A 72,089-nucleotide genomic window follows, 5' to 3' on the forward strand; every position below is an offset into this window, starting at 1 on the left:
GCTCCTGCAAAAGGTTCGTCACCTAGTAGTGCATCAAGGACACAATTCTTCTGTGCAGCAATGAGGATAATCCTCAGATGACAGATCCAGTCCGCATCATTGCTGCTATTATCTTTCAACTTATTTTTCTCTAAGAACATATCAAAAATAAATGGGGAGCTATAACATGAGCTATTGATCTACAACGTAATTTGCAAATACTATCAGGACTAAGTTCATGATAAATTAAAGTTCAATTAATCATATTACTTAAGAACTCACACTTAGATAGACATCCCTCTAGTCATCTAAATGATCACGTGATGCATATCAACTAAACCATGTCCGATCATCATGTGAGATGGAGTAGTTTTTAATGGTGAACATCACTATGTTGATCATATCTACTATATGATTCACGTTCGACCTTTCAGTCTCAGTGTTCTGAGGCCATATCTGCATATGCTAGGCTCGTCAAGTTTAACCCGAGTATTCCGCGTGTGCAAAACTAGCCTGCACCCGTTCTATGTGAACGTAGAGCTTATCACACCCGATCATCACGTGGTGTCTCGGCACGACGAACTATCGCAACGGTGCATACTCAGGGAGAACACTTATACCTTGAAATTTTGTGAGGGATCATCTTATAATGCTACCGCCGTACTAAGCAAAATAAGATGCATAAAACATAAACCTCACATGCAATCAGAATATGTGACATTATATGGCCATCATCATCTTGTGCCTTTGATCTCCATATCAAAAGTACCGTCATGATCTCCATCATCACCGGCATGACTCCATGATCTCCATCATCTTGATCTCTATCAATGTGTCATCATGTGGTCATCTCGCCAACTATTTCTTTTGCAACTATTTCTATGTCATAGCGATAAAGTAAAGTAATTATATGGCGCTTGCATCTTATACAATAAAGAGACAACCATAAGGCTCCTGCCAGTTGCCGATAACTTCAACAAAACATGATCATCTCATACAATAATTTATATCTCATCATGTCATGACCATATCACATCACAACATGCCCTGCAAAAACAAGTTAGACGTCCTCTACTTTGTTGTTGCAAGTTTTACGTGGCTGCTATGGGCTTCTAGCAAGAACCGTTCTTACCTACATATCGAAACCACAACGATTTTACATCAAGTGTGTTGTTTTAACCTTCAACAAGGACCAGGCATAGTCAAACACGATTCAACTAAAGCTGGAGAAACATACACCCACTAGCCACCTATGTGCGAAGCACGTCGGTGGAACCAGTCTCATGAACGCGGTCATGTAATGTCGGTCTGGGCTGCTTCATCCAACAATACTGCCGAATCAATGTATGACATGCTGGTAAGCAGTATGACTATTATCTCCCACAACTCCTTGTGTTCTACTCGTGCATATAACATCTACGCATAGACCTGGTTCTAATGGCACTATTGGGGAACGCAGTATTTCAAAAAAAATTCCTATGATCACGCAAGATCTATCTAGGAGATGCATGGCAACGAGATGGGAGAGTGTGTCTATGTACCCTCGTAGACCGAAAGCGGAAGTGTTAAGAAACATGGTTGATGTAGTTGAACATCTTCGCGATCCAACCGATCAAGTTTCGAATGTACGACACCTCCATGATCTGCACACGTTCAGCTTGGTGACATCCCTCGAACTCTTGCTCCAGCTAAGGTTGAGGGAGAGTTTCGTCAAAACGACGGCGTGGTGACGGTGATGATGAAGTTACCAGCACATGGCTTCGCCTAAGCACTGCAACGATATGACCGAGGTGTGTTTCTATGGAGGGGGCACCGCACACGACTAAGAGAAACTTTGGTGTTCCTTTGGGGTGCCCCCCTCCCACCCATATAAAGGGGGGAGGGAAGAGGGGGCCGGCCAAGGGGAGGAGGCGTGCCATGGGGGGGCAATCCTACTCCAAGTACGATTCGCCCCCCCTTTCCTATTCCAACAAGGAGAAGGGGGGAGGTGAGGGAGGAGAGAAGGAAAGGCGGCCCCGCCCCTAGTCCAATTCGGTTTGGGCTAGGGGCGGTGGGCTCCCTGCCTTGGCCTTCTTCCTCTCTTCCACCAATAAGCCCATGAGGCCCAATAACCCCCCGCGGGTTCCGGTAACCCCCCCCCCCCCCCCCCGGTACTCCGGAAAATACCCGATACACCTCGAAACTGTTCCGGTGTCCGAATATAGTCTTCCAATATATCAATCTTTATGTCTCGACCATTTCGAGACTCCTCGTCACATCCGTGATCTCATCCGGGACTCCGAACTACCTTCGGTTCATCAAAACATATAAAGTCATAATATCGATCATCATCGAACATTAAGCGTGCGGACTGTCGGATGTGGGGCTCCGGCTAACCCTTAAGGTTCGAACACTGGGGTGCGCGCGAAGTCTTTCCCTCTTACCGATCTACGCTCTAGCTCGCTAAGATCTTTTGGACGAACTCAACGAACTAACAACACAGAAAGAGACGGGGTTTATACTGGTTCGGGCCACCGTTGTGGTGTAATACTCTACTCCAGTGTGGTGGTGGTGGATTGCCTCTTGGGCTGATGATGAACAATACAAGGGGAAGAACAGCCTCCTCAGGTTGAGGTGTTCTTGTGCTTTCGGACTTGTGTCTCTCTCTATGTCTTCTCAAGCTAAGATGAGATGATCCGGCTCTCCACTATGGTGGTGGCTAGTCCTATTTATAGAGGCCCTGGTCCTCTTCCCAAATATCGAGCGGGAAGGGAGCCAACAATGGCGGGCTAATTTGCAGGGGGGCAGCTAGTAAGAGCCATCCTGACAAAAGTAGTCTTCACCTGCACAAAGCTCCGGTGGTGTGCTACGTCTTGAGCTTGCGTTGGTTTTCCCCGAAGAGGAAGGGATGATGCAGCTGAGTAGCGTAAGTATTTCCCTCAGTTTTTGAGAACCAAGGTATCAATCCAGTAGGAGCCCACGCTCAAGTCCCTCGCACCTGCACAAAGCGATAGCTACTCGCAACCAACGCGATTAGGGGTTGTCAAGCCCTTCACGGTCACTTACGAGAGTGAGATCTGATAGATATAATATTTTTGGTATTTTTGATATAAAGATGCAAAGTAAAAATTAAAGGCAAAGTAAATAGCAAAACAATATAAAAGTGATGGAGATTGATATGATGAGAATAGACCCGGGGGCCATAGGTTTCACTAGTGGCTTCTCTCGAGAGCATAAGTATTCTACGGTGGGTGAACAAATTACTGTTGAGCAATTGATAGAACTGTGCATAACTATGAGAATATCTAGGCATGATCATGTATATAGGCATCACGTCCGTGAAAAGTAGATCGAAACGATTCTGCATCTACTACTATTACTCCACTCATCGACCGCTATCCAGCATGCATCTAGAGTATTAAGTTAAAAACAGAGTAACGCCTTAAGCAAGATGACATGATGTAGAGAGATAAATTCATGCAATATGAAATAAACCCCATCTTGTTATCCTCGATGGCAATGATACAATACGTGCCTTGCTGCCCCTTCTGTCACTGGGTAAGGACACCGCAAGATCGAACCCAAAGCTAAGCACTTCTCCCATGGCAAGAACTACCAATCTAGTTGGCCAAACCAAACAGATTATTCAAAGAGACTTGCAAAGGTAACCAATCATACATAAAAGAATTCAGAGAAGATTCAAATATTATTCATAGATAGACTTGATCATAAACCCACAATTCATCGGTCTCAACAAACACACCGCAAAAAGAAGATTACATCGAATAGATCTCCACAAGAGAGGGGGAGAACTTTGTATTGAGATTCAAAGAGAGAGAAGAATCCATCTAGCTACTAACTATGGACCCTAAGGTCTGAGGTAAACTACTCACACTTCAACGGAGAGGCTATGATGATGTAGAAGCCCTTTGTGATGACGGCCCTCTTCCGGCGGAGCTCCGGAACAGGCCCCAAGATGGGATCTCATGGATACAGAAAGTTGCGTTGGTGGAATTAGGTTTCTGGCTCCTGTTCTGATCGTTTGGGGGTACATGTATATATATAGGAGGAAGGAGTACGTCGGTGGAGCACCGAGGGGCCCACGAGGCAGGGGGCGCGCCCTAGGGGGGGGGCGCCCCCCACCCTCGTGACCACCTCTTTGATCCCTTGCAGCAGGGTCCAAGTCTCTTGGATCATGTTCGGTGAGAAAATCACGTTTCCGAAGATTTTATTCTGTTTGGACTCCGTTTGATATTCTGTTTATCCAAAACACTGAAATAGGCAAAAACAGCAATTCTAGGCTGGGCCTCCGGTTAATAGCTTAGTCCCAAAAATAATATAAAAGTGGAAAATAAATCCCAATATAGTCCAAAGCAGTAGATAATATAGCATGGAGCAATCAAAAATTATAGATACGTTGGAGACGTATCAGGCATCCCCAAGCTTAATTCCTGCTCGTCCTCGAGTAGGTAAATGATAAAAAGAGAATTTTTGATGCGGAGTGCTACTTGGCATAATTTCAATGCAAATCTTCTTAATTGTGGTATGAATATTCATATTAGAAAGATTCAAGACAAAGGTTTATATTGACATAAGAAATAATAATACTTCAAGCATACTAACAAAGCAATTATCTCTTCTCAAAATAACATGGCCAAAGAAAGTTTTCCCTACAAAATCATATAGTCTGGCTATGCTCCATCTTCCCCACACAAAATATTTAAATCATGCACAACCCCGATGACAAGCCAAGCAATTGTTTCATACTCTAACTTTTTCAAAACCTTTTCAATCTTCACGCAATACATGAGCGTGAGCCATGGATATAGCACTATAGGTGGAATAGAATGGTGGTTGTGGAGAAGACGAAAAAGAGAAGATAGTCTCACATCAACTAGGCGTATCAATGGGCTATGGAGATGCCCATCAATAGATATCAATGTGAGTGAGTAGGGATTGCCATTCAATGGATGCACTAGAGCTATAAATGTATGAAAGCTGAACAATAGAAACTAGTGGGTGTGCATCCAACTTGCTTGCTCACGAAGACCTAGGGCTATTTGAGGAAGCCCATCATTGGAATATACAAGCCAAGTTCTATAACGTAAAATTCCAACTAGTATATGAAAGTGACAACATATGAGACTCTCTATATGAAGAACATGGTGCTACTTTGAAGCACAATACATGAGACTCGCTATATCATGGTGCTACTTTTAAGCATAAGTGTGGAAAAAAGGATAGTAGCATTGTCCCTTTTTTTTGGGCCTTCTTTTTTTCTTTGGCCTTTCTCTCTGTTTTTTGGGACAATTCTCTATTGAATGATGATCATCACACTTCTATTTATTTACATCTCAATGATTACAACCCGATACTATAACAAAGTATGACTCTATATTAATGCCTCCGACGGTGTACCGGGATATGCAATGAATCAATAGTGACAAGTATGAAATAATTATGAACGGTGGCTTTGCCACAAGTACTATGTCAACTACATGATCATGCTAAGCAATATGACAATGATGGATGTGTCATGATGAACTAGATGGTGGAAAGTTGCATGGCAATATATCTCGGAATGGCTATGGAAATGCCATAATAGGTAGGTATGGTGGCTGTTTTGAGGAAGGTATATGGTAGGTGTATGATACCGGTGAAAGTTGCGCGGTATGAGAGAGGCTAGCAAAGGTGGAACGGTGAGATTGTGTATAATCCATGGACTCAACATTAGTCATAAAGAACTCATATACTTATTGCAAAAATTTAGAAGTTAGCAAAGCAAAGTATTACGCGCATGCTCCTAGGGGGATAGATTGGTAGGAAAAGACCATCGCTTGTCCCCGACCGCCACTCATAAGGAAGACAATCAATAAATAAATCATGCTCCGACTTCATCACATAACGGTTCACCATACGTGCATGCTACGGGAATCACAAACTTCAACACAAGTATTCTTTAAATTCACAACTACTCAACTAGCATGACTTTAATATTATCACCTCCATATCTCAAAACAATTATCATGCTTCAATCTTTTCTTAGTATTCAACACACTCAAAAGAAAGTTTCACAAATCTTGAATACCAAGCTTATTTTCATTAGGCAAATTACCATGCTATTAAGAGACTCTCAAAATAATTTAAGTGAAGCATGAGAGATCAATAGTTTCTTTAAAATGAATCCACCACCGTGCTCTAAAAAGATCTAAGTGAAGCACATAGAGAAAAATTATCTAGCTAAAAAGATATAAGTGAAGCACATAGAGCAAAATTATCTAGCTCAAAAGATATAAGTGAAGCACATAGAGAAAAATTATCTAGCTCAAAAGATATAAGTGAAGCACATAGAGCAAAATTATCTAGCTCAAAAGATATAAGTGAAGCACATAGAGTATTCTATCAAATTTTAATTCATGTATGGCTCTCTCAAAAGGTGTGTACAGCAAGGATGATTGTGGCATACTAAGAAACAAAGACACAAATAACACAAGATGCTCCAAGCAAAACACATATCATGTTGTTGAATAAAAATATAGCTCCAAGTAAATTACCGATGGAAGTGGACGAAAATAGGGGATGCCTTCAGGGGCATCCCAAAGCTTTGACTTTTTGGTGTCCTTGGATTATATTGGGGTGCCATTGGCATCCCCAAGCTTAGTCTCTTGAAACTCCTTTTTCCATGATCCATCAAAAGAATTCACCCAAAACTTGAAAACTTCACAACACAAAACTCAAAATAGAAAACTCGTGAGCTCCGTTAGCGAAAGAAAACAAAAGACCACTTCAAGGTACTGTAAAGAACTCATTCTTTATTTCTATTGGTGTTAAAACTACTGTATTCCAACTTCTCTATGGATTATAAACTATTTTACTAGCCATCGATTCATCAAAATAAGCAAACAACACACGAAAAACAGAATCTGTCAAAAACAGACTAGTCTGTAGTAATCTGTAGCTAGCGCAAGATCTGGAACCCCAAAAATTCTAAAAAAAATGCTGTACGTGAGGAATTTATCTAGTAATCATCTTCAAAAAGAATTAACTAAATATCACTCTTCAAATAAAAATGACGGCAGTTCTCGTGAGCGCTAAAGTTTCTGTTTTTTACAGCAAGTTCAACAAGACTTTCCCCAAGTCTTCCTAACGGTTCTACTTGGCACAAACACTAATTAAACACAAAAAACACAACCAAAACAGAGGCTAAATAATGTATTTATTAAATAACAGCAAGGATAAATATTGGGTTGACACCCAACAAGCGCTTTTCTTTAAAGCCTTATAGCTAGGCATTGATAATTTTAATGATGCTCACATGAAAGACAAGAATTGAAGCACAAAAGGAGCATCATAAAGCATGTGACAAAAACATCTAAGTCTAACATACTTCCTATGCATAGGCATATTATAGGCAAACAAATTACCAAGGCAAGCAAAAACTAGCATATGCAAGGGAGAGGAAAGAAACAATAGCAATCTCAACATAACGAGAGGTAATTTAGTAACATGAAAATTTCTACAACCATATTTTCCTCTCTCATAGTAATTACATGTAGGATCATAAGAAAATTCAACAATATAGCTACCACATAAAATATTCTCAACATGATCCACATGCATGCAAAGTTGGCACTTTTCCGAAATACTGGGATTAACATTAACTAAAGTCATGACCTTCCCAAATGCACTTTTATCAAAAACTTCATAAGATTGAACATTCTCTAAATATGTGGGATCTAAAGTTGACATTCTTCCAAACCCACTTTCCATATTATTGCAAACATTATAATCAATCTCATATTCATCATGGGGCTTAAATAAATTTTCAAGATCATAAGAAGAATCACCCCAATCATGATCATTGCAACAAGTAGAGGACATAGCAAAACTAGCATCCCCAAGCTTAGGGTTTTGCATATTATTAGCACAATTTACATTAATAAAATTTATACTATCATCATTGCAATCATGCTTTTTATTCAAAGATCTATTGTGAATCACTTCATAAAGTACTTCATCACACTTTTTAGATTAACGAATTTCAAGCAAAACTTCATAAAGATAATCTAGTGCACAAAACTCACTAGCAATTGGTTCAACATAACTGGATCTCTTAAAAAGATTAGCAGGCGGATGAGGATCCATAAATCTTAGGTCCTCTGTTTAGTAATAAATAAATGACTATTCCAACCATACGAGCAAACAAAAGGCAAGCGGAAAAGAGAGGGAGGATAGAGAGAGAGGGCGAATAAAATGGCAAGGGTGAATTGGGGGGAGAGGAAAACGAGAGCCAAATGGCAAATAATGTAATGCGAGAGATAGGGATTGTGATGGGTACTTGGTATATTTACTTTTTGCATAGACTCCCCGGCAACGGTGCCAGAAATCCTTCTTGCTACGTCTTGAGCTTGCGTTGGTTTTCCCCGAAGAGGAAGGGATGATGTAGCAGAGTAGCGTAAGTATTTCCCTCAGTTTTTGTGAACCAAGGTATCAATCCAGTAGGAGCCCACGCTCAAGTCCCTCCTACCTACACAAAGCGATAGCTACTCGCAACCAACGTGATTAGGGGTTGTCAAGCCCTTCACGGTCACTTACGAGAGTGAGATCTGATAGATATAATATTTTTGGTATTTTTGATATAAAGATGCAAAGTAAAAAGTGAAGGCAGAGTAAATAGCAAAACAATATAAAAGTGATGGAGATTGATATGATGAGAATAGACCCGGGGGCCATAGGTTTCACTAGTGGCTTCTCTCAAGAGCATAAGTATTCTACGGTGGGTGCACAACTTACTGTTGAGCAATTGATAGAACTGTGCATAATTATGAGAATATCTAGGCATGATCATGTATATAGGCATCACGTCCGTGACAAGTAGATCGAAATGATTCTGCATCTACTACTATTACTCCACTCATCGACCGCTATCCAGCATGCATCTAGAGTATTAAGTTAAAAACAGAGTAACGCCTTAAGCAAGATGACATGATGTAGAGAGATAAATTCATGCAATATGAAATAAACCCCATCTTGTTATCCTCAATGGCAACGATACAATACGTGCCTTGCTGCCCCTTCTGTCCCTGGGTAAGGACACCGCAAGATCGAACCCAAAGCTAAGCACTTCTCCCATGGCAAGAACTACCAATCTAGTTGGCCAAACCAAACAGATTATTCGAAGAGACTTGCAAAGATAACCAATCATACATAAAAGAATTCAGAGAAGATTCAAATATTATTTATAGATAGACTTGATCATAAACCCACAATTCATCGGTCTCAACAAACACACCGCAAAAAGAAGATTACAACGAATAGATCTCCACAAGAGAGGGGGAGAACTTTGTATTGAGATCAAAGAGAGAGAAGAAGCCATCTAGCTACTAACTATGGACCCGAAGGTGTGAGGTAAACTACTCACACTTCATCGGAGGGGCTATGATGATGCAGAAGCCCTCCGTGATGATGGCCCTCTTCCGACGGAGCTCCAGAACAGTCCCCAAGATGGGATCTCGTGGATACAGAAAGTTGCGGCGATGGAATTAGGTTTTTGGCTCCTGTTCTGATCGTTTGGGGGTATGTGTGTATATATAGGAGGAAGGAGTACGTCGGTGGAGCACCGAGGGGCCCACGAGGCAGGTGGGCACGCCCTAGGGGGGCACCCCCACCCTTGTGACCTCCTCTTTGATCCCTTGCAGTAGGGTCCAAGTCTCCTGGATCACGTTCGGTGAGAAAATCACGTTTCCGAAGATTTCAATCCGTTTGGACTCCGTTTGATATTCTGTTTATCCAAAACACTGAAATAGGCAAAAAAAACAGCAATTCTGGGCTGGGCGTCCGGTTAATAGGTTAGTCCCAAAAATAATATAAAAGTGGAAAATAAAGCCCAATATAGTCTAAAATAGTAGATAATATAGCATGGACCAATCAAAAATTATAGATACGTTGGAGACGTATCATGGTGACGCAGTCTTGGGCTCCACGTCGACCTCTGTCTTGCAGTACATGGTCTTGGTCTTGTTGCACCAAAATGGCAACCTTTGGCTGATGCCTCGGTACTCCGCGGCTGCGCTTGCCTCCTTTGCACCGAAGAGGAAACAAGGATGCTGCGCGTGCTGGCGCCCGCCTGGTGTCAATTGTCATGGCTCACGTCATGAGAGCCTCGTGAGGTTCGACTCGCCTTGATATCTCCGCCCCTCACGAGCCTGCCTGACTAGGCCGCTCGGGAGGAGGTCTTGCGTCATCCGCCTCACGAGGCTTGGACCCTCGTGAGGGTCTTGGATGCTTTGTTGGTGAAGATGGGCCGTACGGCCTGCTGGCTCTGCCATGCCGCGGGCCACAGACAGACAAGTCTGGGGACCCCCATTCCTAGAACGACAGTAGCCCCCGGGCCCAAGGTGCGTGCGGGCTTGGCTTCGTGGCGAAGCCAAGGGTCAAGTTTGGAGCACCGCGGGCCCCAAAAGCTTGTAGCTTCGGTTGACGCGTGGCGGTTGATTGGACGTGGGCGTCTCCGCTTCCCCATGGTGCTGCGACGACTTCACGACTTGACAAGTCCCTACGACATGCAAGGGAAACCATCATTACCTGCGATAGTGGGAGACGCCGGCTGGCCTTCTCTTGCTATAAATGGGGACAGGGGCGGAGCCCCCATTGCCCATCTCTTCCTCGCTTGCTCACTTCTTCTTCTCTTCATTGCTTGCTCCAATGGTGCCTATCAGAAGGTTCTCCGACGAAGAGAAGGGGAAAGCTCCCCGGGATGTCCCGGAGCCACTCCCGCCGAAGAAGAGGTCGATCCATCATCGTGACGAAGCGGCGATGCAGGTGGCGACGAGGCCTCAGTGCGAGCCGCCTCGTCCAGGGTACCCGCTACCCTTGTACACCCAGGCCGAGGGCTCGGGAGGACGAAGTGACGAGCAGCGCTGCCCACGCTGCATCCGGGGTCGCCGCGCCATGGCGACGCGTGCCGTCCACGCCGTGGACTCCTCGCGTGAGTTGGTGCTGTGCGTGCCGACGCCTCTGAGCTCCTGGATCTGCTTCCCGCGGTTCTTCTCCGACATGATGCCACTGAGGGGGCTTCTCGAGCTCTGGCTACAGCACTCATAGCAAACGAAGCGAAGATCAAAGCAGTCCCCACTAGCAAGATCTTCATGACTTGCGGCTGGGGCGAGGTCACGCGGGTCTGTCGTGCGAGGGGCGCCCTCGCGATCCACTTCGAGTACGACAGTGCCTCCACGCTTTTCTTCAAGGACTTCGACGGTGAGGTCCGTCGCCTGGAGTGCTGCTCCGGAGAAGAACGCGAGGCAGATGCGCGCTCCGCTCGCGTCCACTCCAGCAGCAACAGCCCTTGGGATTCCAGCAGTTCTCCTGAGCTCTACGAGAGTCCGGAGACGAGCGACGACAGCTACATCCCCCCGAGCTCTTGCCGTGCTCGGAGGAGGGCTGCGGCGTCCGGCCGCCGCCGCCGCTGATCTGGATGGGGTTGGCGCCGGCCTCCCGTGGCCCACTGTTGATGATGGCGTCCACCAAGGGAGGGTGTATATAGGATCCCCCTTAGCATGAGCTTTTGTTTCCTGTGAAGAATCATGAATTACCCCGTGGGGGCATGTAAGGATCTGCAATGCCTTTGTACTTATTTTCCTTGTTATGAAGATTTGATGAACACATGTCCCGTTAAGGCTCGGTCTTCCCTTTCCTTCCTCACGATAGCTTGTTGCTCTACGCTGACGGGTCCCAGTCCCAAGGCGGGTACAGCCGTCGCTGGTATGCCAGGTCGCGATGCCGTGGTCAAGGCCAGGAGGTGCGCGACCCAAGGTCCAGTAAGAGCCCCCGACGCGCGATGCTTAGGAGGTCCCCCTTAGCGCCCAAGCGGCTATGCTAAGGAAAGAAAGGAAGATGACTTGGCCGTAACGGGGTTGCGGCATGGTGTGAGTTACTACTAGGCCCAAATATTTAGCCGATCCGGGGGCGAGACTTATCTTGCTGACTTCGCGGTGATTCATGGTGTTGCACTAGGGCTGCGTGCCAACTTACACGACATAGCTAGGCCGGTCCGTACGAGTTTTCCTTCTCCCGAGCTCTTCTTAGTGCTCTATGTCCTCAGGTCCCGGTCCTCGAGCGAGCTCAGCTGCCACTGGTATGCCATGATGCGATGCCGTGGTCAAGGCCAGGGGGTGAGGGCTGGAGAGCCAGTAAGATCTCCTGAGTCACGATGCTCAGGAGGCCCCTTTTAACGCGCAAGGGAATCGCACGAGAGAAAAGGAGACTCGTAGTGCCGTCTACTATCCTTCCCACGGGGTCCCTTTGGATAGGCACAAGAAGAAACATGGTTTGCCGTTACTGTCACCTGCCTGCCGCTGGTTGGTTCAGATGAAGCAAAGGCACTGAGGGCCTGGTGAGGTGACGTGCACGATGCGTGCCGCGAGCCAGAGCTCGACCACTCAGATTTGTCGGTTATGGCAGGGACGGACCCATGCACCAGCGACGTGCCTGTGTAGAGGCCCCGAGGGAGGCAATGATCGAGCAGGTGATAGCAGTTGGCGGGTTAAGCATGAAGGGCAGACCGACTTGGATAAATGCAGGAAGATACATGCCACTCGGTCTGGCCCGAGCGGCGTGGGGATGATGCAGCCCGAGGGGCGCCCCCAACAAGTTAAGCTAAAGACATAAGCAAAAGGGATACATGCAAAAGGGACGGACCCATGTGGCCTGGGAATAATGCAGCCCGAGGGGCGCTCCCAGCTTAAATGAACTTGGAAAATGTCACCTGGTTCTGTAGACGAAGTAGAGTTTGTGCAGCTGAAGCCACGTGTTGAAGGAGTGGCTCCTCATGAGCCACCAGGACCCTGAGCTTCGGGAGGCCCTGGGGGCTCAGGAGGTTCCCTGAAGACCATCACCATCTCCTCCGAAACAGTGTGGAACTTGGCCTCCTGAGCCGCCAGGACTTCCCGCACGTTGCGCTGATAGGCCGACGCCACGCTCGGGAAGCCGAAGGGCATGCGAACGTAGCTGTGTGGTGGACCCTCACAGCGGCCCGCACGTGATGGCCAGAAGTGTTCCTTAGACGCGGCCCTGTTGAGCCCTGGGATGTTGATGCAGACGCGCAGTTCAGCTCCCTCGCCTGGATGGTGAGCCGCGCTCGGTGAGCGGTTGTCGCCGCGCATGGCTCTCGCCGTGCATGGATCTCGCGTCTTGTAGCTCTTGGGTGGTCTTGGTGATGAACTCCTGGGAGGTGGGCACTCCCTGCCCGGTGCTCTCCTGAGGAAAGTGTGCCGTGAAGCACGCTTCCAAGTGGTGCCCAAGCGCCTCCCCCATGAGGTTGGCAAGGTCTGTGGCTCTCCAGAGGGAGCCCCCGAGTCTTGCCTGAGTAGGGCGCCGGGCGCGTTTTCTTATGCGGTGGAGGGAGGCGCCCCTGGAGCGGGCGTTGATCCTGACAAGGCTCCTGACGCGACGCCATCTTCTTGGGGTCCTGCGCGGCGCAACGACTTCTTCTTGGGGATGGTCTCCGGAGGGCCTTCACTTCTGCTGTCAGGGTTGTCGATTGATGCGGCTTGGAAGGCGCGCTCAAGGGAGCACACTGCATCCCTTTCTTCACATGGGACCGTGATGATTCCCCTGCTTCCTGGCATCTTGAGAACGTTGTAGCTGTGGTGAGTGACTGCCATGAACTTGGCCAAGGCTGGATACCCGAGGATGGCATTTTACGGCAGGAGGATGTGCGCAACGTCGAAGTCGATGAGTTCGGTGCGGTAGTTCTTGCGCTCCCCGAAGGTGACAGGCAGGCGGACTTGCCCTATCGGTGTGGTGGAACCGTCAGTCACTCCTAAGAAAGGCTTGGTTGGCTGGAGTTGCTCATAGGGCACTTGGAGGTTGTCAAACGTGTCGACGGATAGGACGTTGAGCCCTGCACCGCCGTCGATGAGAGTCTTGGTGACTTGCACATTGCTAATGACTGGGGAGCACAACATGGGGAGTGTGCCAGCGGTGGATGCGCACTTGAGCTGGTCGGCCGAGTTGAAGGTGGTGGCGCATTGGGACCACCTGAGCGGGCGCGTGGCCTCGAGCTTGGGGAGTGCCGCGTTCACCTCGCGAGTGAACTGTTTGAAGATGTGCTGAGAGGCTGGGGCCTGAGCACTGCCCAAGATGCAAGCGACCGCACGCGGCTCCTGGAAGCCCCCAGCCCCCTCGTCCTAGTGGTGGTCGTCGTTCCTTCTCGGTGGCGGCAACGGGGGAAGACCGGCATTACCCTAGGGGCGATCCTCACGAGGTAGGTCCCTCCAGGCACCCTCGAAAGGTTGGTCTTGCCAACGGTCCTCACGAGGCCGGTCATGCCACTCCTGGCGTGGGCCACGGTCGTCCCAGCATCCGCCTCCGCGTCCTCCTCCGCGGCCGTAGCCCCGGTCGTTGCACTTGGGGCGTCGACCGAAGTGTCCTTCCCGTATGGCTCTGAGGTCTTGACAGTCGCTGGTGTTGTGGTTGTTCAGGTTGTGGAAGGCGTAGAACGGACGGCCATTCTTGGAAGACGCTGGCTGATCTGTGCCTCGCTTGGTGCCGGGCTCCGTTGCGAGCAACATTGCCTCTTTCCGCTTCATGTCCTTAGCCTTGGCCTTCTTCTCCTCCACTCCTGCAGCTTGCAGCTCAAGGAGAGAGAGGCGCCCATCCTCAGCTCTTGCACACTTGGTCGCCAGGTTGAACAGCTCCTGAGATGTGGTAAGCTCCTCGTGGATAGCCAGCTCTTCCTTCATCTTGACGTCACAGACGCCATCTGAGAACGCGGAGATGATGGCTTCGTCTATGATGCGCTGGATGTTGAAGCGCTGGATGTACTTCTGGAGGGTCTCTCATTGTTGAAGCGCTGGATGTACTTCTGGAGGGTCTCTCCTGGCTGTTGCTTGATGCGGCGTAGATCGCTTGCAGCCGGTGGGCGGTCGCGAGTGCCCTGGAAGTTAGCGATGAAGCAGTCGCGCATCTCGTCCCAGGTGGAGATCGAACCGTGCTTTAGGTTCAGGAGCGAGGAGCGGGCCCCATCCTTGAGAGCCATGGGAAACCAGTTTGACATGACTTTTTCATCGCTGTTGGCCGCTTCGATGCTCAACTCATAGAGCTGCAGGAATTCTGCGGGGTTGGCGGTGCCGTCGTATCGAGGAGGCAGATCTGGCTTGAACTTGCCTGGCCAGGCAATGCTACGCAGCTCAAGGGTGAAGGCGCGGCAGCCGGTGAAGGCGCGGCAGGCGGTGCCGTCGTATCTAGGTCTTGGCGAGGTCCGCGCTGCGCCACCGCAGGCACTACGCGGTCTTAACGAGGTGGCGCGGGGAGCACCGGTGCAGCTTCTCACGGACGCGGGATTTCCTGGTAGCTTCTTTCTTCACGCGCAGGCGCGGGGCGCGGTGGATCACGCTATGGTGGCGCGCGCCTTGGTGCCAAGGCACAGTCTTGGGGCCGAGGCGGTGGAGGCATGCCATGAGCCCCGTCACCCACGGATGGTTGAGGGGGAGGTAGAGAGTGGGATGGCGCCGGAGAGCCCCCTGCGGCACGGACGAGCTCGGCGACGCGGTCGAGCCACTCCTCGTAGAGGTCGTCGACGGGGCGGCAACATGGGAGCTCGTTCGCTGCGATGAGCGCGGCCCGTGCCTCCATGGGAGCACGGTGCGCATGGGACGAAGAACCAGCAGGGGTGAGTGATGGAGTAGCGGTGCGGCCGTCCTGCTGCACCGAAGGATGCTGCAAGGACGCCTGCTGCTCGTTCCCCACCGGGCCGGTGGAAGCGTTGGCGGCGGGGGACAGAGAACGACGAGGCGGCCCGCCGACGGGAGCCGTCTGAGCGGCGCGGGCGGCGAGGGCAGCCCGACGCTCAACTCGAGCATGGCGAGCGTCCGACAGGGAGACGACGGGGCGATAGACTGACGGAAGGGAAGCTACGGCGCGCCCATACCTAGCGCGCCAAATGTCGGATGCGGGGCTCCGGCTAACCCTTAAGGTTCGAACACTAGGGTGCGCGCGTAGTCTTTCCCTCCTACCGATCTACGCTCTAGCTCGCTAAGATCTTGCGGACGAACTCGGCGAACTCACAACACAGAAAGACACGAGATTTATACTGGTTCGGGCCACCGTTGTGGTGTAATACCCTACTCCAGTGGGGTCGTGGTGGATTGCCTCTTGGGCTGATGATGAACAATACAAGGGGAAGAACAATCTCCTGAGGTTGAGGTGTTCTTGTGCTTTCGGACTTGTGTCTCTTTCTGGGTCTTCTCAAGCTAAGATGAGATGATCCCGCTCTCCACTATGGTGGTGGCTAGTCCTATTTATAGAGGCCTTGGTCCTCTTCCCAAATATCGAGCAGGAACGGAGCCAACAATGGCAGGCTAATTTGAAGGGGGATAGCTAGTATGAGCCATCCTGACAAAAGTGGTCTTCGCCTGCACAAAGCTCTGGTGGTGACGCCGTCTTGGGCTCCATGATGACCTCCATCTTGCAGTCCATGGTCTTGTTCTTGTTGCACCGAAATGGCAACCTTTGACTGATGCCTCGGTACTTCGCGGCTGCACTTGCCTCCTTTGTACCGAAGAGGAAACAAGGACGTTGCGCGCGCTGGCGCTCGCCTGGTGTCGATCGTCATGGCTCATGTCACGGGAGCCTCGTGAGGTTCACCTCGCCTTGATATCTCCGCCCCTCGCGAGCCTGCCTGACTAGGCCACTCGGGAGGAGGTCTTGCGTCGTCTGCCTCGTGAGGGTCTTGGATCCTTTGTTGGTGAAGATGGGCCATATGGCCTGCTGGCTCCGCCACGCCGCGGGCCGTAGGCAGTCAAGTCTGGGAACCCCCATTCCCAGAACGCCGACATGGATCGGACGGGTTCGAGAACTATGTAGACATGACCGAGACTGATCTCCGGTCAATAACCAATAGCGGAACCTAGATGCTCATATTGGCTCTAGCAAATTGTACAAATATCTTTATCGGTCAAACCGCATAACAACATACGTTGTTCCCTTTGTCATCGGTATGTTACTTGCCCGAGATTCGATTGTCGGTATCATGATACCTAGTTCAAACTCGTCACCAGCAAGTCTCTTTACTCATTCCGTAATGCATCATCCCGCAACTAACTCATTAGTCACATTGCTTGCAAGGCTTATAGTGATGTGCATTACCGAGAGGCCCCAGAGACACCTCTCAGACAATCGGAGTGACAAATCTTAATCTCGATCTATGCCAACTCAACAAACACCACTAGAGACACCTGTAGAGCATCTTTATAATCACCCAGTTACTTTATGACGTCTGATAGCACACTAAGTGTTTCTCCGGTATTCGGGAGTTGCATAATCTCATAGTCATATGAACATGTATAAGTCATGAACAATGCAATAGCAATAAACTAAACGATCATAGTGCTAAGCTAACGGACGGGTGTAGTCCATCACATCATTATCTAATGATGGCATCCCGTTTATCAAATGAAAACACATGTCCATAGCTAGGAAACTTAACCATCTTTGATTAACGAGCTAGTCAAGTAGAGGCATACTCGGGACACTCTGTTTATCTATGTATTCACACATGTACTAAGTTTCCAGTTAATACAACTCTAGCATGAATAATAAGCATTTATCATGAGGAAATATAAATAACAACTTTACTATTGCCTCTAGGGCATATTTCCTTCAGTCTCCCACTTGCACTAGAGTCAATAATCTAGTTCACATCGTCATGTGATTTCACACCAATAGTTCACATCTTTATGTGATTAGTTCACATCTTCATGTGACTAATACCAATAGGGTTTATTAGAGTCAATAATCTAGTTCACATCGCTATGTGATTAACACCCAAAGAGTGATCATGTTTTGCTTGTGAGAGAAGTTTAGTCTACGGGTCTGCCACATTCAGATCCGTATGTATTTTGCAAATTTCTGTGTTTACAATACTCTGTACGGAGCTACTCTACCTAATTGTTCCCATTTTCAATATTTATCTAGATCGGGACTTAGAGTCATCTAGATCGGTGTCAATCGATGAATTTCGAGGAGACCTCCGAACCTAACCTATTTCCTTCTAGCTTCTTCGAATCTCGAGGGCAAGATTCAGTTGAAGGGTGGTAGGTTTGTAACAACCCAAAATTCTAAATTTTGGAATGTTATATTAATTATGTGATAACGATTGCTTGTGTGATTTGTTGTGTGAAATTGAGTGAAATTTGAAACTTCTTGAAAGTTGAATGAGAGGGAATGAAATGACGTTCCCAAACATTCATGTTGCATTCCGATCTCCATGAAATCAAATTCTTTTCATCACAAAACCCTAGAGTGAAGATGATATGACTTCTTCCATTTAAACAAATGAAAAGGGTTTTGAAATGATTTTAACTCCATTTGGAAATATTCCAAATTCGGAAACTTTATGCAACTCAATGATTTTCATGGTAGAAGATAAAATGACTTCTTCAAATGCTAAGAATGAGAGTTGGAAGTTTGAAAGAATCAAATTGAAAGTCCCTTTGAAGTTATTTTGAAACCCACTTTCAATTTGGAGTTATTTGGTTTTTATTCAAATTATTTTTCTCCAAAAATAAAATAAATGGAAATAAGGGTAAAATGATGCCCCTCAAAGTAAAATTAGGAGAAAATAAATTTGAAATGATTTTGGTATTTTAAAAATGATTTTTATTGGGTTTTATTGCAAAAGTAGCACTGTTTGCTTTATTTAAATTTTTGTGAAATTTATTTGCCGCCGAAAATATGTTCATGATATGCCTATGCGAATTTTTCTGTTATTTTTAGTTTTCGTATTTCTTATTCTGGAAATTTTTTTAAAAAATCCTCTGTGCCGAACTGTGCCGGCCCAGCCAACCAAGATAGGCCAAGCGAAGCCCCGCGCGCCCCGCTCCGCCCTGACCTCCAGTCGGAGACCATCCGCCGGACGCCATCATCGCCAAGTTGTCCCTGACCCGGACACCCCGCCGCATCGCCCCCTCCTCCGAGCCACCACCCTCTCCTCCCACATATAAAAGGGTGAACCCTCAGCCCTCTCTTTCCTCCACATCTCGTAGCCGCCGCCGCATCTCGCAGCCACCGTAGCCTCCGCCGACGAACTCCGCAGCCGCCGCCCTCGTCGCCGTTGACCCTCGTCGACACCATCACCGCAACCACCACAATGCGCCGCACCTCCCCAGCTCCTCCGCCGTCACCGCCGACCCCGGAGCCGTCGCCCCACTCGCCGCCGCCGCCGTCTTCTTCATCGTCGGCGACCCCAACTGTCGCAGTAAGCCGGCCAGGACACCTCGACCATCCGATCTCGATTCTACGGTTAGGATTAGACTGGGTTTTGTTTTTTTAAATGGTATTTGTGAAATAGTGAGCATTCACTAGTTATGCCTCTGTAGCGAATGTTTTCATCTAATAAGTTTTCGTTAGTTTTTCTGTCACGTAGCCAGGGACCCAGATGCAATTAGTTTATTTTTACAGATTAGTCCCTGATTTTCAAACCCTTACAACTTTTAAACCATTTTTCCAAATTTAATGAACCAACGCCAAATTCTTCGTCATGATCTCGACTATCCTTAGAACTTATTAAATCATATTTTTGAAATTTTAAAATTTGAATTAGATCTGATTCAAATTTAAACTTCTTTTGGCTATAACTTGAGTTTTATAACTATGATTTAGTTGATTCCTTTTTGAAAATCGAATCTCTTGACATGTACTTTCTGTTAAGATCAAAATCACATAACTTTGCTACTTTTAAAAATTAGTTTCTGTCCAACAGCTTTATTTGATGGTTTTGAAGTTTTCTGAAGTATTTTCTTCATTATTTTGGATCTTTGAGTGACTGATTATGTGTGGTTATAATTGTTTGCTTATGATAGATTGATCGGAGTGTGATGAGTAGAACTATCAGGAATTATGAGTGCGAAGAATCTTCATCAATAGTACAAGGCAAGTTTACACTTTTATCATATTCTTCCTATACTCAGTTTTACTTGCATTAGTTTCACCCTGAAAGTTGCATGAGTAGGCTTGGGAACATGTGGTTATGCTTTGTAGTTCATGAGGAAGGAACCTATAACCTTTGATCACCCCGGGAATATACGTTATGCTCATATTGCTTAGCGATGCTCGTAGACGGTGATTGGTACGTGAGAAATCATGCAAGTTGTGAGAGTTATTAATTAAGGACAACTTAAGGTGGCAACTTCAATACACATCTGGGTGGACTGCTTGCGGGCACCTAGAGAATTCAGTGTTGTCCTAGGAAATTCCGGAGTACTCGTGTGATCATCCTATGGAATGCCACCCAGGCTCAAAGGGATCATATAATTATTCATGCCTAGAAACTTCCGTGTGCAGCCACAAGCCATTATGGGCTCTAGCATAGTTGAGTAAGTTGTGGGAAACCTTTCCATGATATGCTAGCAGATGTAGGGGATTGTAGGTGTACCGACCTATCTATCGGTTAAGGGGACCTCTTCAGAAAGATTATGTATCGATCAGCCGGTTCTCAAACATCATGAAGTGCGAGGAATTCAACAGAGGAGATCGAGACTTGTGGGGAAAAGTGCGCAAACCTCTGCAAAGTGTACAAACTAATCATGATTAGCCGTGTCCCCGGTTACGGACAACTTTGAGTATATGGAAGTGAATTATTGGTTGATCTCATCACTTTATTTAATCAATGAATTGGGTTATTATTATTACTTGGTAATTTTGGGATTGAGTTGGATGAACCTTCTCAATAATGGCATAAACTTGGTAGAAAAAATAAAAATGTATTCCTTTGTTGTAGAGGAAAATAACTTTATGCTAAATTAAACTTAGAGCCTCCACCATCCAAATATGCATATAGAAATAGAGATTTTCATTATTATTCTCTAGTGTGAAATTGCCAGTACATTCAATCTACTGACCTACATGGATGCAATGTCTCATGTTGCAGGAATCATATGACGAGTAAGTGATACGTTAGGGTTATGATGTCTACACTCAACTTTGCAGTTGGTGTTATTGGGACTCCACAATTTTGATGTTACTTTCACTATATGGATTGAGGTAATAGTATTTACGTTACATCGTACATGTGATTGAACTCTGTTATAAATCCTCGAGTACTGTGTTTGTCAGCATACCGATCCAGGGATGACATTTAAGCACAGAGACTTGATCCATTTGGGTCGGGTCGCTGCACCGATGGTCGGTCAACAAAGTTTTGTACAGTGTGGATCTGAGCATTACTGATGTAGAGTACTTGGATACATGGAATCATTACACATAATTTGTGATTTTACTCCGGATATAAATCCATAAATCGGCCACCTGTGCCCGTATTAAGGCTTGGGGGCTACCGGGCTTTGGGCTTATCATTTACAAATATTAAAGGGGTACATCGATCCCCCGATCTGGTGTTGCCACCCGACCAATGTCTCGGGGGCTACTGCATTGCCTATTCAATGCAAAAAATTCAAAGTGCTTAGTGTTCCGCTTGATCGAACTATAGTCAAACACATCTTTGGACAACAATAGGTACCATCTGGGACATATCCGACATCAAGCTAATATATTACGGCGACTTCTCAAAACCCTCTCTCAAGGGCCCGTCCGCCGATCACTATCTCCTCTAATGTGCATCTTGGATTTTTGGCCGACACACCCCTTGAAGGTTATTGGCTATACATCTTGGTAGAGAATACATTGCACAAATCAGAATTAAATTCATAAAAATCTGCCCATGGCCGGCGTTGGTGGTCGACTTCAAAAGATACCTTGGAAGCAGTCCGGCATAAAGCTCGGGAACAAGTGGCTGGCTCCATAGAGGGTATTTCTGGCATTAAGCTTGGCTAAACTCCTTCGACTTTTTCGAGCCAAGGTGATCTATGACACCTCGGATACAGTCCGGCATTTGAGCTTGGATGTAGTCTGGCATTCGAGCTCAGACGCAAGAGGACACCGCCGCACGGGAAACACTTCAAACCTGAGGTAGGCGTAAAAATAACAAGGCATTGTTAAAGGCCGATAACTTAAAGGGGCTCCTCGGATACCCGATGTATAACTCTTTGGATCCACTTCAAAAATCCTCGAGATCGAAGATGAGGAGATTTGTTGAACTAGTTTTCAAGACCGATGACCGAAGATGAAGAATAGTTCGGAAGAATCGAGGAGCGTCGCCAACTTGAAGACCGGTTCAGGGGGCTACTGACGGTGTCCTGGACTAGGGGGTACTCACCATGTCGTCTCCCGACCAGTGGGTTGGGCCGAGGACCCCCATGATGATTCACTAATGGGCCACTTCGGGCAGCCCATGCCGAATAGAAGGAGGCTAGGCTAGGCTACAGTGCATATATCAACAGAGGCTAGGCTAGTCAATAGACAATCTAATATTCATTAGAATAATCTAGTGGTAGGTACTTGTACTCTGTACTATCCCCCGTATGAATATAATCAAAATCAGGATGTAGGGTTTTACCTCCATCAAGAGGGACCGAACCTGAGTAAAACATGTGTCCGTGTTACCATCGCTCCAAGACGCCTAGCTTAGGACCCCTACTGGGTGAGGGTGATGCGGTTCCATATCTTGTACACTGTATAGGCGTCCTTTGCCACGTACTCGATATGCTTCATGGTCAAAGGCAGGGTGGCCCCACGCCTGTGTTCTTCGTCGGTGATCTTCTTCTTCATGTTGTTGTTGTAGTCGTCGATGAGCAGGCCGGCGACATCTGCAAGGGAGTCCAACTCCTTGGTGGCCTCGGACACCCTCCATTCCTTTTGGACGTCGACAAAGTTGGCGACCTCCAGATTGACGCGCTCTAGCCTGGTTTTGTCGCTGCCGATGGAGAAGCTAGCAAATGCGTACCTGGGTCAGCGAGGAAGTTGTCGAAGACGGTGCACCTTTTAGCAGTGCTCAGTTGAAAGAGCAGCACCGGTTGAGTCTTACCGACGGAGAGTTGGATGAGGGCGAGTTTCTGCGTCGCATCAGGCTCTTTGTTCTACTCAAGATCAATCCCAACGATCCGCTGGAGCTTGAGTTGGCGCTCGTACTTCTCGAGGGAGGTCGCCATTTTCATCTTGTCTTTGGTGTGGATGACGTGCAACTTGGTGTTGCCATGTGCCTCCATGTTCCAGTACTTGTCGATGAACCCCATCGTCGGCAGCAGGGCTTGGCGTCTTTTGTGGAGATTGGTGTGATGGTGCGATTTGGTGGTAGCATAATGCATACTTGTGTTGTTGTGGGTGAGAAAGTCTTGGCAGGGGTCTGAATTGAAAGGGGGGTGGCCGCAGCGGATGAACTACACGATCTCGCCGATGATGCGGTTTTGTAGATAGTGTATTGGGGTTGCATCTGTGATCATGGGTTTGTGGTGATGGAACCGCTCGGATTGGGCGGTTGTCTCCGAACATGGTTTTTTAATGTGGTTTTATTTTATTTTTCATTAGTAAAATTTGTTAACCACCACGTTCTGTGCGAACGGGCATTTGTCACGTTTATATTTATCGCACGTGTTCTTGAAACTGCATTGCTTATGATACCGCACTGTTTCGTCTAAGAAAGCACTGCATTTGTTTATAGGTTTGTATTGCACACGTTTTTGCGTGTACTTGTTGCAGCCCCTGGAAAAAAGTGTGGTATATTTCGCAATTTATGAGTGTTTTTGCTATGAACTATACCATGTATGTATACATGTATGTATTCTGAAACTGCATTGCTTATGATACCACGCTGCTTCGTCTAGAAAAGCATTGCATTTGTCTATAGGTTTGTATTGCACCTATTTTTGTGTGTACTTGCTGCGGCCCCTGGAAAAAAGTGAAGTATATTCTGGAATTTACGAGTATTTCACTGTGAACTAGACCAAGTATGTATTCTAAAACTGCGTTGCTTATGGTACCGCACTGCTTCATCTAACCAAATGCACTACATTGTCTAGAGCTGCGTACTGCATGTATTTTTGCTTGTACTTGCTGTAGCCCCTGGCACTGGAGGGGGCTGGGGGGCCCATTTTTTTGTGGCACTTATTTGAAGGTAGACTTTTTTTGGACGCGTTATCTTAACACGCACGTTTTTTCGAATTTAACTTTTTTTATGAATTGCATGTATTTATTTGTTTCACTATCGGATTTCATTGTTCTTTATAGCAAACTGCATCTAGTACTAACTTCTTAGTTTCGATCTGGTCCGTCTTATTTAGACAGCCCGTTTTACGTAACTCTTTCCCACACGGGCCTCGCATGTGGCCCTCCCAGGCGATCCCACCGCTCCGCTCATAGGAAGAGACCGAGAAGAAACCTCTCTCCTCTCTTGCAGCGGCTCTCGAAGCATCTCTCCTTTGAGAAAAACCTCCGTCGCCTACAGCAAGCGCCGTCACCCGCGGAACCGCCATCCTCAAGAGGTCCTTATTCCTGCTTTTCGCGTCCCCGTCCGCTCCGCCAGCCCTTCCCGCTCTGCTCCTGCAACCCTTTCTTGTCTGTTTCTCGCCCCCGCCCCCCACCGCTGCTATTCATCCCCTTTTTGTGGTACATTTCCCATGCCCTTGGTCTTGATCATCCCCTCGTCTAGTTTTGTGATTCTTGTAGTTGCTGATGCGTTCTTTGCTTAAGTATTTTTTTCATAAGTATATGATTTGATCTCGATTTGAAGTCTGTACTCGTGTGTGCTCTATAGGCAGAGCAAGGTGCATCTAGGGTTTTGTCAGATTTCATCGATTTTGTTGCTGATATTTGTCACTTCGTCCTTGTGCTGCAGGAAAATGCAACGTCTTTGCCAAACAGAGTAGAAGGAGGAGTTCAAGGTATGTGGACTGCCTACTTTGGCCTTGTTTATGTTCTGTGATGTTTATCTAGTTTCCTAGTTCATCGTGCAGATTTGTTTATGCCATGTTAGTTGTCAGCGTTGCTTTGCATTATTTGTCATGTGATGTTTTGTAATTTCTATTTATGCTTTTTATTGAATCCAGTAGGTGATTGCAGTGGTCATAATGATACACCAATTGGCTCTCATTGTCCTGGTTATAAGGATCATGGTGGTAAGGTAGGACATCAATTGAATTCACCAATTGAATCTTCTCCCATAAGTGTGGCCCCTCCTTCTCGTATGTGTTTGTTTTTTCTTATTATTTTTTATTTTCCAATTTGGTTGTATCCCTATTTCTGTTGTAAATTTCATATGTGTCGTGTGAGATCTGAAATGGATAGTTCTTATAGATATCTGCTATTTTTTGATGTTTATGCTTTGTTTATTTTGTGTATGTTGGTTACTTGATGTTTTAGAAATTGGTGTTGCCTTGTTGTATCTACTCCGACAATTTTTTGGAAAAAACTGTGAAGTTATTGTATGCAGCACTGCATTTATATGTATATGCGAACCTTCACTTTATGTATGTGTGAATTGCATTGTTGTTTTATTCAGGTTTTTTGTATACATATGTGTGCACTCCATTACATTAATATATGAACTGCATTAATTTTTATGTAGCTTATGATTGCATCACTGCATTTATGTGTATAAGTGTACTAGATTTGTTCTTTTTGTGCACTTTTTAATGACCATAGTTAAACTTCATTTTGATGCAGTGTCTGTTTTTCATGCTAGGGCTCCTGGGTTTGAGGAGGTTACTCAATTGATGGACCATTAGTTTGCAGAGGGTGAAGTTGGTGTGAGCTTTGACCAGAGCCGTCCCGTCTTGTGTGAAACACAATCTCTGTCTGTTGATGGTACAGAGGAAGTTACACATGAGTGGATGGTCTCGGAATAGCTTCATGCATATGAATTGAAGCAAAGCAAGAAGAAGTTGAGGTTTGAAAGTGACTCAAAAGAGTATGCGGAGAAGGAGAAGCAGAGGAGAGCTGTAGACGGTGCCAAGGGTGCCAAATTTGTCAAACTCAAGCAGCTTGCTTTGCAGAAGAAGAGATTGATTTCTGTTACTGAGGAAGGTGGTACTCCTCGGCGGAGTCCACGTGTTGCTTGCTGATGTCTACAACACAACCTTCTTCTTGTAGATGTTGTTGGGCCTCCAAGTGTAGATGTTTGTAGGATAGTAGCAAATTTACCTCAAGTGGATGACCTAAGGTTTATCAATCCGTGGGAGGCGTAGGATGAAGATGGTCTCTCTCAAACAACCCTGCTACCAAATAAATAGTCTCTTATGTCCCCAACACACCCAATACAATGGTAAATTGTATAGGTGCATGATACGTCTCCGTTGTATCTACTTTTCCAAACACTTTTGCCCTTGTTTTGGACTCTAACTTGCATGATTTGAATGGAACTAACCCGGACTGACGTTGTTTTTAGCAGAATTGCCATGGTGTTATTTATGTGCAGAAACAAAAGTTCTCGGAAAGACCTGAAACTTCACGGAACGTATTTTTGGAAATAATAAAAAATCCTTGCAAATGATGAAGACCAGGGGGCCCACACCCTAGCCACGAGGGTGGGTGGCATGCCTGCCGCCCTGGGCGTGCCCCCCCTACCTCGTGGGCCCCCTGGAGCTCCTCCGAACTCAACTCCAACTCTATATATTTTCTTTCGGGGAGAAAAAATTCAGAGAGAAGGATTCATCGCGTTTTACGATACGGAGCCGCCGCCAAGCCCTAAAACCTCTCGGGAGGGGGGAGTCCGTTCGGGGCTCTGGAGAGGGGGATTCATCGGCATCGTCATCATCAACCTTCCTCCATCACCAATTTCTTGATGCTCACCGCCGTGCGTGAGTAATTCCATCGTAGGCTTGCTGGACGGTGCTGGGTTGGATGAGATTTATCATGTAATCGAGTTAGTTTTGTAAGGGTTTGATCCCCAGTATCCACTATGTTCTGAGATTGATGTTTCTATGACTTTGCTATGCTTAGTGCTTGTCACTAGGGCCCGAGTGCCATGATTTCAGATCTGAACCTACTATGTTTTCATCAATATATGAGAGTTCTTGATCCTATCTTGCAAGTCTATAGTCACCTACTATCTGTTATGATCCGGCAACCCCAAAGTGACAATAATCGGGACCACTCCCGGTGAAGACCGTAGTTTGAGGATTTCATGTATTCACTATGTGTTAATGCTTTGGTCTGGTACTCTATTAAAAGGAGGCCTTAATATCCCTTAGTTTCCGCTAGGACCCCGCTGCCACGGGGGGGGGGGGGGGGTAGGACAAAAGATGTCATGCAAGTTCTTTTCCATAAGCACATATGACTATATTCGGAATACATGCCTACATTACATTGATGAATTGGAGCTGGTTCTGTGTCACCCTAGGTTACGAATGTTGTCGGTGCCAAAATCAGCGGATCTCGGGTAGGGGGTCCCGAACTGTGCGTCTAAGGCGGATGGTAACAGGAAGCAGGGGACATGATGTTTACCCAGGTTCGGGCCCTCTTGATGGAGGTAATACCCTACGTCCTGCTTGATTGTTCTTGATGATATGAGTATTACAAGGGTTGATCTACCACGAGATCGTAGAGGCTAAACCCTAGAAGCTAGCCTATGGTATGATTGTATATCTTCCTACGGACTAAATCCTCCTGTTTATATAGACACCGGAGGAGGCTAGGGTTACACAAGGTCGGTTACAAGGGAGGAGATATACACATCCGTATTGCCTAGTTTGCCTTCCACGCCAAGGAGAGTCCCATCCGGACACGGGACGAAGTCTTTAATATTGTATCTTCATAGGCCAACAGTCCAACCAAAGGATATAGTCCGGTTGTCCGGAGACCCCCTAATCCAGTACTCCCTCAGTAGCCCCTAAACCAGGCTTCAATGACGATGAGTCCGACGCGCAGTATTGTCTTCGGCATTGCAAGGCGAGTTCTTCTCCAAATACTAGTATATGAAAGTGACAAAATAAGAAACTCTCTATCATGAAGATCATGGTGCTATTTTGAAGCATAAGTGTGGAAAAAGGATAGCAACATTGTCCCTTCTCTCTTTTTCTCTCATTTTTTTGTTTGGGCTTCTTTGGCCTATTTTTTATTGTGGCTTCTTTGGCCTCTTTTTTTATAGTCTCCACATTCTTTCCTCACATGGGATAATGCTCTAATAATGATGATCATCACACTTTTATTTACTCATAACTCAATGTTACAACTCGATACTACAACAAAAATTTGACTCTTTGTGAATGCCTCCGGCGGTGTGCCGTGATATGCGGTGAATCAAGAGCGACATGTATGAAATAATTATGAAAGTTTATTTGCCACAAATACGATGTCAACTGCATGATCATGCAAAGCAATATGACAATGATGGAGCGTGTCATAATAAATGGAACAGTGGAAAGTTGCATGGCAATATATCTCGGAATGGCTATGGAAATGCCATAATAGGTAGGTATGGTGGATGTTTTGAGAAAGATATCAGGAGGTTTATGTGTGATAGAGCGTATCGTATCACGGGGTTTGGATGCACCGGCGAAGTTTGCACCAACTCTCAAGGTGAGAAAGGGCAATGCACGGTACCGTAGAGGCTAGCAAATTGCGGAAAGATAAGAGTGCGTATGATCCATGGACTCACATTAGTCATAAAGAACTCATATACTTATTGCAAAAGTTTATTAACCCTCGAAGCATAGTTCTACTATGCATGCCCCTAGATGGATAGATTGGTAGGAAAAGGCCATCTCTCATCCCCGGCCGCCACTTATAAGGGAAGCACTCAAAGAACAACCCATGCTTCAAATTTGTCACACAACGCTTACCATACGTGCATGCTACGGGACTTGCCAACTTTAACACAAGTATTTATCAATTTCACAATTACCCAACTATCATGACTCTAACATAACCACCTTTATATCGCAAAACATCTATCAAGTATCATAGTATTCAATGCACTCTATATGAAAGTTTTTATCATACCCATCTTGAATGCCCATTCTATTAGGACTAGTTTCATAACCAAAGTAAATTACCATGCTGAGTTCAACAATTTCTTCAAAATAAAACTACCGCCATGCTCTGAAAAGATATAAGTCAAGTACTAGAGCAAACAACAGACTACTCCAAAAGATATTAGTGAAGATCAATGAGTAGTTGAATAATTATGCAACTATGTGAAGACTCTATAACATTTAAGGATTTCAGATATTGGTATTTTATTCAAAAAGCAAGCAAAACAAAATAAAATAAAATGACGCTCCAATCAAAACACATATCATGTGGTGAATAAGAGTATAGCCTCAAGTAAAGTTACCGATGAACGAAGACGAAAGAGGGGATGCCATCTGGGGTATCCCCGAGATTAGGCTCTTAGTTTTCCTTGAATATTAACTTGGGGTGCCTTGGGCATCCCCATGCATAGGCTCTTTCTACTCCTTATTCCATAGTCCATCGAATCTTTACCCAAAACATGAAAACTTCACAACACAAAACTTAACATAAAACTCGTAAGCTCCGTTAGTATAAGAAAATAAATCACCACTTAGGTACTATTGTGAACTCAGTGTAAATTCATATTGGTGTAATATCTAATGTATTACAACTTCTTTATGGTTCACACACTCTGATACTACTCATAGATTCATCAAAATAAGCAAACAACACAATGAAAATAGAATATGTCAAAAACAAAATAGTCTGTAGTAATCTGGAGGTTTCAAATACTTCTGTAACTACAAAAATTCTGAGAAATTAGGAAGTCCTATGCAATTTGTATATTGATATACTTCAGTTGGAATTGGTATTTTATCACTCTCTGGTAAAACATGAAAATTATTCTCGTCAGTGCATACTTTCTGTTTTTAGAGCCAGATGAAATAACAATCACCAAAGAAGATCCTAAAGGCTTTACTTGGCACAAACACTAATTAAAACATAAAAAACACAAACATAACAGAGGATAGATGATTTATTTATTAGTAAACAGGAAAAAAAAAGCAAGGAACAAAAATAAAATTGGGTTGCCTCCCAACAAGCGCTATCTTTTAACGCCCCTAGCTAGGCATGATGATTTCAATGATGCTCACATAAAAGATAAGAATTGAAACATAAAGAGAGCATCATGAAGAATATAACTAGCACATTTAAGCCTAACCCACTTCCTATGCATAGGGATTCTGTGAGAAAACAAATTGTGGGAACAAGAATCAACTTGCATAGGAAGGTAAAATAAGGATAACTTCAAGATTTTCAACACATAGAGAGGAAAGTTGATATTATTGCAATTCCTACGAGCATATATTCCTCCCTCATAATAATTTTCAGTAGCATTATGAATGAATTCAACAATATAACCATCACATAAAGCATTCTTTTCATGATCTACAAGCATAGAATTTTTATTACTCTCCACATAAGCAAAATTCTTCTCATTCGGAATAGTGGGAGAAAACTCAGCAAAATAACTATCATATGAGGCATAATCCAATTGAAAATTAAAATCATGATAACTAGTTTCATGGTTATCGTTATTCTTTATATCATACATGTCATCACAATAATCATCATAGATAGCAACTTTTTTCTCATAATCAATTGGAACCTCTTCCGAAATAGTGGATTCATCACTAAATAAAGTCATGACCTCTCCAAATCTACTTTCATAATTATCACAATAAGATTCAACACACTCCAAAATAGTGGGATAATTACTTCCTAAAGTTGACACTCTTCCAAACCCACTTTCATCAATATAATCATCATAAATAGGAGGCATGCTATCATCATAGTAAATTTGCTCATCAAAACTTGGGGGACTAAAAATATCATCTTCACCAAACATAGCATCCCCAAGCTTGTGGCTTTGCATATCATTAGTATCATGGGTATTCAAAGAATTCATACTAACTACATTGCAATCATGCTCATCATCCAAAGATTTAGTGCCAAACATTTTAATGCATTCTTCTAGCATTTTGGCACAATTATCGGAATCTTTATTTTCACGAAAGATATTAAAAAGATGAAGCATATGAGGCACCCTCAATTCCATTTTTTGTAGTTTTGTTTTATAGACTAAACTAGTGATAAAACAAGAAACAAAATGATTCGATTGAAAGATCTAAAGATATACCTCCAAGCTCTAACCTCCCCGGCAACGACGCCAAAAAAGAGCTTGATGTCTACTACACAACCTTCTTCTTGTAAACGTTGTTGGGCCTCCAAGTGTAGAGGTTTGTAGGACAGTAGCAAATTTCCCTCAAGTGGATGACCTATGGTTTATCAATCCATGGGAGGAGTAGGATGAAGATGGTCTCTCCCAAACAACCCTGCAACCAAATAAAGAGTCTCTTGTTTCCCGAACACACCCAATACAATGGTAAATTGTATAGGTGCAGTAGTTCGGCGAAGAGATGGTGATACAAGTGCAATATGGATGGTAGATAATGTTTTTTGTAATATGAAAATATAAAAACAGCAAGGTAGCAAGTGGTAAAAGTGAGCGTAAACGGTATTGCAATGCCAGGAAACAAGGCCTAGGGTTCATACTTTCACTAGTGCAAGTTTTCTCAACAATAATAACATAATTGGATCATATAACTATCACCCAACATGCAACAAAGAGTCACTCCAATGTCACTAATAGCGGAGAACAAACGAAGAGATTATTGTAGGGTACAAAACCACCTCAAAGTTATCCTTTCTGATCAATCTATTCAAGAGTTTGTAGTAAAATAACACGAAGCTATTCTTTCCGTTCAATCTACAAATCAACCAAAACCCTAATGTCACCTAAATACTCCAATGTCACCTCAAGTATCTGGGGGTATGATTATATGATATGCATCACACAATCTCAGATTCATCTATTCAACCAACACAAAGAACTTCAAAGAGTGCCCCAAAGTTTTTACCAGAGAGTCAAGACAAAAACGTGTGCCAACCCCTATGCATAAGTTCACGAGGTCACGGAACTCGCAAGTTGATCACCAAAACATACATCAAGTGGATCACGTGATATCCCATTCTCACCACAAATAAGCACATGCAAGACATACATCAAGTGTTCTCAAATCCTTAAAGACTCAATCCGATAAGATAACTTCAAAGGGAATACTCAATGCATTACAAGAGAGTAGAGGGGGAGAAACATCATAAGATCCAACTATAATAGAAAAGCTCGCGATACATCAAGATCGTGTGAATCAAGAACACGAGAAAGAGAGAGAGAGAGAGAGAGAGAGATCAAACACATAGCTACTGGTACATACCCTCAGCCCCGAGGGTGAACTACTCCCTCCTCGTCATGGAGAGCGCCAGGATGATGAAGATGGCCACTGGAGAGGGATTCCCCCCTCCAACAGGGTGCCGGAATGGGTCTAGATTGGTTTTCTGTGGCTACGGAGGCTTGCGGCAGCGGAACTCCGGATCTAGGTTTCTTTCTGCAAGTTTGCGAATATATAAAAGGTGTTGGAGTCGGGAACAAGTCAGGGGGTCCCCGAGGCGGCCACGAGGCAGGGGGGCACGCCCGGGGGGGTAGGGCGCACCCCCACCCTCATGGGTGCCTCGGGACTCTTCTGGCCCAGCTCTAGTACTCCGTGGGCTTCTTCTGGTCCAAAAATTATCTCCATGAATTTTCAGGTCAATTGGACCCTGTTTGGTTTTCCTTTTCTACAATACTCAAAAACAAGGAAAAAACAGAAACTCGCACTGGGCTCTAGGTTTATAGGTTAGTCCCAAAAATCATAGAAAATAGCATATAAATGCATATAAAACATCCTAGATGGATAATATAATAGCATGGAACAATAAAAAATTATAGATACGTTGGATACGTATCACTTGCTGAACAAGAATCTTGGTAAGGGAACTGCTGAAACTGGTGCAAAGCATCCTCAGCTCAAGCGACCACATGTCAATGAAGGTCCCAACTCTGACGATGACGACTTTGTGCTTGCTGATTTTGTGAGGCATGCTCAAACTGGTAGACGCAAAGACTATGGTTCATCTAAGAGTCAACCCAAGCGTCCCCGTGATGATGGCGATGAAGGTGTTGGTGCTGACTCTGGTGGGGAGGCGGATGTTGTTCCAAATGTTTGTTGAAGTGGACTGCATTTGTTTCCTTCGTTGTTATTCTATCTGTGTTTTTGTCTCTTTTTATGGCTAATCTTCTAATGTGGACTGCATTTCTCTTTACACATAGGGAGAAGTCTAGTAAGAGCAATCCAACTAAAGATGGTGCCAAGGGAGATGATGCTCATTTTAACAACACCGTACATTTGTCGCTCCCCACTATTTGCAAAGCTGCTGCTTTATTGAAAGAAGCACACTTTAGTCGTGTTCGGGATGCCAGATTTGGTGTTCTATTTGAATTGACAATAAAGAAAAATGTGTCACGCATTCTTATCTGCTATCTGATGGGAAGTGTTTGACCCTGCCACGATGATAATGGACTTTGGGAATGGCGGGGTTCTTCGAATCAATCATGATGCAGTTCATCACATTTTGATTTACCTATGGGAAGTCACACTGCACCCATGCCTGCTACCAGCGGCCATGATGACTCATTGACTTCCCTCAAGGATGAGCTTGGATTTGACCATTCAAAAAGTATAGGTGTCAAGGACTTGCTTCGGAAGCTGGAGGTGTTGGTGCAGGAAGATGATCATGTGACGGTTGATCTTGCTGTCAGGGCGTTCTTCCTTACAATTTATCAGAATTTGCTGTGCCCGGGCCTGCAGTTCATTTGGGAAGGGTTACTACCATGGTTGAGAACATGGATTATGAGGCTATGGCGCAGACGGACTTTTGTAAGCTTGTTGTTGATGAGCTGCAGGTAGCTGTGGTGAGGTGGCAGACAGAAGGCAGCAGACAAAATTGTGCAGAGGGTTGTGCCATTGTCCCCTTGATTATGTATCTTGATTGCTTGAAGCTTAGAAAATTTTCAAATATGCACAAGTTGACACCACGTGCATCATACCTGACGACCAAGGACCTGATGAAGTTATACAACGAGGATATGCTTGTCAAGGGAAAGATTTATTTGGAAACTTACAGATTTGGGAAGCTGCCGGTTAGTGCATCTGAGTTTTTAAGATCTGAATTTTTTTAAAGTGCAGTCATTATAAATCCGAACTTTCTAGTATTTACATGTGTACTTCTCTTCCCTTTTTGCCTTTTTTTGAAGTGGAAGACGTTAGGTGATATTGTGTACAACTGTCCTGCTGAAGTGCTATGTGGCGGTTCTGATGCGGGGCCTAGCACTCGTGCTAGGTTTTATGAGCCTATCTGTAACTAGCTTCCTGCCTGTGATGATGAGGCACCGCCTACTCGTGGTTTCATGGCTCGTCGGATGTTTGATAATAGAAGCTGTCCTAAACAGACATTTGTTGGCGGCAAAAAACACGAGGAGATTGATGTGGTTCTTCTGAAGGTTTTGAAGTTAACTGAATATTTGCCAACCTCTGGTGACAGGTTGAGGATAGTTCCTGGTTTTTCCATGCTGGCCATGGCCCACAGGATGAAGATATTGTAACTCAAGATTGCATTGACAAATATGCGGTCTTTGTATGCCCAGTTGAAACATTCATAGGAATAAAAATGCACTCGGTGTGAGAAGGATGTTTAGTATATTTTGGATGAAATGAACCATCAGGACACTGGCGTCAGTGCTGATAATGTACGTTCTAGGTTTTTTATGCTTTTGAACCTCATTCGTGTATTATGTGGACTGCTCCTCACTATTTGTTTTTTTTCATAGGCTTGAGTGGAATCTTTGAGTGTCCATGGATCTAGGGACGACGAAATTGGTCAGGTACAAGTCTTTTCTGCCATGCTTGTTCTGCCATGTGCCTCTCTTCTTGAACTTGCATTTTTTGCTTTCCATTTTATTATATTTTTTGTGTACCTCACGATTGTAAAATGTGTACTGCTTGTGCGTAGTTGAAGTTTTTTTCTTTTTTTGGCCATTACCATCTTATTTTTGTTTTGGTTTGTTCTATGCCCGTAGACTGGTGTTGCTGCTTATGATGTGCACAAAAATTCCTATAATGGCTCTGAGAAGGATGAGGACTTGGCTGATGCATCGTCGCCTCCGGATGTTGTAGCTGTTAAGGTTTAGTGGAATTACTTTTTCCGTTAGTGGGTTGTAATCTAATTTGTTGTTGTTGCTGTTGTTGTTGTTGTTGTTGTTGTTATAAGCTTGACGTATGTTGTTCTGTTCACTCATATGCATTTCTTTTACATATGTGAGCTGCATAGTTTTACATGTGTGAGCTTCTGTCTTTGACAGAAGTGAACTGCAGTTCCTTTCACATATGTGGGTTGCAGTCTTTTACATATATAAGCTTCAATATTTTAACAGAACTGAACTGTAGTTCTTTCTTGCATATGTGGCTGCAGTGTTTGACATAAGTGAGCTGCATTTATTTTTACATATTTGGACTACAATTCTTTGGCATGTGTGGGCTGCAATGTTTGACATAAGTGAACTCTAGTTGTTTTACATATGTGGATTGCACTCTTTGACATAAGTGAAGTGTGTGTTGTTGTGTTAATTATCCCCTCGCTCATTTGTGTTATTGTGCCTTTTTTAAACTTTTTACAGCCCGGAGATCAAAATGTAGAAGTTCATGCTGACGTGAACCAGGGGGATTGTTCTATTGCTGGTGGTGGTAGTGTTGATGCTTAAGTATTGGTTGCCATCGATAATGCAAAACCTTTTGTAGCTCAGGAATCCCATGATGCTGCTTCCCCTATTCGGCACGAAGATTCTGATGTTGGCATCAAAAAGCCATTGGAGAATGTTGTTCCTGCTGGTAGAGTTGGTGCTTGTCCTATTTGTTTGACACCCAATGATGTTGTTGATGTATACAGAGTGGAGCCTCATGAAGCTAAGGTATCTAAGGACGTTGCGGTTGACCAGACTGTTGTAAATCCAGAGAATGCTGATGTTGCTATAGTAGGACAGCCCAGTGAAGCTGTGGTGATTTCGTCACAACCTAGCCAAGTAAATGTTTTGGCCAACTCTGAAGAACAACAGTATGAAGACTCTGACACTGAAGGCAAGAGTTTTGTTTCGAACAGTGAAGTTGAAGTTTTTCTCATTCATTTTTTAATTACTATGGTAGCTGCATTAGATGTTTAATGATAAGTGAAACTTCATCTTTTGTTGGTGATTTTCAAAATAGCTAATTTCCTTATCTTAATATTGAACTTCATTTTTTGGATAAGTGAACTTCATCTTTTTTTTATTACAGATGACGAACTTCTTGTTGTGACACCATCAAGCATTGATCCAGCTCTTCTGAAAAGATACAATGTGTTGTACACTACTGTTACGAGGACTCGAAGGGACAAAAAGAAGAAGTATATCCTTTTAAAAATTGTTTTGTTCATATGTATTTTCTAGTTTCAGTCTTTACCCTTTCACGTTCTTGTTATTTTTGTAGTATCTTATGTTTCAGTTTTTCATAAAAAATTCAGGGACATGTTTTTTTTTAAAACTGAGGTGGCTGATATTATCATTGGTGAAGTTGGTCAATCTTCTTGGGATAAAGGGATGCTCACTACAGTGGTTTCTTTGCTGGTAGATAAGTTTAAGGGATCTCCGACTACAGTGATTTTCTTTTCTGATTTCGTGTGATGACCTGTTAGCTTGAGCAGTATTCCTTTGTTTGGTTTTGTTTTGGCAGACAAGTATTTGGCATGGTGGTAGTGTAGGAAGGAGTGTTGAAAAATATGTTCTCTTCAAAAGCCGAGGAGGGTGTCGATGAAAAAGATATGGTGAGTTATGTTTTTATGTGTCGAAGACCATTCTTTGTGTGTTGGTTATTATAGTGTCCTTTTTCTTGTTCTTGTAATACTTCTATTTATTTTTTTACTTCAAAAAGGTCATGCTTGCAACATTTGATCCGCCAGAGACGAGGGATGGTGTTGGTCATTATTGTGTAGTTGCCTGAAATGTGAAAGAAAGGCGATTTGAAGTTCTTGACTCCCTAGATAAACCTAGCAGTTCTGAATAGAACATGATTTTTAGGAGGATGGTTTAAAATATCATGCGTGCCTGGAAAGAAGGTAGCTCAAGTTCTGATGAGCCGCTAAATCCTCCTACAGTTGATGGATTTGTGTTGAAAGATGTTGTTGTCCCACTTCAGACTTACAACCCCTCTTCACCATACTGCTCAACTTTTTTCTATATTTCATTATGTGAAGCTGATGTTTTTTGTTGTTTTATTGCAGGCATGATTGTGAATTCTATATGTGTCAATTCTTGCAGACTTCGGATGCTGTTCGAGTTGCTATGTTTGGGGTGGAGCACATTGGCTACATCAGAAAGGCCATGCTCTATAATTGGCTCACATCGACAAAGTGCTGCCTTGAGTTATCGTCACTTCTAATTTTTGCAGATAAAGGTTGTTTTAGTGACCTTCTTTATTCTCTTACTTTTTTGATCTACTACTTGCTTCCGCTTCTTAAGGTCTTTTTTACTAGTGTGTTTAGTGATATGGGCGATTTACAATGGGTGGCTATATATTTGGTTGTGTAAGTGAGCTGTATTTGTTGTAGACAAGTGAGTGCATTGTTCTAGAAAAATGAGTTGCGTTGTTCTATATAAGTGGGCTGCATTGTTCTATACAAGTGGGCTGCATTGTTCTATACAAGTGGGCTACATTCTCTTCTTTAGTGAACTTCATTGTTTTATATTATTGAGATGCATTTAATGTTTTTGTTTTTGTATTTGGGCTGAGTGTTCCCATGTTTTTTCTCCTCATTATCAGGTTTTGATGGGGGTCTTCATGGAGACCGTACATCATTGTTTGAGTTGCAAGGTTCTGAGGTAGTTATGGGGGATTATGCCATTGAAATCTCTCTAGAGAATTTTGGTACTTATGTTGGAGTTGTTTTGAACACACATTCAGTATCTGGACCTGGACCTGATTGTGGAATGGTTGCTCGCCCCGGCTCTCCTCATGAGGTAGTTGATGGCGATGATGATGAATTTTTTTACGCTGGTGACACGTGTCACTAGGACTAGGAGTGCAGCAATCAATCATCCTCCTGCAGATGAGGCTAAAGTATTTTCGAACAAGAGGGCGGGTGAGAGGGCTTTTAAGTTGAGAGGCTCTTTAAAGAAATTCAAGCCTCCGAGGTTCAAATATATTGATGAGGCGAGGATAATACAGGATCTCGTTCTCATCCAAGATTTTGTAACCAAATACAACGAGTAAGTTTTATGTGTGTACCCTTCATCCTTTTTGTGTGTTTTGTTTTTACGTTTATTTTATTGATCCCATCGTGTATGTTTACTGCAGTAACATGTTCTTGATGGTGAATAATTCTTTTGGTGATGTCGAAACAGTCAAAGTTCACTATATCTATAATACATTTGGCAACGGAGCTTGCATGGACTCGTATCTCATGGATTTTGTCATTAAGTACTGGAAGCAAGACCCTGAAATGAGTTTAGTTTATCGTTCTGGTTTACGTGTGCTACTTTCACCTTTATTTATCATGGTAAATGTGTCTGCTGTCATGTTTTTTTTTGCTTTGCAGAATTTTTTCTCTTGTACTGAAATTTTTTATCTCCATGAATGCATGCATGTTTTATTCTTTTTTTCATGTCATATTTTGTTCTTTTTCTATGTAGTATATATTTCAAATGGAAGCCCTTGTGAAGAAAGATGATGAAGGATACCCTGTATTGCTTGTTGTGCATGACCCATTTGTTTTAGAAGATGCATTTAAGTAGTTCAAGGTTTTTGTTGGCGACGAAAACCTGTTGGACGCAACTGGTAAGGCCATTGTTTTCCGTCATTTATTTTCTTGTTTGTTGCGTTTATTTTATAGTTATTTGAAATAGTGGTCCTAATGCTACGTGTCGAATGAACTTTCGTTTTCATTCGTTTTTTGATGCGACAGATTATGATGCCGCGCTCCAAGTATAGTCAAAACTCCTTATACATGATGAACCAGCATCGCCAGACGATTAATATCCATGACACCAGGAAGTGCACTGGCCATCCTGATTTAACGACGAACTAGCACAGGACTGACTACCACTCAGATTGCACTGAAGTGGTATGTCATTTTTTTAGCCAAGTGCAAAGCTTTTTTGTGTTTCTCATACTGCATGTATTTTTTAAACTGCACATGCATTGTTAGTACACATAGCACCACACTTGTTAATATAGTGCACTGCAACATATGCGTCACTGAACTGCATTTCCCCCCCCCCCCCACACCCAATCTATATAAAAGAGAGATAAAAGGAAATGACCTCACGTTCATTTAAAAGAGGGACTGACTAGACGTTGAGAAGAACTTTGTATTTTTCACTTCGTCTGATAGTTATTGATCCGTGACATGTGTTCATTACTTTGTGCTACCTTTTTGCGAGATAAGGAGGATCACTCAGCTGCTGACGGAGATTTATGGTGAAAAGTTGTATAAATCTAAAAATCACCCTAACTGGGTTAAACTGGCAGAGAAGCCCTCTTACCCGGTCGTGCCAGCGTAGGGACCAAACAAGTGTCGAATCTATGTTTTGAGGTTGACGCAGGTGTATGACCGCCTCTGTCTAGTCAACAAAATTTTAAAATCTGACGTAATACCTTCCCTATTTCTTCGTTTTTGTTACTGTTTTTATTTTTTGATTTCTTCACTTTTTCTTCTTACGACAACCTTTTTTTAATCATTGATCTGCATTTTTTTATTTTTTTCAGCCTGCTGTTGAAGATTGGAAAGCGGAGTACATTTTCTAGCTACTGTTCAATCCTTTGACCATGTTGTACTATGAAGACATGCCGCCTGAGCTACGAGATCTGATTGCAAGCCTCAGACTTACTTCCCTCTCACAGTCGTAGTCGTAGTCGCAGTAACAGTCATTTGGCATATTTTTCTGGTTAAAGGCCTGTGTATGGACAAGAACTAGGGTTTATGTTGTGTACTGTGTACTGTGTGCTGTCTATGGTAGATAATGTATGAAAAGACTACTTTTTTCTGTCCTTGTGTATCATCTGCTTTCTGTAGGAGTGTATATGGATGAAACTATATATATTCTATTTTATATAAATAATACAATATATATATATTGTTCTTATGTGTGTTTTTTGTTTTTTTGCTGCTGCGCCATTTTTGTAGGTATTTGGTTTTTCGACCTGTTTTTCCCATCAGTACAAAAACTTTTTTGCAGAATGGCACTACATTCATGTGTATAACTGAACTGCATCATGGCTAAGTTCTTTTTTTAGCACAACCTTCCTCTTTCTTGAAAAAATCGGGTTTAGTGGGTTCGTCATGCCTTGTGTCTATCTTAGGGGTGTGGCTCTGGGGTTGCGTGCATTCTAGGGTTTGGAAAACAGAATAGCCACACTACGCCTATCAACCAAGCGCACAGCGTGCGTCAGCGCGAGGCTTAGCGTGGGGGTGGGGAGGGGGTCGTGACCCCCCTCCCCACCCCCCTGCGAGGCCGAGCCTGGAAAGAGCAGGGCCGCGATGCCGCATGCGGAGGCGAGTCCCTCACACCCAGACGCCCCCAGTCTTAGGGGTGTGTGTAGGATTCAGGGCTCTACAGACCCTTAAGAGGTTCGAACACTTGGGTGCACACGAAGAACACTCTCTCCCTAGCTCGCTCGCTAATGATCCCACGACCTAGCTCGACGGACCCAAAGAACGAGAGACACAGAGATTTATCCTGGTTCGGGCCACCTTGCGGTGTAATACCCTACTCTAGCTTTGTGGTGGATTGCCTTGAGGGGCTAAGGACGAACTAGTGTAGTGGACGAACAACGTCAGGACGTGTCGTGAAATTGTCTCGGCAGATGTCCTAGTGTGAGGACTTAGTCGTGAGGCCAGCGCACCTTTGTGATAGCTTGAGAGGGGTTGATCTGGATGAGAGACGCATGGCGGATCAACGCACAAGACAAGGATTTAGACAGCTTCGGGCCCCGGGAAACATCATCCGGTAATAGCCCTACGTGTTTTTTGTGGCTAGATTTCATTATGCTCATGAGAGAGTCGCCGCATTAGCCAGCTCCCCCTTTGTGTCTAGCCCTAGAGATTGTTTCTTGTTTCTCATTCCCCTTTTGGGGATCCCTGCCCCTCCTTATATAAGTTGAAGGGGCGGGTTACATGAGTAGTCCTAGTAGGATTAGGATTACTCTATTACAGGTGGAGTCCTAGTCTTGCTTCCTTTGCAGGAGAATATTCCTTATGTCTTCCTCTTAAGACGGCCCACCATCACATGAACCGGCCTTCTGGGCCTTGGGCCTTGTCATCCATCTGACCCGCCGTTGGGGTCATAAGTAAGTCACCAAATACTCGCCGGGTCTTTGTGAGCCACCAAGTCCGGCCGGGTCATACTTCCAGCCGGGTCATACTGCGGGGTATATCCCTGACACGCGGTGATGACCATAGTTTGAGGAGTTCTTGTATTCACTATGTGTTAATGCTTTGTTCCGGTACTCTATTAAAAGGAGGCCTTAATATCCCTTAGTTTCCAATAGGACCCCGCTACCATGGGAGGGTAGGACAAAAGATGTCATGCAAGTTCTTTTCCATAAAAACGTATGACTATATCCGGAATACATGCCTACATTACATTGATGAATTGGATTTAGTTCTGTGTCACCCTAGGTTATGACTGTTACATGATGAACCGCATCCGGCATAATTCTCCATCACCGATCCAATGCCTACGAGCTTTCCATATATTGTTCTTCGCTTATTTGCTTTTATGTTGCTATTGTTACAATAACTACAAAACACCAAAAATACTACTTTTGCTATCGTTACTTTTGCTATCGTTACCACTACTATCATATTACTTTGCTACTAAATACCTTGCTGCAGATATTAAGTTTACAGGTGTGGTTGAATTGACAACTCAGCTGCTAATACTTGAGAATATTCCTTGGCTCCCCTTGTGTCGAATCAATAAATTTGGGTTGAATACTCTACCCTCGAAAACTGTTGCGATCCCCTATACTTGTGGGTTTTCAGTCTCACGTTTACTCATGACAATAAAATAACCAACTAGCGAGCAATAATAAGATATCTCAGATGGCAACAATTTGTCAAAACAATCATGATACAATATGATAACATGGTATCTCACTAGTCCTTTCTGAGACTGCGAAACAAAAATGCAGAGCACCTCTAAAGCTCAGGCAGTGACTAAACATTATGATTCTTGGTAAAAGAGATCTTGTCATCGTCACATCCAACATTAACTAGACTCAATGCATAAGAATGACAATAGTGCTCTTAGGATTGCTTCTTTGAATGAGAAGGTGCTTTATTATCTCCTTCGAGGGATTTTTAGGATCGTTCAGGCTATATATATATATTTAGTCTATTCTGCCTTTTACTGTCTACTTTTCTCAGGGAGATGGTTAAGAACACTGAATAGGGAGAAGACGCATTTTCCTAGGCTCTTTCTACTTTGCTCATTGGGTATAGCCGTTAGTGATCCACAGATACGATGCTTGCTCATCAACAATATGAAATAGATAGGCCCTTCATAGAGGGAAGCGGAGATTTGGAGAGGTGCCAGAGCTCAAAGCTTAAAACAGATATGAATACATTTTGAGAGGTGCGCCTTTCCTACGAATGTCACTACAAAAGGATTTTCAATATCTTACATGCTAAACATATTATCGGTGGTTCCCAAGTGAAAAGGTAAAGTTTACCTCCCCCCAACCATACAAACACAAGCCATGGCTAGCTAAATTCACGGGTGCCCTCCAAACAATCAACTTTCTAGGGGAGTTTGTTTCATTATATTTTTCTTTATTTTGATTACGGGACTGGGCATCCTGAATACTAGCATCTCTCGTGCAATGACAAGTGAATAAACACCCATCTTGAGAATAACCCGCTTAGCATGGAAGATACTGACCTCCTCATGTCGCTCCATGAGTGGTATGGGCAAACAAAACAGATGCTTATTTGAATGATTAGAGGTGGCACAAGCAAATTTACTTGGAACGGAAGAGTAATACTGCATATAGGTAGATATGGTGGACTCATCTGGAACAACTTTGGATTAAAGGATTTTGGATGCACAAGCAGTATTCCGCTTAGTACAGACAAAGGCTAGCAAATAGATTGAGAAGCGACCAACTAGTGAGCGACAACTGTCATAATGATGCATTGCCAATAATTAAGATTGAATACGAGCATGAGTAGGATATAAACACCCTGAACATAAATGTCATGAAGGTTGCGTTGGTTTTGAATCAACTACATGTCTGAACATGTGCCAAGTCAAGCCACTAGAATCATTCAGAGGAGGATACCATACTAACATACTAAATCACAACCATTTTAATGCATGTTAACACTCAAGATAAATCATTATCCACTCCTAGCTATTTAAGCATGGCATGAGCAACTATAATCTCTAATTACCATCACAAACATGTTTACTCATAATATGTTGAATCAAGAATGAGTAAGTTAAACATATTTACCAGAACGAAAACGTGAAGAGTTCATACCAGCTTTCCTTCACCACAATCACTTCATCAAACCATCGTCATTATTGCCTTTCACTTGCATGACACAATCATGTGAAAATAATAATAGTGCAAGTGTTCCATGGTCTGAGCTAGAATATTCTACAAACATTTTATTAAAAGGATACAACAAGGTAATATTGGCTCTTCGCTAGATCAACAATAATGCATATGGGAGCCACTGAACAATTCGTCATGGTCTTTTCCCCATGATGATTCAAAGAAAAGAAAAGAATTTCAGTGAAACACACTGAAATATTTTTGGAGTTTTTGGTTTTTCAGAAGAAAACAAACTAACCAAGGAAAAACAAAAATCAGAGAAACTATTTACATGGGAATGCTCCCAACAAACAAAAGAAGAAACAAGAAATCTTTTGGGGTTTTCTTTCACTACTACGAATTGATTAAACAAGAAAGAAAAATAAAAAGAAGCGATAAATAATTTTGGATTAAAAAAATCAAACACAAATAATAAAGAGAAAATAAAACTAACATGGATATACAATGAAAAGGATGAACACCGACAACTGGAATGAATGTGTGATACATGAATGTAATGTCGGTGAGAATACTCCCCCTAGCTTAGGCTTTTGGCCTAAGTTGGTCAATGGTCGTGGGTTGAAATAGCCACCTCTTAGGTAATACTGAGGCTTCCACTGATAAATTCACTCCTAAAGCTCCCAATAATAGATAGGCTCATGGGCTGGCTCTGGCTCAGGTGTTGGCTCTGGTGTTGTGGGCGGTGTCAATCCCAAGTAAGCACAAACGTCCTCTGGCATGGTAGTGCACTTGCCCCTAGAAAGATCGAACAAGGACGGCGCAAGTAAAGTAATAACCTCACGAGTACCTAGACTAAATACGAAGTTATATTGAAATCATCTCACACCAGAGTTCATAAAATTATGCCCAGCCATGCTATCATAATCAAGATATTTAGTAGGTAAATGCCTCTCCTCTTCCTCTTCATGTCTAATAGGAATCTCAAAATACCTAGAGAGGCGAGAGGCATACATACCACCATAGATGACACCCTTTGGGCGGTTGGTATGTAACCGCTGCGCGATGATAGCTTCCAAACTAAAAGTCCAGTCACCATAAAATGTGCTACGCAAGATAGCAAGATCAGGCGCGCTGAGCGTTCCCCTCTCCCCTACTGGTGATGCATCTCCCAGAAAATAATGAAAAGTAGCGCAAAACGGGAAAGTAAAATCTAGCGACCGTGGCACCCGACACTCCTCTCATGTCCCCCACAATAACTTCAAAAATAAAATCCTAAATGTCCTTAGGACGCGGCTCTAGAGGGTTGCCCTCATTAGAAATTTTGCAAACCTGGCAAAATCTATCAAGTGTCATTTCTTGAGGAATATCATAGAGCTGGAAAGACACGGTGGGTGTATCCCTCCTAGGATGAATGTAGAATTTTTGCACAAAAGTTTTGGCGAGGAGGAGATATTGATCACACGTATCTTCAAGAAACGGCGTGAAGCCCGCATCGTTCGCCAAATGATAGAAATCATCAAGAATTCTCGCGTGCCTCAATAATGTGTTGTATGGCCACTCGCACGGTCGCACCTCGGCCGCATGAGGAAGATTGTAATTAGGCTTTGGAGTTTCCTCGGGACCTTGGCTCAAAGAACCTCTCAATCTCCACTTAAGCATTTTCCTTTTCTCTGAAAAATTTCTAAAATATTTAGTACGTCGAAATAAAAGCGAACAAAACTTAACAAGATTGATAGAAACTACTCCCACAAGTGTCTAGAGGCTATATGATGCATCAGAACTACTTTGGACCATACAAATTCACATGCAAGCTCATATACATGGTCATCACGGCAGCAAAAATTTGCAAAACATAAAGCACTAGAATAGAAACTAATTGGGCCATTGGAGGAGTCACATACCAAGGAGTAATCCCCCAAATTAGTTTAAAAAATGGAGCGCTGACCAAGGAGATCAAAAATCGCACGGGAATGAGCAAGAACACGAGCTATGACACAAGTTTGATTTTTTCTGAAGGTGGAAGAAGGCAATGGGCTGTTGGAACAAGTGAGGGGGCCAGTATTGGACCCATGAGCTCACTAGGCATGCCTAGGGGGTAGGTGCACCATGTGAGCTCTTGGATCAGAAGGGTACCCCTTGGTGTGTGTTCAGTGCCAAAAATTCTTAAATAATGAAGAAAAAATCATACTAAATTTCCAGGTCATTCTGAGAACTTATATTTCTGGGACAATTTTTGTACTACACAGATAATTCAAAAAACGAGATAATCATGGCATTCTAATTTATTAAACTTTAAATAACAGAGAGTAAATAGTAGGTACAATAGGTTTTTCTTACTAAATTCATCGACCACATGCCCCTAAAAAAGAATCCATTAATACGGTTGATCAAGTCTTAAACAAATTATTTCCGAGTAACATGAAGCCGAAGAATTTTCGTATAATACTAAGTTACCTCAACGATGATATGCATCTCCCCAACAATAAGAGTTTCATATTTCTTTTTTATGGTCGTAAGAGGAAATTCGAAACCTCTAATAGTAATTGTCGCATTTCTTTCAATGGAGTTGATAATATTCACTGAACTTTGTTTCTTTGGGAAATATACCGTATGCTCATTACCATTGACATGAAAAGTGATCTTGCTATTTTTGCAATTAATAATAGCTCTTGCAGTATTAAAAAAGGGTCTACCAAGGATGATCGACATACTGTCATCCTCAGGCATATCAAGTATAACAAAGTCTGTTAAGATAGTAACATTTGCAAGTACAATGGGCACATCCTCACAAATAACGATAGGTATAGCAGTTGATTTATTAGCCATTTGCAAAGATATTTTAGTAGGTGTCAACTTTTTCAAACCAAGTCTTCTATATAAAGAGAAAGGCATAACACTGACACCGGTTCCTAAATCACACGAAGCAGTTTTGACATAACTTCTTTTAATGGAGCATGGTATAGTGGGTATTCCTAGATCTCCTAACTTCTTAGGTACTCCTCTCTTAAATGAAAAATTTGCAAGCATGCTCGAAATTTCAGCTTCAGGTATCTTTCATTTATTAGTGACAATACCTTTCATGTATTTAGCAAAAGTAGACGAACCTATGTCGGTGGATCCGCCGATTTTGACACCGTCGATTTTAAGGACCACGGACATTTACTGTTTTGGGGCAACTGCCACCGTCATAGTCCAACAGCTACTCAAGGGCCGCCTTGCAATGCCGAAGACAATCTGCGCGCCGGACTTATCATCATTGAAGCCTGGTTCAGGGGCTACTGAGGGAGTCCTGTATTAGGGGGTATCCGAACAACCGGATTATATCCTTTGGCCGGACTATTGGACTATGGAAATACAAGATTGAAGACTTCGTCCCGTGTCCGGATGGGACACTCCTTGGCGTGGAAGGCAAGCTTGGCAATACGGATTTGTAGATCTCCTTCCTTGTAACCGACTCTATGTAACCCTAGCCCCCTCCGGTGTCTATATAAACCGGAGGGTTTTAGTCCATAGGACAACATACAGTCATACCATAGGCTATCTTCTAGGGTTTAGCCTCTCTGATCTCGTGGTAGATCAACTCTTGTACTACTCATATTATCAAGAATAATCAAGCAGGACGTAGGGTTTACCTCCATTAAGAGGGACCGAACCTGGGTAAAACATCGTGTCCCCTGCCTCCTGTTACCATCCGCCTTAGACCCACAGTTCGGGACCCCCTACCCGAGATCCGCCGGTTTTGACATCGACATTGGTGCTTTCATTGAAAGTTCCTCTGTGTCGTCATCTTTAGGCTTGATGTCTCCTTCGATCATCGATAGCGATGCAGTCCAGGGGGAGACTTTTCTCCCCGAACAGATCTTTGTATTCAGCGACTTGGCACTGCGGTCCAACTCGCTTGGCCACCTGGAGCAGATTGAGAGTTACGCCCCTGGCCACCAGGTCAGGTTTGGAAGCTTAAATTACACGGCCTACATCCGCGGAGACTTGATCTTCGACAGATTCGAGCCCCTGTCGAGTACGTCGCACGGTCACGATGAGCATGATTTAGCTCTACCATCGGACAGTGTGCAGGAGATCGCACCGGCAACCACTCCGACCCTCAATTCGGAGCCGATTGTGCCATCCACGGATGGGGGGATAGACCCCGCCACGGAGGCCGCATTCCCAGCGGCGATCGAGCCAAGTATCGACCTTACCCTTCAAGAGAGCCATGACGCCAAATTGCCGGATTCTTCCCCGGCCACGGACTCCGAACCGCCTGCGCCCGTTGTCGTGTTTCTAAGCCTGACAGTAGAATAGGGTGGTAGGAATGTAGAGGCAATATCCTAGCTATGGAGGAGCCGTACACACGAGTTTTACGAGTTCAGGACCTTCTCGGAGGAAGTAACAACCCTACGTCTTGGAGCCCGGAGGCGGTCGACTGGATATACGCGTGCGAATTACAAAAGGTGCGAACCCTTGTCCCTGAGGAGAGGGGTGGCTTATATAGAGTGCGCTAGGACCCCAGCTCCCCTCCGTTACACAGGGTGCAATGTTCATAAAGGAGGAGCGTTACTGGTAACGTCCGGAGGAAAGTGCTATAAATGACCATTAAGCTATGACTTAAATCTCGACCGTTGCGGAGTGAGTGTCTTCACATCTTCTGATGGTCGAATGGTTGTTCGCATGGTCGAGTGTCTTCAAGGCTGTCCAGTGGAACATAACTCCATGGTCGAGTGGATGATGATTTCTCTCTAACTGCTTCTGGTTCTTTTAGAGATGTCCTTGGGGAGGGCATCTTGGACAGATCCGTGACCCTACCCTAGGTACATAGCTTCTTCATTAGCCCTCGAATGGATGAGGGTTTAAGTGGGGAAGGAGTTGAGAACACTTCCGACTCATTCTTCGTGCTCTGAGTATAACTTGTTCTGGAGCCATGAACTGAGGAGACAACGTCAGCTTCTTCTTCAGTCGCCTTGGTCCATTCTTGGTTTTTGTCGAGTGAATTTTCACGGTAGAATTCCGAATGATAACGTAGAGGATGCTTTCAGTCTGACAAGTTGCTCTGCTCTCCGCGGATTTCGCGGGATTCGAATTTCGGGAAGCGTGCCAGAGGGGCGGGGCCATGGTAATCGGGACGGATTAGGCAAGTCTCCTCGATCCCTGCGCCACCTTTTTCGCCACGTACTGCACGCGCGACTGTTGCAGGATTTGTTTAGATCGTCTGGGCCTACCAGTCAGTCACTCGGGGAACGACCTTATAAAAGGCACCCGACCGGGTCTCTGCCCCGTGCACTCCCATTCTCTTTTCTTCTTCCTTCGACCTCTTCGCCACGCTCGCTTCTTCTCTCGTCGCCGAACCCTCGCTCGAACTCGATCCGCCGCCATGGGAAAAGGGAAGAGGTGGCGCTGGAGCGCGTGAAGAAGGCGACCGCGAAGGCGAAGGGCAAGCAGACCAGCCGGGGCGGATCCTCGTCGAGATCCGGCCTGCCGCCGGGCTGGATCCAGGGCGACTGGATCCGTTCGACGATCAGCCAGGACGACCTCAATGACCTGGTGGAGGGGGGACTGATCCCCCACAAATCGGCGCGGCTCCCGGGGAACGAGACCAAGCCGCAGCCAAGGGGGGGTGAGTGCGTTCTCCTCGCCACCCACGTCGATCGCGGATTTTCTCTGCCTCCCCTTCCTTTCTTTCGGGGCTTTTTGAACTTCTTTGGGGCTCAGCTCCACCACTTCACTCCAAACACCATAGTCTATCTGGCTGCTTTCGTGTCAATGTGTGAAAATTTCTTGGGCTGTCGACCGCACTGGGGTCGTTTCAAACACATCTTCACCTGCCGCTCCCAGCCGGTCAAAAAGGCTAATCCGAGTGATGAGAGGACGCACGTGATCCAGATGTGTGGGGGCCTGGGGATCCAGATGAGGAACAAGAGCACCTTCCCAGCAATGATCCTTCCTGACTCGGTCCGGGGCTGGCAGTCGACTTGGTTTTACTGTAAGGACCAGCCGACCCCGGGTCAGTCGACTGGACTTCCTCCCTTTTCTATGGCTCGAGTGGAGAAGCCCTCATCCCTGAAGGTGGTCCCAGAAGAGAAGGCACATGTCAAGGTGCTGGTCGAGTGGGTCGTCCAACTCGTCCGCGACGGGTTGACTGGAATGGACCTGCTGGAGGTCTTTCTCGGTCGACACATCCAACCCCTTTAGGCCCGTGACCATCCAATGTGGATGTACTCTGGACTCGAGGACTCCACTCGGATCCACCCGGAGGACGTCAGCGAGGACATCTTGGAGAAGTGGCTGATGGCAATCACCAGCAACAAAGACAACCCCCAGGGGTCTAGGAGGGTGATTCCATTCGACCACTCGCGCCAGCCAGAGCAGGTATGATTCTGTTTTACCAAGTATCTTTCCGATTCACTATGTGACACCTTGTTGATGGTCGACTGAATTTCTTTTGATCGTTGTCTTTTCAGGCCCTCATTGACATGTACTCGATGCCCAATGGAGTGCAGGAGCAAGACGCCGAGGAAGGAGCGAGCGGGGGCGAGAGCGGCGAGTGGCGCTCGGATGCCGAGGAGGATGAGGAGAGCGACGAATCGACTGACGACAAAGAGGTCGACTCGCCTCTTCGCAGGGAGAGGAGATCCAAACACACTCACGACCCGGCGAGCACTCCGGACCTGGTGACTGCGCCGACTGGGCGTTCTTCGAAGCGCCCCAGGACGTCCTCCCCAACGCCAATTGAGAAGGCTCCGAAGCAGACCAAGGTTGTGCCGCCTCCAGCACCAAGAGCACCGAAAGCCACCTCCTCCAAATTGCCAAAAGCTCTGCCCAGGATCAAACTGACCATCCCTACCATCTCCGGGTAATCATCTGACTTGTTCTTTTCGTCGACTCGAGCAACAGAACGTAACCGACTGGGTGCGGGTCATTGCAGTGCTGCTACATCAGGAACCTCTTCTCTCCAGTACAGAGACGAGGAGATGGAAGATGTGGTCACCTCTAACCCAGGTAAAAACTCTTATGATCTTTCTCTTGACTACTCGGTCGATTGAATTCTCGCGGTTTGCTTTAGAGTCGACTGATCCTCTCTGCTGCTCCGCCCAACATCATCGATCTCCCAGATGACGATGAAGATGTGGCTCCTAGGCCCAGGAAGAATAAAAAGGCGATGGTTGGTAAGGCGTCTCAGCAGGGACCAATGACAACACCAACCGTCTATCAATCCGAAGACGCGGGTGGGGCCTCTGTAACCTTCGATGTGCCCTTGTTGAGTGAGCGCCCCGCACCGTCGACTGTTTCGGTGATTCCTTCAGTCATCCCATCTCATGCCTCGGAGGTCCAAGCTGCTGCACCTGGGTCGTCTACTCTCTTCTTCACCAGCTACCCCGTTCCGGACAACCAGTCGGAAGCGGCTGCGGAAGCCATCCGCCAGGCTAACATGATGATGGAGCAGATGAAGACGGTGCATGAGAATAGCCAGGTTGCCTATGACGACAACGCTGCTCTCCAGGCCAATGTCCAGGTAAGTAGATTTTCGAATGTCCTTGTTCTATCAGGATATGCTACCTGAAAATTTTTCTTCTATACAATCTCCTATTGTTTGCGTCGAATCAGTGCACCCACTGGGTGTTTTGTTTTCTTTGGTAGTTGCGTTCTTCCACTCGGTCTGTATGAGTAGGATCTGAACCGGTGGGGGCACGCCAAGTGCACCAACTGGGTGTAGTCCCCGAGACCATAGTCGACTGCTGGCAGTCGACTGGGGTCTGAGTTCTGCCTTCCTTTCTTTTCTTCCACTCGACCCAGGCGGACCGGTCGAATGAGATCGGAACCGGTGGGGGCACGCCAAGTGCACCCACTGGCTGAAGTCCCCGAGACCGCAGTCGACTGCTGGCAGTCGACTAGGGTATGAACAGTTTTTTTTGACTTGACTCGGGCGGACCGGTCGAGTTGGGTCTTAATCAGCAGGGGCACGACAAGTGTACCCGCTGGGTGTAGCCCCCGAGACCGCAGTCGACTGTGTGCAGTCAGCTGGGGTCTAAGCGAACCTCTTTAAGTTTTATCCACTCGGAAGTGAACAACCTTTGATCTCGTCGATTAACACGTCTTTTGCCTTCTACAGAAGTCTTGTACTCTCATTTCCAAGTTTGCTGAACTTGAGGAGAAGCAGAGGCAACTCAACCTCGACTTGGAGTTGGCTCAGCAGAATCTGAAGAAAGCTCAAGACGAAGCTGCTGGTATGGAAGGTAACTGCCTGTCGACTGTCTTTTTTAAAACATTTCTTCTAGCTCCTGATTGATCTGATTGCTTCTTTTGCAGAGAAAATGAAGTTGGCTCTGGAGAAGAAGGACTCGGACCTCGCCGCTGCACAGAAGGAAGCCCAAGATAAAACTGCCCTCGCAGACCAGAAGCTGGCTTCAGTCGAAGCACTTGAAGGGGAGGTGACCAAGCTGAAGTCCCGTCTCAACGAGTCTAACCGAGAGGTGACTCGTCTGAAGAAGGACAAAATTACCCTGAACGAAAAGCTGGAGTCTGCGGTCCACAAGAGGAATGACACGGAGTCTTATTTAAGAACTCTCGCCAAGAAGCTTTATCTTATGCTGGAAGGTATTTCTTTTAAACCGACTGTGTTGATGTTTGCGAATGGACCCTATCCGGTCGGCTCACTGATTTTCGGCTGCAGAATTCTGCCAAGACTTTGACGAGGAAACTGGAAAGGTCGAGACGGGTCTGGATCCTATCGCTTCTCTAGTTTGCGAAGAAACTGCAATGAACATGCTCCGACTGGAGTCTCGTGTCGCCAGCATCACAAGCTACCTCACGCGCCTGAAGGAGGCAGTCTCACGAGTCGACTCATTGCTCTGGCCAAGGGCGACGCTTCAAAATGACCTGGAATCCCTGATGGCTCGACTCAACGAGATCCCTGACCGAGTGCAGGAATGGAAGAAGTCCTTCGCCCGGTGTGGAGCTGATGTGGCGCTGTCCTTGGTGTGAGTCCACTGCAAGGAAGCTCGTGAAGACAAGCTGGCGGCGATCAAGGTCGCTAACACCAAAAAGCATGACTTCCAGTCCTTCACGGAGACTTTCATCGCTGCTGCCACTCGGATCGCGGATGGGATCGACCTGGACGAATTCGTCGAGCCTGCCAGCCCTCCTCCTGCTGAGTGAACAAACTTATGAGACTTGAATCTGCTTTAAATTTGCCTCGGAATGCCGAGTGACTGCTGTAACCATTAAACTCCTTCGGGCTTGATGCTCGAATACTTTTGGTTTGCTGCTTCGAACCTTAGGATTTGTCCGAATTTGGTTTATTTCCGAATATGCATGCTTTTTGCCTTCAAGTGGACTTTGTTCTCTGCTTGGAATAGTCTTTGTGCTGGAGATGCAGCTCTGAGGTGACGACCCCTGTCGACCTGCGCTTCGTCGCCCTTTGTAACATCCCAAATTTTCAATTTGGAATGTTATACATTAGATCATCATGCATATCTTATTTTCTTGCATTTTGGTCGATCCTAGAAATTTCACGCAACTCAAGGACCTTCGGAGAGAGTTGGAGATTTCGTCATTTTCATATTTGAGAGTTTTCTCGAATTTGAAAACAGGATCATTTGATTTATTTATTTCATCTTCAATAATTTTTCCGATATCAAAAATATAAGAGAGGGAATAATATGACTTTCCCAAAATATAGGAAAAATGAAGATTTAATAAATAGATCAAATTTTGGTTTTGCCGGAGTTTTGTTTGCATTTTATTTGGATAGGGAAAAATGCGTGTTTTCAAAAAATTTCATTTTAGCTCCGAAGAAAAGTTCATTTTGTTCGACTCATTTTTAGGAGTCGGGGAAAATTTACTTTAGAATTTTTGGAGCCCGTCTAGTTTCTTTTTCTTTTGTTTTCTGCGCACTTAACCGTTTAAAAGAAAAAACAGAGGAACTCCCGCCAGGCCAGCTGGGCCTAAGGCCCAGCCAGCCGGCCGCCCCAGCCCCCTGCGCGCTGTGCGCCAGCGCTGGGCAGGCGCCAGCCGCCGCCTCTTGCCTCTTGGCCGAATCCTTTTAGGATTCTAGGCCGGCCTCTTTCCTTTGTTTCGTTTTTCCTAATCCTAGTTTATTTCTTGTCCCCTTCCTCAAGTAATCTCTCCCCTCTCCTATATAAATACCCCGATAAACCCCCCCTCTAAACCCATCAAATCAAACCCCAAGCCCTCCACCGCACCCCACCCGGCGCCCTACACCGCCGCCGCGCTACTCCACACCCGCGCCGCCGCCCTTATGCCCTAGCGCCGCCGCCGCACCTTGCCCATGCCGCCGGAGCCCCTCGCCGGAGGTTGCCCCGCGTCTCTTTTCCTCGGATCATTTTCTTCTAATTGTTCCGATTCTTTTCTTCTCTTCTGATTCATTTTCTAGATCGGTTTTCCGTTTCTTTTTTAGTTTTCTTCTCCGAAACCCTAGATCGGATTCGTTTTCTTTTCCGATTTAGTTGCCTTTGGACCGTTCACCGGACCATTCGTCTTAATGAACGTGATCACCGGATTCTTCTAGGTTAACGAACGCCCGTTTGTTTTACCATTCTTCGTTTTCTTTCTTGTTGGATTTATTCCCCGATCATGATCTCAGATCCAATCTTCGTTCTAGTCTTTCTTCCCGCTCGTTTATCGGAATCAGGTGATTCAAGCGCCTGGAGTTTCATTTCGAAACCGCCGTTCCGTCTAATCAACTTGAACAAGTTTTTGCCCCAGTAAAATTTGACCTAGATTCAACTTGCTAGAACCGAGTTGTTTTCTTCCGCCGTTTGTTTTCCGTCGTTTGTTCGGTTCGTTCTTTCTTTGCAACCGGAGTTCTTAAGTTGAACTATCTGGTTCGTTCTCTTGTTCGAGTTTTACCTGTGCATTAGATGAGTACTTATTGTGTGGTTACTATTGCTTTCTTACGATAGATTGACTGGAGTGTGATGAGTAGATCTATCAAGAGATTTTTGAGTGCGAATCATCTTCATCAACCTTGCAGGCAAGTTCACACTTTGATCATACCTTTTCTACAACCCAGTTTTATTGCATTAGATCAATCCTCTCACATTGCATGATTAGGATCTAATTAAATTGTGGGATGGGAAGTAGATGAGGTAGTACCTATTACCTGTATTATTATGAAACCCTTGGGAGTTACTTCTACGTTTGCTTATTATGCCATGCTATGCTAGTAGACGTGGATTGGGTGAGTGATATGCATGACAGATGTGAGTATTGTTAATAAATGGTTTATCTAAGGTGGCAACTTAAACACACATCTGGGTGGATTGAGGCACCTGATGTCTATCAGGACTTGCCTGTTTTTTTTTCGGACCGCCACCCAGGCTCAAAGGGATCATAAGATATTTCATGCTAGAAACTTCCGTGTGCAGCCACATGCTACTATGGGCTCTGGCATAGTTGACTAAGTTGTGCGAACTCTTACGGGGTGGACTAGCAGATGTAGGGGTTGTAGGTGGTACGGTCTACCCCACATGTAAGGTGCTAGCGCTTCTGAAAGACTATGTCTCGGTCATCCGTTTCTCAATCACCATGTAGTGCGAGAAAACAAACGGAGGCGATCGAGTCATGTGGGGAAAAGTGCGCAAACCTCTGCAGAGTGTACAAACTAATCATGATTAGCCGTGTCCCCGGTTATGGACATCTTGAGTATCTAGTTCTTGGATTATCCTGTTGATCTCATCATGTTACTTTAAATGAATATTGTTGGGTTTAATGATGTTACTTAATTGGGATTGAGAATGCTGTCAACCATTCTCAATGTTCAACAACCACCATGATAGTTAAATAAATTTATTCCTTTGTAGTAGGGAAAAATTGGCTTTACGCAAAAACCTTATAACCATAGAGCTTTTCCACCAGCCAAATATGCATGTAGTGATAGCCATTGTTCATTTTCTCTATGGTGTGAATTTGCCAGTACATTCAATGTACTGACCCGTTTCGGGCTGCAACGTCTTATGTTGCAGGTTTCTTACGACGAGTAAGTGATACGTTAGGGTTACGATTTCTACACTCAACTTTGCCGTTGGGTTGATGGGAATCCACAACCTTGTTGCTTCCGCTATTTGGATTGAGGTAATAGTATTTACGTTACTTTATACATGTGATTTACCTCTGTTATAAATCCTTCGAGTACTGTGTGTGTCAGCATACTGATCCAGGGATGACACATAAGCACAGAGACTTGATCCATTCGGGTCGGGTCGCTACGAGATGGTATCAGAGCACATGTTGACTGTAGGACGTGACCCTAGAAACTGGCAAGCCCATAGCAAAGACTTTTCTCTACAACTTTCCCTTTCAAAAAGATCTTTTCTCTTCTGAGCTTATTCAAAAATTCTTTTTAGTGAGACCATACCCCTTTTTCCCCTTTTGACCACACGAAGATTCGACTGATGAGACCACCCCAAGAAGTACGAGATATCGGACAACTAAGGCCACTTCGGAATGAAGAGTATTTTCCGTGCATCTGAATAATGGAAACTACAATGGTTGAAGCCGAAGACAAGTAGAATTGGAAGGCTCTGAAGTATTCCCAGATTTGTAAGACATAGGAAGGCTACCCTTATGGAACTTGGCAGACTATGGAAGTTGTCAATACCCGAGATCAAGGTGTATTGGAGAAAGACCAAAGCATGTAGAGTTAAGAACTCAAGGATTTGTCAAGGAAAACCCTAAGGCAGGAGATATCAACTATGGAGAGATAGCTCATGGAAATGACAACCACGGCTATCCATGAGGTTATCGCCCGCATATGCTATTGTCACCGTGCTGAGTTAAGCATGCATATGCATGGAAGGATTAAATGGTAGAAGGCTGATGGAGCACCTACTAGTAAGATGAAGTTTTAACCTTAGCCGGTGTATCACCAGGATCTGGAGTAGTACATAAAGAAGTTTAAGGTGGAGCTCCAGGAAGTCGTATTAGACAAGGAAGTATTTCATGAGGAACTCAGGATCCTGAAGATGAGAGTAGCCAAGCTGGAGGAGCTACAACCTCGAGATACTGGAGATTTGTCAGGAACTGAAGGACAGTAGGACCATGGTTCATGCCAAGGATGTTGAAACCTAGAAGTTTGAAATGCAACTCCAGAATATTACAGGATGTCACGAGAGATTTCACGTCAACAGAGATAATCTGGCAAAAGAACTTGAGAAGGACAAGCGTGATTGGAAGAAGCCATTGGAGGCTTGAACAAGGCTTGAAGAGTTTGGAGACGTTGAAGATTTATTGACCTTTAGAAGACCAAACCCCTGTTATATACCTACGTTAGATGCGACGATTGTGAGCTGTCATTTGTTTGATGTTTTCCTGACAGCCACAATAAAATCTGTCTTTTCAAAACTTTTGTTTGTATTGTGTGCATCCCTCTCTATCTCTCTTGTCTCACCCCAAACCCATGGACCCAATAGATGATGAATGGAGATGAGCTTGTATTTTTTGGACCGATGAGTCAATTGGAGGCAGACCGATGGATTCAGAACATGGAGGATCATATGGAGAACAACCCTATAGTCGGAAAGGATATGGCCCAGCATGCTCTTCAATGCTTTGAAAGAGGTGCTGCTACTTGGTGGAGGATGTACCAAACCATCAATGGATGGCAAGGAGTAACCACTTGGAAAGAATTTAAGTTGACTTTGCTAAAGTCCCAGTTTGTGTCCCAGAAGTTGAAGCCTTATGGAAAAGACATGAAGAAACCTTGTGCATGCAAGATTTGTGGAGAAATCGTACACAACCATAAAGAACACAAGGATGAATGCCCTAATTGTGATGGAAGTCACCCAGCTGAAGAATGCCCAACTAGGCAGATCACTTGTTTCTTGTGTGAAGGGACTACCCACTACCCTGCTCAGTGTCACATTTACCCCTTGGTACAAAGAACCATCCAGCAGAAGGAAGAAGCAATGAAAGGAGCTCTTATGGAAAGTTTAGAAGAACCTGTGATGAAGAAAGAGGTGAAGGACACACCCAAAGAGGAACCAATTAAACCCTACACCAAGTCTTGCTATTCATGTGGAGAAGAAGGACACATCTCCCAGAATTGTCTGAATGGGAATCTAGTAGAATTCCCGACTGAGGAAGTAGAGTATGACCCACAGGAAATAGAAGCCCTGATTGGTATGGAAAAGTCCAGAAAGAGTAGATTGGATTCCAGGAAGGATCTGAGTCATGTCACCTGTTATGGGTGCAAGGAGTCAGGGCACTACCTCAACAAATGCCCAAAAAGGAAACCTCGATACTTGTCAGAAGTAATATGTTTTAGTTGTAATGGAGTAGGGCACTTTGCCATTGAATGCCCCACGGAGAAGGAAACTTGTGCTAGATAATTGAGTTTGCAACAAAAGAAATGGAGTAGTAGAAGTGAGAACATTTTTTCTTTTATATTGAGGTGTTGAGTTGAGGCATGTAATGGAAAAACAGGAGATTGTAATGATTTGAGAAATCAATAAAGTTAGCAGTGTTGGTACTGATTTGGATTTTTTAGTTACTCTATGAGGAAAGGTGTTGACCATTTTTGAGGATATGAGAAATATGGTCTATAAAATATTTGTGCATTTTAAGGGTGATAGCACCCTGTAATGGATTTCGGACAAAATGAATATGAGTTTTGTCTCGATATGTGTGATACCCCAAGAGTATGTGGGATGAAGTTGGAGACCGACAGTTGTTTGGACCAAAGGTGATCAAAGGATTCGGAAGAGAATGTTAAGTTGATTCGAGATATACTGAAGGTAGCTCAGTCCAGACAGAAGAGTTATGCAGACTTAAAAACGCAAGGAGGTAGTCTATGAAATTGGAGATAGAGCATGTCTTCGTGTGACCCCTCTGCGAGGAGTTAAACGATTTGGAGTTAAGGGACAGTTAGCCCCGAGATTTGTAGGACCATACCGAGTTTTGGAGCATATGAGAGAAGTGGCCTACAAGTTGGAGTTACCCGAAGGACTGTTAGGAGTTCAAGATGTGTTTCACGTTTCCCAGTTGAAGAAGTGCCATGCAGAGATGGCCAATATTCCCTTGTAAGGACGGTTGACCCTGGAAAGGATAATGATGTTCCACGAAGTAGAGTATGGACTTCATAAGTTTTATCTTGGTATATGGGATACCCCACGAGGATGAAGATATAAATTACTATTGGATATAAAGGAGGTATGATGTCAGAAATATGGATCAATGGAAACTCCATGATGAGTCTGAGTACTCATGTCCTAGTTTGGTGCCAATAGAAGGAAGGAAGACAGTACAATTGGATGGATTTATGTATACTGGGAAAGCTGGAAGTTGGATGTTGGATTAGAGATCCGCTGCCCCGATGATAAGTTCAAGGACTACAAGTGATGAGATGGGCCATAACCCACAGGCCCCAAGACCTTCCAAGAAGCCAGCACACTCTTGCTGAAGGAAAAACCCTGGAAGAGGATATGCCCTTATCGATAGACGATCTTATAGGAGTAACGCAAACCTGAGAGTTGTGAAGGAATGATAGATGTTTGTCTGTCTTGCAAAATCAATGGATTATTCCGAACTTGGTTCGTCGACAAGAGAAATTCTGCAATGCTTGTGAGGAATGACCAAGTGTTAGTATGCGAGATTCGCTAAACCGTATACAAGGTAATGATTTGGGTGCGGGATGGATTGATCACCATACCGACTTACTCTTATTATTCGCCTTGATATATGGGATGGTAAATCTGAGTGACTTGCCTATAGTGGAGAGACGACGATCAAAACCTTGTTAAACCTTAGAATGGTGTAGGTATTTTTTCCCTTGTACACGGCAGCTGTTGCCAATCGTAGGACATACGGTGAGTAAGAAGCCTAGACCCATTTCCTACAGGAGAAACCATAAATTGTTGACCACCATGAGATATCGATAGTTGTTTAGTTTTGGCGCTAGACCCGTCAGCTAAGAAGACCCAATATCGGAATAACCTTACCAAGAGGAAAGGACAAAAGAATTGAGGAAAAGGTTATGCCACTACCAGAAGAGCCAAAGAAGGAATTTTCTCGAGGATCTGAGAAGATCGATGCTGTCAAGAATAAGGATGGAGTATATGAGTTTTGATGAAACAGTAACCATGCTTCTAAGGTGGTAGCACCCCAGACCCCGGAGACGATCGATGAATTTTGAGGAGACCCCCAAACCCTAACCTTTTCTTGCTAGCCTCTCCGAATCTCGAGGACGAGATTCCTTTTAAGGGTGGTAGGTTTGTAACATCCCACATTTTCAATTTGGAATGTTATACATTAGATCATCATGCATATCTTATTTTCTTGCATTTTGGTCGATCCTAGAAATTTCACGCAACTCAAGGACCTTCGGAGAGAGTTGGAGATTTCGTCATTTTCATATTTGAGAGTTTTCTCGGATTTGAAAAGAGGATCATTTGATTTATTTATTTCATCTTCAATAATTTTTCCGATATCAAAAATATAAGAGAGGGAATAATATGACTTTCCCAAAATATAGGAAAAATGAAGATTTAATAAATAGATCAAATTTTGGTTTTGCCGGAGTTTCGGTTGCATTTTATTTGGATATGGAAAAATGCGCGTTTTCAAAAAATTTCATTTTAGGTCCGGAGAAAAGTTCATTTTGTTCGACTCATTTTTAGGAGTCGGGGAAAATTTACTTTAGAATTTTTGGAGCCCGTCTAGTTTCTTTTTCTTTTGTTTTCTACGCGCTTAAACGTTTAAAAAAAATAGAGGAACTCCCTCCAGGCCAGCCGGGCCTAAGGCCCAGCCAGCCGGCCGCCCCAGCCCCCTGTGCGCTGCGCGCCAGCGCTGGGCAGGCGCCAGCCGCCGCCTCTTGCCTCTTGGCCGAATCCTTTTAGGATTCTAGGCTGGCCTCTTTCCTTTGTTTCGTTTTTCCTAATCCTAGTTTATTTCTTGTCCCCTACATCATGTAATCTCTCCCCTCTCCTATATAAATACCCCCATAGACCCCCCCTCTAAACCCATCAAATCAAACCCCAAGCCCTCCACCACACCCCACCCCGCGCCCTACACCGCCGCCGCGCCACCCCACACCCGCGCCGCCGCCCTTGTGCCCTAGCGCCGCCGCCGCACCTTGCCCACGCCGCTGGAGCCCCTCGCCGGAGACCTCGCCGGAGGTTGCCCCGCGTCTCTTTTCCTCGGATCGTTTTCTTCTAATCGTTCCGATTCTTTTCTTCTCTTCTGATTCGTTTTCTAGATTGGTTTTCCGTTTCTTTTTTAGTTTTCTTCTCCGAAAGCCTAGATCGGATTCGTTTTCTTTTCCGATTTAGTTGCCTTTGGACCGTTCACCGGACCGTTCGTCTTAACGAACGTGATCACCGGATTCTTCTAGGTTAACAAACGCCCGTTCGTTTAACCGTTCTTCATTTTCTTTCTCGTCGGATTTATTCCGCGATCGTGATCTCAGATCCGATCTTCGTTCTAGTCTTTCTTCCTGCTCGTTTATCGGAATCAGGTGATTCAAGCGCCTGGAGTTTCGTTTCGAAACCGCTGTTCCGTCTACTCAACTTGAACAAGTTTTGCCCAGTAAAATTTGACCTAGATTCAACTTGCTAGAACCGAGTTGTTTTCTTCCGCCGTTTGTTTTCCGTCGTTTGTTCGGTTCGTTCTTTCTTTGCAATCGGAGTTCTTAAGTTGAATTACCTGGTTCGTTCTCTTGTTCGAGTTTTACCTGTGCATTAGATGAGTACTTATTGTGTGGTTACTATTGCTTGCTTACGATAGATTGACCGGAGTGTGACGAGTAGATCTATCAAGAGATTTTTGAGTGCGAATCATCTTCATCAACCTTGCAGGCAAGTTCACACATTGATCATACCTTTTCTACAACCCAGTTTTATTGCATTAGATCAATCCTCTCACATTGCATGATTAGGATCTAATTAAATTGTGGGATGGGAAGTAGATGAGGTAGTACCTATTACCTGTATTATTATGAAACCCTTGGGAGTTACTTCTACGTTTGCTTATTATGCCATGCTATGCTAGTAGACGTGGATTGGGTGAGTGATATCCATGATAGATGTGAGTATTATTTATTAATGGTTTATCTAAGGTGGCAACTTAAACACACATCTGGGTGGATTGAGGCACCTGATGTCTATCAGGACTTGCCTATTTTTTTCAGACCGCCACCCAGGTTCAAAGGGATCATAAGATCTTTCATGCTAGAAACTTCCGTGTGCAGCCACATGCTACTATGGGCTCTGGCATAGTTGACTAAGTTGTGCGAACTCTTACGGGGTGGACTAGCAGATGTAGGGGTTGTAGGTGGTACGGTCTACCCCACATGTAAGGTGCTAGCGTTTCTGAAAGACTATGTCTCGGTCATCCGTTTCTTAAACACCATGTAGTGCGAGAAAACAAACGGAGGCGATCGAGTCATGTGGGGAAAAGTGCGCAAACCTCTGCAGAGTGTACAAACTAATCATGATTAGCCGTGTCCCCGGTTATGGACATCTTGAGTATCTAGTTCTTGGATTATCCTGTTGATCTCATCATGTTACTTTAAATGAATATTGTTGGGTTTAATGATGTTACTTAATTGGGATTGAGAATGCTGTCAACCATTCTCAATGTTCAACAACCACCATGATAGTTAAATAAATTTATTCCTTTGTAGTAGGGACAAATTGGCTTTACGCAAGAAACTTATAACCATAGAGCTTTTCCACCAGCCAAATATGCATGTAGTGATAGCCATTGTTCATTTTCTCTATGGTGTGAATTTGCCAGTACATTCAATGTACTGACCCGTTTCGGGCTGCAACGTCTTATGTTGCAGGTTTCTTACGACGAGTAAGTGATACGTTAGGGTTATGATTTCTACACTCAACTTTGCCGTTGGGTTGATGGGAATCCACAACCTTGTTGCTTCCGCTATTTGGATTGAGGTAATAGTATTTACGTTACTTTATACATGTGATTTACCTCTGTTATAAATCCTTCGAGTACTGTGTGTGTCAGCATACTGATCCAGGGATGACACATAAGCACAGAGACTTGATCCATTCGGGTCGGGTCGCTACACCCTTGCGGATGGGGATGAAGCGCACGTTGTACTTGTGGCATAGCTCCGAAGGAGAACGTTGAAGTCGACCTGCACGTCGTTGTCCTTGCGGATAGGGATGAAGCGCACGTTGCACTTGTGGCGTAGTTCCGAGGGAGAAGGTTGCCGTCGACCTGCACCTTGTCGTCCTCGCGGATAGGGATGAAGCGCACGTTGTACTTGTGGCGTAGCTCTGAGGGAGAAGGTTATCATCGACCTACACCTCATCGTCCTTGCGGATAGGTATGAAGCACACGTTGTACTTGTGGCGTAGCTCCGAGGGAGAAGGTTGCCATTGACCTGCACCTCGTCGTCCTTGCAGATAGGGATGGAGCGCATGTTGTACTTGTGGCGTAGCTCCGAACCTCCGAGTGGGAGGGTTGCTCCCTACTCGGTAGGATTTTTAAAACTTAGGCAAGTACTGGACTGCAGCTAAGCCTCCGAGTGGGAGAGCTTAGGCGAGTACTAGACTGCAGCTAAGCCCCCGAGTGGGAGGGTTGCTCTCCACTCGGTAGGATTTTTTTAAAACTTAGGCGAGTACTGGACTACAGCTAAGCCTCCGAGTGGGAGAGTCTAGGAGAGTACTAGACTGCGGTTAAGCCCCCGAGTGGGAGGATAGCTCTCCACTCGGTAGGATTTTTTCAAACTCAGGTGAGTACCGGACTGCAGCTAAGTCTCCGAGTGAGAGAACTTAGGCGAGTACTGGACTGCAGCTAAGCCCCCGAGTGGGAGGATTGCTCTCCACTTGGTAGGATTTTTTCAAACTTAGGCGAGTACCGGACTGCAGCTAAGTTTCCGAGTGAGAGAACTTAGGTGAGTACTGGGCTGCAGCTAAGCCCCCGAGTGGGAGGATTGCTCTCCACTCGGTAGGATTTTTTCAAACTTAGGCGAGTATCGGACTGCAGCTAAGTCTCCGAGTGAGAGAACTTAGGCGAGTACTGGACTGCAGCTAAGCCCCCGAGTGGGAGGATTGCTCACCACTCGGTAGGATTTTTTCAAACTTAGACGAGTATCGGACTGCAGCTAAGTCTCCGAGTGGGAGAACTTAGGCGAGTACTTGACTGCAGCTAAGCCCCCGAGTGGGAGGATTGATCACCACTCGGTAGGATTTTTTCAAACTTAGGTGAGTAACGGACTTCATCTAAGTCTCTAATTGAGAGAACTTAGGCGAGTACTGGACTGCAGCTAAGCCCCCGAGTGGGAGGATTGCTCACCACTCGGTAGGATTTTCTTTCGAACATAGGCGAAACAGATTCGCGGCTAAGCCCACCCACTGGGGGATTTCAGAGGTAAATAAAAGCAACAACAATCAAGCGAGAAGACTGAAAAGCTCTTGTCTTTGACGAACAAATTACAAAGGTACTTCTTATTACATTTTATTCATACGAGTGCTTAAGTATAAAAGGGGCAGAGCAGCACCGCGTTCCAGGCTCGTGGCTCGTCCTTCTGATGCTCAACACTATAAATATGGTATGCTCCATTGTGGAGAACTTTGGTGACGATGAAGGGGCCTTCCCAAGCTGGGGCGAGCTTGTGTGGTTTCTATTGATCCACTCGAAGAACCAGATCTCCTTCTTGGAAGGATCGACTTCTCACGCTTCTGGCGTGGAATCGATGCAAGTCTTGCTGATAGATGGTCGACCAGATCAAGGCCATCTATCGTTCCTCCTCTAGGAGATCGACTGAATCTTGCCGGGCCTGGTCTGCTTCTTCTTCGGAGAAAAGCTTGACTTGGGGTGCGTTGTGGAGCAGGTCACTCGGTAGAACAGCTTCGGCTCCATAAACCAAAAAGAAAGGAGTTCGTCCAGTCGACCGGTTGGGAGTTGTCCTCAAACCCCATAGAACTAACGGAAGTTCATCCCAAGCGCATGCTGCGTGTTTGAGATCATGCATCAGTCGGGGTTTCAATCCTTTGAGAATTAGGCCATTGGCTCTTTCTGCTTGTCAATTCGACTACGGGTGAGCGACTGAAGCATAGTCGACTCGTGTGCCTTGAGAAGCGCAGAAAGCTCTAAACTCATCAGAATCAAAATTTGATCTATTGTTCGTGATGATGCTGTGAGGGACTCCATATCTAAATGTCAATTCTCTGATAAAACTGACAGCGGTGCTGGCTTCAAGATTCTTGATAGGTTTAGCTTCGATCCATTTGGTAAACTTGTCGACTGCAACGAGCACATGAGTGAAGCCGCTCCTAACAGTTCTCAGTGGTCCAACCATATCCAGTCCCCAAACAGCAAAGGGCCAGACGAGGGGAATGGTCTTCAGGGCTGACGCCGGCTTGTGAGACATATCAGAGTAAAACTAGCAGCCTTCACATCTGTCGACTCTATCTTTCGCCATTTCATTTGCTCATGGCCAATAGAATCCCACTTAGTATGCTTTAGCCACGATGGCTCGAGAGGACACATGGTGACCACAGGTCCCCGAGTGGATGTCATTGAGGATCATTCGACCTTCTTCTAGCGTTATGCATTTCTGACCGACTCCAGTCACGCTTTCCCTGAACAATTTCCCTCTGATCACAATAAAGGCCTTGGATCGACGGATGATCTGTCGAGCCTTTTCTTCGTCCTCTGGGAGTTCCTTCCTAAGGATGTACGCAATGTACAACACTGTCCAGTCGGGAGTAATAACCAGAACCTCCATGATTAGGTCAACCACGACAGGGACCTCGACTTCAGTTGGATCTGTGGCGCTCTTAGGCTGCGGGGGCCCTTCAGTAAAAGGATCTTCCTGAACTATCGGCGTGTGAATATGCTCCAAAAACACATTGCTGGGAATGACTTCTCTCTTGGAACCTATCTTTGCCAAGTCATCGGCCGCTTGATTTTTCAGTTGGGGTATGTGATGAAGCTCTAACCCCTCAAACTTCTTTTCCAACTTCCTCACCGCATTGCAGTAACCAGTCATGGATGGGCTTCTGATGTCCCACTCCTTCATCACTTGATTGACTACCAAATCTGAGTCGCCGTACACCATAAGGCGACGGACGCCGAGTGAGATGGCCATGCGCAACCCATATAGGAGTGCTTCATATTCTGCTTCATTGTTGGAGGAATCAAAGTGAATCTGGAGGACATATCTAAGCTTGTCTCCTCGGGGGGATACCAGTACTACCCCAGCACCAGAACCATTCAACATTTTGGATCCAACAAAGAACATGGTCCAGTGCTCCGAGTGAACTTGAGTCGGCAGTTGCTCTTCGATCCACTCGGCGAGGAAATCTGCTATTGCTTGGGACTTGATAGCTTTCTTTGCCTCGAACTTGACATCCAAGGGAAGGAGTTCAATCGCCCATTTTGCCACTCGTACAGTTGCGTCTCTGTTGTGCAGAATCTCTGACAATGGAGCGTCGCTGACGACTGTAACAGAGTGATCGGAGAAATAGTGTGCAACCTTCTTTGTGCTCATGTAAATTCTATAAACGAGCTTCTGATAGTGCGGATATCTCTGCTTTGACGGAGTCAGAACTTCAGAAATGTAATAAACTGGGCGCTGAACTTTGTAGGCTTTTCCCTCTTCTTCCCGCTCGACCGTAAGTACTGTAGTGACAACTTGTCCAGTGGCTGCTATATAAAGCAGCAAAGGCTCTTTACTGATTGGGGCAGCAAGCACCCGCTGGGTGGAAAGCAGGGCTTTTAGCTCTGCACATGCTGTATTAGCTTTAGGAGTCCACTCGAACTTATCTGATTTCTTCATCAGTCGGTAAAGAGGCAGTGCCTTTTCACCGAGGCGAGAAATGAATCGACTTAGGGCAGCCAAGCAACCAGTAAGCTTCTGGACATCATGCACACGCACAGGGTGTTTCATTCGGAGTATAGCACCCACTTACTCTGGGTTAGCATCGATCCCTTGTTCGGAAATGAGAAAACCGAGTAATTTTCCGCCCGAAACTCCAAACGTGCACTTTGATGGATTAAGCTTGATATCGTACCTTCTGAGGTTGGCAACGGTTTCAGCAAGGTCAGTCAGTAGGTCGGAACCTTTACGTGACTTGACCACAATGTCATCCATGTATGCTTCTACATTCCGACTGATCTGAGTGAGCAGGCACTTCTGAATCATCCGCATGAATGTAGCTCCAGCGTTCTTCAGACCGAATGGCATTGTGACATAACAGAAGCAGCCAAATGGGGTGATGAAAGTTGTCTTTATCTCGTTGAGTCCATACAGGCGGATCCGGTGATACCTGGAGTAGGCGTCCAAAAAGGACAAACACTCGCACACCTCAGTTGAATCGACTATCTAGTCGATGCGGGGAGAGGAAAGTGATCTTTCGGGCAGGCCTGATTGATATGCTTGAAGTCAATGCACATGCGAAGTGAGTCGTCCTTCTTTGGGACCATGACAACATTGGCTAACCACTCAGAGTGGTAAATCTCTCGGATAAACTCAGCTGCCAAAAGCAGAGCCACCTCTTCACCGATTGCCTTTCTCTTCTGTATGACAGACCGTCGAAGATGTTCTTTGACTAGTTTCACTTTTGGATCGACTCGCAAATGATGCTCAGACAGTCCCTTGGGAACACCCGGCATGTCCGAAGGTTTCCATGCAAAGATGTCCTAGTTCTCACGGAGGAACTGGATGAGCGCTTCTTCCTATTTGGAGTCGAGTGTGGTTGAAATCTGAGTCGGAGCAGCATTGGGGTCTGTCGGGTGAATGTGAATCGACTTCGTTTCACCGGACGACTGGAATGTTGAATCTGTGGCTGGCTTCTTGGCCCGCAACAAATCACTCGAATCTGCATTTTTCTGGTATTCTTGCAATTCTACCATGGCCATCTGTGCATCGGCGATCTTTGAACCCTTCTGAAAGCACTCTTCTGCCTTCTTCCGATTACTAGTGATAGTGATCACCCCTTTCGGACCAGGCATTTTCAATTTGAGGTACACGTAACATGGTCGAGCCATAAAATGTGCATAAGCTGGCCTGCCCAGAATGGCATGATAGGCACTCTAGAAATCCACAACTTGAAATGTCAACTTTTCTTTGCGGTAATTCTTGGAATCACTGAAAACCACATCGAAAGCAATCTGGCCGAGTGATGTGGCCTTCTTGCTTGGAATGACCCCATGGAAACTCATATTGCTTTCACTGAGCCTGGACATCGGAATGCCCATTCCCTTCAATGTCTCTGCATACAGTATGTTCAGGCCACTGCAACCATCCATCAAGACCTTTGTCAGTCGAGTTCCTTCGACCACCGGGTCGACCACCAGTGCTTGCCTCCCAGGGGTGGCTATGTGTGCTGGATGATCAGACTGGTCGAATGTAATGGCAGTCTGTGACCACTTCAAATAACTGGGTGTCACCGGAGTGACCATGTTCACTTCTCTGTTGATGACTTTCAATCGACTTTTGCTCTCAACGTCAACAAAAATCATTAGAGTGGAATTCACGTGGGGATAACCATCATCATCTTCTTCCTCACCCTCAGCCTTGTCTGCTTCCTTCTCCTTTTCCTTGGGTTGTTTCTCTCAGAATTGTTGGATTAGGAGTTGACACTGCGAAATGGTGTGTTTCGGATAAATGAAATTACCCTCTTCATCTTTTTTGGTGTGGATGTGGCACGGCAGATCCAGCACGTCATTTCCATCTTGATCTTTTACTTTCATGGGGTTCCACGGCCCTTTGGGCTTCCCCTTGAACTTTCCTTGAACCACGGCTAAGGCTTCACCAGGAGAAGCTGGCTCGGCCTTGCGCTTCTGTTTCCGACCGGAGTTTCCTCCTTCGGCTTCATGCGCGACTGCTTTGTGCTTGCCACTCCGGAGTCATTCTTCTTCTTCGCCATTGGCATACTTGGTGGCAATCTCCATCATCCAAGTCAGAGTCATATTTCCTGTCCGACCGAATTTCAGATTCAACACCCGATACCTGACACCTTCCTTAAATGCACAAATCACCTGATGATCAGACACATCCTCCACCGTGTGGTGCAGGGTGATCCATCTCTGGATATAATCCCTCAAAGTTTCATTCGGTTTCTGAACACAACACTGTGATTCTGTCAAACCTGCTGGCCATTTGCAAGTGCCCTCGAATGTTCTGACAAACACTCGGGTGAGATCTTCCCAAGTATAAATACTGCTAGGTGCCAACTGATTCAGCCATGCTCTAGGCGAGCCCTCCAACATCAGAGGAAGGTGTTTTATGGCCACTTCATCATTGCCGCCACCAATCTGGACAGCCACTCGGTAGTCTTCAAGCCAAGTGTCGGGCTTGGACTCACTAGTGAACTTACTGACTCCAGTCGCCAACCTGAAGTTGGGGGGAATCACTGCAGCCCTGGTGGCTCTGCTGAAGCACTTTAGACCTGAGACATGCACCCTTCTGCTGGTTTGCGGATCCCTGTCATGGCCCTCTCGGTGAGCTCTGTTTCTATCTACCAAGCCCTGAACGAGAATAGATCTCACATCAAAGCCTAGCTCCCTGGGGTCGACTGGAATCCCCGCCCAACACTGTGAGGGCGCCTGTCTTCATGTTGCCGAGGCACGTACGACCCACTCCTTGGGGGAGGCGTGGGCACTCGACGATGATCATCGCGATTGACTTGGTGATCATACTGCTCATGGTTTCTGTACTGATCTCGTCGATCTCCACGTCCTTCACACCTCGGGGGCGATCTTGGGCTGTGGGCGACTGAACTGTGTCTGCAACCACGGATCTGCTATGGATCCTATTCCGCGATTGATATACGGCTGTATTCTGTTCTCCCGCCGCCCGGAGCAAAGATCAGATCTGCACGAGACCTCGGCCACCTTCTGACTGGGAAGGTTGGATCGACTCCGCTATCCGGGCAGCAGCTGCTAGATTCTGGATCGGGGTTCGGTATACCTGAGTCGGATGTGGAAAAAGTTGGCGTCGACTAGATTCGGGAGCATGCTGCCGAGCGCGATCGTTGAGTGCGCGCTGGAGGTTCTCCAGTCGAGTGCGCTCAGCCAAGTTGGCTAAGCGCGCCTGCTTCAAGGCCGGGGCCTCAGGGTTTCTCCAACAATAGGAGTATGAAGTTCCTCCCTCTGCTGCGAAGGGAGGGGTTTGGGACGGTACTCTTCATGAACGCACGACGGATCGCCGTCCACATCACCTCCGTCTTCACGGGTGAAGCCAGGAGGACCGCGTGGTCCATTGTCCATCAAAACTTCTGCCGCTGGGTCGCTGCTACCGCACTCGGATGCAGTCTCTACGGAGACAGTCGACAAATCGAACAAGCCGTAGTGAGTTTCGTCGGGCTCGATTGCCGCGACTTGAGGGGTGGCCGACTGGCGAGCCACCGCATGCTTCACCCACCGCTGAAGCCTCGACCGACTGGAACATTTGCTCCGGCGGGCCGCAGGGAGGGGGAAAGCTGCTGGAGCCGACTGATACTGAGTCGACAGCTGCCGTAGAAGGACACCGCGGACGCACGCGCGAAAGTGCGTCGCCCCGCAGACGGGGAGTGCGTCGATGTCGAGTGGAGCCTCTTGAAGCCAAGCGGAGTCGTCGGCGACAAACACGAGCGCGCCGAGACGGATCTCGCGGCCCTCAGCCAAACCTCCGCCTAGAACCATGATGAAGGGGATCGGAAAAATTGCAACTTCTCCAACAAGTCGCTAAGACACCTACCCCACGGTGCGCGCCAATTGTCGTGGTTCTAAGCCTGATAGTAGAATAGGGGGGTAGGAATGTAGAGGCAAGATCCTAGCTATGGAGGTGATGTATACGTGAGTTTTGCGATTTAAGGCCCTTCTCGGAGGAAGTAACAGCCCTAGGTCTCGGAGCCCGGAGGCGGTCGACTGGATATACGCGTGTGAATTACAAAAGGTGCGAACCCTTGTCCCAGAGGAGAGGGGTGGCTTTATAGAGTGTGCCAGGACCCCAGCTCCCCTCCGTTACACAGGGTTCAATGTTCATAAAGGAGGAGCGTTACTGGTAATGTCTGGAGTAAAGTGCTATAAATGACCATAAAGCTATGACTTAAATCTCGACCGTTGCGGAGTGAGTGTCTTCACATCTTTTGATGTTCGAATGGTTGTTCGCATGGTCGAGTGTCTTCAAGGCTGTCTAGTGGAACATAACTTCATGGTCGAGTGGATGATGATTTCTCTCCGACTGCTTCTGGTTCTTTTAGAGATGTCCTTGGGGCGGGCCTCTTGGACAGATCCATGACACTACCCTAGGTACATAGCTTCGTCACCCATGCCTATCGAATCTGACTGGGCGCCAATCATGGAGTTCACCTCCGCGGATATATTTCGGCACTCGCCCTTCGGCGACATGCTGTCAGGAGAGTCCTGGCCGAACTATGTACGGCAGGATTGGGATGCGGATGACGAAGAAATTCGCCGCCCACCCACCACCCACTTAGTAGCCACTGTCGACAATTTGACCGACATGCTCGACTTCGACTCCGAAGACATCGACGGTATGGACGACGACGCGGGAGACAAAGAGGAACCACTGACCACAGGGCACTGGACAGCCACCTCATCATATGATATATAAATGGTGGACACACCCAAAGAAGGCAATGGCGATGGGACAGCGGAGGATGACCCCTCCAAGAAGCAACCCAAGCGCCAACGCCAGCGGCGCCGCTCTAAGTCTCGCCAAAGCAAAAGCGATGACACTGGCACAGGATATAATAGCACTCCGGATAGTGCCGAAGACGACAACAATCCCCTCCAGCAGGATTTAGAGCAGGAAGATGGAGAAGCCAGCCCTCCCGAGAGAGCGGCAGATGGAGAGGCGGAGGATGATAATTACAAGCCTCCCTCTTGCCAAAGCAAAAGCGGTGACACCGGCACAGGATATAATAGCACTCCGGACAGTGCCGAAGACGACAACAATCCCCTCCAGCAAGATTTAGAGCAGGAAGATGGAGAAGCCAGCCCTCCCGAGAGAGCGGCAGATGGAGAGGCGAAGGATGATAATTACATGCCTCCCTCTGAAGACGAGGCAAGCCTCGACGACGACGAATTTGTCGTGCCAGAGGATCCCGCCGAGCAAGAGTGCTTCAAGCACCGTCTTATAGCCACGGCAAATAGCCTTAAGAAAAAGCAGCAGCGGCTTCAAGCTGATCAAGATTTGCTAGATGACAGATGGACTGAAGTCCTTGTGGCCGAGGAATATGAACTCGAACGCCCCTCCAAGAGTTACCCAAAGCGCAGGTTGCTACCCCGACTGGAGGAGGAAGCATTAAAACCTACATCTCCAGCGTATGACGCGGCTGATCGGCCACCTCGTGGCCGCGACAGAGAGGCATTTCAGCCAAAAACTCAGCCCGCACCCCAACGCCAATCAAATAAGAATGACAAGGCACGGGGAAACATGCTAGACCTGCGATACGTATTGGAGGACAAAGAAAAACACGCAAGATCGATCTACGGATCACGAGGGCGCACCACTACGTGAGACGATAACCGTCACGCCGGATACAGTAAAAGTAAATCCGGCCGGGCCGAACACAGCGGACAAGACTCATTCGAGCTGCGTCGCGACATAGCCCACTACAGAGGCGCTGCACACCCCATATGCTTCACAGACGAAGTAATGGATCACCAAATCCCAGAGTGTTTCAAACCTGTAAATATCGAATCATACGACGGCACAACAGATCCTGTGGTATAGATCGAAGACTTCCTCCTGCACATCCACGTGGCCCGCGGTGACGATCTACACGCCATCAAATACCTCCCACTCAAGCTCAAAGGACCAGCTCGGCATTGGCT

The 72,089-nt window shown here is 45.5% G+C and overlaps 1 protein-coding gene across 1 annotated transcript; it reads right to left on the reverse strand.

Annotated features, from left to right (window-relative positions):
- Positions 1 to 22,485: 22,485 nt before the first annotated feature.
- LOC147985505 (uncharacterized) lies at positions 22,486 to 23,084 on the reverse strand. The gene is made up of 2 exons (XM_087541609.1): positions 22,933 to 23,084; positions 22,486 to 22,795 (listed from the first exon to the last, which is right to left on the reverse strand). Exons 1-2 carry the CDS (start codon positions 23,082 to 23,084, stop codon positions 22,486 to 22,488), a joined length of 462 nt encoding a protein of 153 aa, XP_087397735.1.
- Between the last annotated feature and the right edge of the window lie 49,005 nt (positions 23,085 to 72,089).

The sequence above is a fragment of the Triticum urartu genome, chromosome 2A, assembly GCF_056163025.1.
Source record: "Triticum urartu cultivar PI428250 chromosome 2A, HENAU_Tu73, whole genome shotgun sequence".
Lineage (NCBI taxonomy): Eukaryota > Viridiplantae > Streptophyta > Magnoliopsida > Poales > Poaceae > Triticum > Triticum urartu.

Bases quoted from the DNA above. Each gene is read 5' to 3' on its own strand.
- LOC147985505 (XM_087541609.1), bottom strand. From the start codon at position 23,084: ATGGGGTTCATCGACAAGTACTGGAACATGGAGGCACATGGCAACACC. The intron at 22,796-22,932 runs GTAGAACAAAGA...TCGCTGACCCAG, and splicing joins ATCGTTGGGATTGATCTTGA to GTACGCATTTGCTAGCTTCT.